Source organism: Aotus nancymaae, unplaced genomic scaffold (assembly GCF_030222135.1).
Source record: "Aotus nancymaae isolate 86718 unplaced genomic scaffold, 86718_ANA_hifiasm-v0.15.2.pri h1tg000019l, whole genome shotgun sequence".
NCBI classification, from domain to species: Eukaryota; Metazoa; Chordata; class Mammalia; order Primates; family Aotidae; genus Aotus; species Aotus nancymaae.
In genome coordinates this window covers 35,667,931-35,740,019 of record NW_026988431.1, presented here as the reverse complement: position 1 = coordinate 35,740,019, position 72,089 = coordinate 35,667,931, and the positions used below count along the sequence as shown (strand labels likewise).

The 72,089-nt window shown below is 37.3% G+C and overlaps 1 protein-coding gene and 1 pseudogene across 1 annotated transcript; both read right to left on the bottom strand.

Annotated features, from left to right (window-relative positions):
- Positions 1–14,846: 14,846 nt before the first annotated feature.
- On the bottom strand, positions 14,847–51,407 carry SLC25A36 (solute carrier family 25 member 36). The gene is made up of 7 exons (XM_012437130.3): positions 51,180–51,407; positions 39,381–39,545; positions 36,414–36,491; positions 32,759–32,859; positions 25,005–25,071; positions 21,854–22,143; positions 14,847–19,570 (listed from the first exon to the last, which is right to left on the bottom strand). The coding sequence occupies exons 1-7, from the start codon at positions 51,218–51,220 to the stop codon at positions 19,377–19,379; spliced, it is 936 nt and encodes a 311-aa protein (XP_012292553.1). The 5' UTR covers positions 51,221–51,407; the 3' UTR covers positions 14,847–19,376.
- Positions 51,408–53,898: 2,491 nt separating this feature from the next.
- Positions 53,899–54,597, bottom strand: LOC105706521 (transcription factor BTF3-like; annotated as a pseudogene).
- Between the last annotated feature and the right edge of the window lie 17,492 nt (positions 54,598–72,089).

Sequence of the window (72,089 nt, the reverse complement as noted above, 5' to 3'; positions counted from 1 at the left end):
GATAGATAAGAAGAAAAATATTTTCTTCTGACAAAGGTAACCATCATCTGGAATTTTGTGTTTATTATTCCCTTAGTTTTATCATTTTAACATGGATGTGTATTTGCCTAAACAAATTTTGTTGAGTTTTGTCAGATTTTGTACTTTACATCAACAGAATCATGCTATCAGTATGCTTCTGTGACTTGTTTTTCTTATTCAAAATTAAGTTGCTGAGATTGAGTCCCATTGATCATGTAGTTCATTTTCACTTATGTGACATATTTCCTATTCTCCTGTCCATGGACTCTCAGAATACTTTCGGTGTTTTGCTGTTGCAACCAGGGTGCTGTGCACATGCTGTGTGACTCCCAGAACACATGAGTCAGAATTTATCTGGAGAATTATAGGCCTAGGAGTGAAAGCGCTACTTTATATAAGTATTTTCAACTTTACAATACTGTGCAAATTTGTTCCCAAAATGCTGATACCACTTAACACTCACGAGAGTGCATAAACACTTCTTTGTTCCATAACGATTTGATATTGTCTGATTTATTACCTTTTGCCTTTTTAATAGTTGCAACATGACATCTCATTAGGATTTTAACTTGCAGTTTCCTACTTACCATACTATTAACACGACCATTTTTTAACACGTTTATTGCATATCGGGTTTTATTCTCCTGTGACATACTTATGACTTTTGGCCAGGTTTTTACTGGGTTGTCTTTAACTGATTGATTCATAGGTATTCTTTATATATTCTATTTCTATCCCTCGTCAGTCATCTGTGTGGAAAATATATTATTCCAGTTTTGAATTATGTTTTCATTCTTTTTGAAGTACTTTTTGAAAAAAAAGTTTTAAAGTTTAACATAGGCTAATTTATCAATCATTTCCTGCATAATGTACACTTTTAATATCTTGCTTAAGGAAACCCTTTCTCTCACTAGTTTATAGAATTCCTCCTATATTTTCTTCTCACATTTGTAAAAGTTTAGCCTCTCACATTTGAGTCTAATCCATCTGAAATGGCTTCTTTTAGTATAGTACGAGGTATCCACCAATTGGATACGAATATTTAGTTCCACGTTCTTTCATATGGATAGCTTTGAAGCAGCACCATTTCGTTGGATGCTCTACCATGGCTCACTGATTTGCAATGTCGTCTCTGACACGGTCACGTTTCTGCATAGGTGTGTGCCTGTTTCTGGGCTCTGTCTTCTGTTTCATTACTTCAGTTGTATATCCCTGTACCAAAATCATACTGTCTTAATTACTCCAACTTTATAATAATAATGTGACTGTATCCTATTCTTCTTCTTTGGAAGCATCTAGGCTATTCTGGTTCTTTGTTCTACCCTGTACATTTTGGAATTATTTTAACAAATTCTAAGAAAAAATCGATTGAGCTTAACAAATAGGCCTATTAGACACAATTGGCATTATCTAATACCAAGGTTTTCTATCCATAACAATTTCTATCCAATTATTTTGGACTTCTTCAAAAGTTTTCCAAAAGAGTTATAATTTTGTCCACATTTTCTTCATATATTTTCTGAGCTTTATGTCCAGCTATATCATTTTTCATGGTTGCTTTTATAAGAAAGGCATTATTTAAAGTTTATATTTTATTTCTTGCCTACTATAAAATACAGTGTTTTCTATATATCTAGCAACATTATTAAACATATATTAATTCTAATAATTACCTATGGATTCTTTTCTGTTTTCTATATTGACGATCATAATAGCTTCATTTCTTCCTTTTTAGTTGTTTCTGGCTAGGACCCTAATTATAATGTTGAATAAAAGTGGTAAAAGCAGGCATTCTTGATTTGGTCTTGATTTTGAGGAAACTACTATAACATGTCACTTTAAGTATGATGTTTACTGTAGGTTTATTGAAGATATTTTCTATCAGGTTAAATAATTCCCCTTCTATTTCTAGTTTGTAAAGAGTTTTAATCTTGAATCAATATAACATTTCACTAAATGCTTTTCCCACACTTGTGAGGATCATAGAGATTTTCTTCACTAATTGCTGATGTGAAACATTTACACTGATAATTTTTTAAATGTTAACTAACCTTGTATTGCTGGGATTAACCCAATTTAATTATAAATTTATTATCTTTTTAAAAATGTCACCAATAAATTCAGTTTGCTTTGAGCTTACCAAGTTCATGAGTGAGATTGGTCTGCAGTTTTTCATGCTGCCCTCTTGTTGCCTGCTTTTGGAATCAAGATATACTAATCAGGCCGGGCGCTGTGGCTCAAGCCTGTAATCCCAGCACTTTGGGAGGCCGAGGCGGGTGGATCACGAGGTCAAGAGATCGAGACCATCCTGGTCAACATGGTGAAACCCCGTCTCTACTAATACAGAAAATTAGCTGGGCATGGTGGTGCGTGCCTGTAATCCCAGCTACTCAGGAGGCTGAGGCAGGAGAATTGCCTGAACCCAGGAGGCGGAGGTTGCGGTGAGCCGAGATCGCGCCATTGCACTCCAGCCTGGGTAACAAGAGCGAAACTCCGTCTCAAAAAAAAAAAAAAAAAGATATACTAATCAAAAAAATGGGAGAGAGATCCAAGATGGCTGATGATTAGCAGCTCGGGCACGTACCTCCCAGTGAAAGCGCAAAGAACGAGAGGACGCCACACTTTCAGACAAATATTAGTTGCTCACGGACCAGGAGATTCCCAGTGGAGGAGCTCCACGGGTCGCCAGGGCGACTCTTGTGGCCGGCGTGGCGGTTTTGCTGGTGCCTTAGCACGCCAGTTCTTGGTGCAGAGTCCGGAGATTCCGGGCAGAAAAGCACCATCAATCTTAACACCGCTGTTTTGGCCGGCTCAGTGGATTGCTCAGATTTCGGCGCAGGGAATCAACAAGTTGGACATCAGAGACCCAGTTAGAAAGTCGGTAATTATAAAGACGACAGACGGACAAATATATAATGAAGGGAAGAAACCAGCGTAAAAAGGTAGAGAATACTCAAAATCAGAATGCCTCTCCCTCTACAGGGGATTGCAATTCCTCATCAGTAACGGAACAAGGCTTAATAGATTACACGTGTGTTCCAATAACTGAAGCAGGTTTCAAAACGTGGGTGATAAGAAACTTCTGTGAATTAAAAGAACTTGTTCTAACCCAATGCAAAGAAACTAAGAACCTTGAAAAAAGGTTTGACGAAATGTTAACGAGAATGGACAATTTAGAGAAGAATATAAGTGAATTGATGGAGCTGAAAAACACAACACGAGAACTTCGCGAAGCATGCACAAGTTTAAACAGTCGAATTGATCAAGCAGAAGGAAGGATATCAGAAGTCGAGGACCAGCTCAGTGAAATGAAACGAGAAGACAAGAATGCAGAAAAAAGGATGAAAAGGAATGAGCAAAGTCTCCAGGAAATATGGGACTATGTGAAAAGACCTAATTTACGTTTGATAGGTGTACCTGAATGTGATGAAGAGAATGAATCCAAGTTGGAAAATACTCTTCAGGATATCATTCAGGAAAATTTCCCCAACCTGGCAAGGCAGGGTAATATTCAACTCCAGGTAATACAGAGAACACCACAAAGATATTCTTCAAGAAGACCAACCCCAAGGCACATAATCGCCAGATTTATTAGGGTTGAAATGAAGGAGAAAATACTAAGGGCAGCCAGAGAGAAAGGTCAGGTTACCCATAAAGGGAAACCTATCAGACTTACAGCAGATCTCTCAGCAGAAACCCTACAAGCCAGAAAAGAGTGGGGACCAATATTTAACATCCTTAAAGAAAAGAACTTTCAACCCAGAATTTCCTATCCAGCCAAACTAAGCTTTATGAGCGAAGGAAAAATTAAATCTTTTGCGAACAAACAAGTACTTAGAGAGTTCACCACCACCAGGCCTGCTTTACAAGAGCTTCTGAAAGAAGCACTATACATATAAAGGAACAACCAATATTAGCCTTTCCAAAAATATATCAAAAAGCAAAGAACTTTAACACAATAAAAAATTTACATCAACTAATGGGCAAAACAGCCAGCTAGCATCAAACGCCGGTATTAAACTTACATATATTTTAATTGGATAAAAAGCCAAAACCCATCGGTATGCTGCATCCGGGCCCATCTTACATGCAACAATACACAAAGACTCAGAGAGAAGGAGGAAGATTTACCAATCAAACAGAGAGTAAAAATAAACTAATAAACAAAAAGCAGGAGATGCAATTCTCGCCTCTGATAAAGTAGACTTTAAAGCAACAAAGATCAAAAGAGGCGAGGAATGACATTACATAATGGCAAAAGGATCAATGCAACAAGAAGAGCTAACGATTCTATAGATCAACGAGATAGAAAATTAACAAGGATATTCAGAACTTGAACTCAGACCCGGAACAAGTAAACTTAATAAACATTTATAGAACTCTCCACTTCAAATACACAAAACATACATTACCACCTCACACCTATTCCAAAGGTGACTATATAATTGGAAGTAAATCACTCCTCAGTAATCGCATAGCATTTCATAGGTTTAAATTAAATATTGGTTGACTGTTTGTTATCTTCTTCCCTTATTCCTTCCTGACTACATCATTAAGTATAATTATCAGTATAAAAGAGGTTTTCAATACCCATTACTAAATTGCATTCTAGCCTGGGCAAGAAAGCAATACTCCCAATCTCTCTCCCTCTTTCTTTTCCTTCTCCCTCCTCCCCATTCTCTCTCTCTCTTTCTCTTCCTTTTTCCTCCTTCCTATTCTCTCTCTCTAAAAAAAAAAAAAAAAAAAAAATGAACTAGAGAGTGGACCCTTATTTTCTGTTTTCTACAAAAATATATGTACATTTAAAATGATCTGTTCCATAAGTGGTTGCTGAGACTTGATGGTTAACTCTAGGACTTCTGTGTGTGTTATGAGAAAACTTTAAACCACAGGTTAAATTTCTCTTCATCAGTCAGTATTACCTAATTTGGTAAGTGATTCCCAGGAACTTGTTATTTCATCTAAATGTGAAAAACGTTTAGTATAATATTTTGATAATCACACAGTTAAGATGAGGTGCATTTCTTTGAAGCAGGAATCCAGAATCTAGTGGCTTAAGCAGGTTTCGTTTCTGTTGTCTAATGGTAAGATGAAAGGTTGGTTGTCTAGAGTGGTACCGTTGCTCCACATTGGTGTCTGGGATGATTTGCTTGTCTTCTGCTTAGTCATGCCCCGTGTGCTTGTGACTACCTTGTCACAGTTGCTTGGTCTCAAGCATGATGATGAATTCCAGGCAAGAGCGGGTAAAACAGTAAAGGGAGTGCGATGTGGTCCGAGTGGAGATGGACATGTGGCGCAAGGTTTCTCTTCCATAGCTGAAACTGCAACGGCAAATGCACTAAGTGGCAGAACATAGCAAGCATTTGAAAAATCAGGGGAAACTAGTAACTAGAGGTGTTGGCATGGGGTCGCTATTGCTAAGCTCAATCACAGCTCTAGAAAAAATTATGGCTGAGAGTGATTAGAAGGTCATTGAAAGCCAAGTGTGAAAGCCGGCGGTGGGGAGGCTTCCTTAGCCTCACACAAAGAAGGGCTCACCTCTGCAGTGGGAGGGCAAGGAGACTAAGGACCAGGCCTAGGAGCTAATCATCAGAACAGTCCAGCTCCAAAGACTGAATTCCCAACCAACATAGGTCTGCTATGCCCAGGCCAGGGCTGTGACTGGGAAAGAATGAGGCACATGTGACAGGGTCATCTGGGTTGATGCTTCTGAAAATCTTAAATGCCCACTCTAGCGCTGGCGAGTGGCACAGTAACAGTCACCACAGTGGCAGAGATGAAGGCCCTGCCTGGGCCCAGCAGCATGGGCTTCCACCCGTAGAGGCTGATTGAGCTATTGCTGCCACCAAGTGGCCAGCCTTCCAGCAATAGAGACCAATGCTAAGCCCCAGACAGGACACCACTCCTGGAGAGGACCAGGCAGCCAGGAAGTGGGAGGTTGACTATATCTGGCGTTTTGAGTTAGGGAAGGGCCAGAAATTTGTTTGGACAGAATTGCACACATATTTTACATACGGTTTGCCTTTCCTGCCAGCACCTCCATCTGAGAACTTACAGAAAATATGACCCATCGGCACATCACGTCAGACCAGGGGACCCACTTTCCAGGGAAGGAGGTGGAGCAGTCCTGTGATCACAAGATCTGCTGGTTATATCACACTCACCACCCAAAAGCTTCTGACCTGATAGCCTTGCAATGGGCTGCTGAAGGCACAGCCGAAGCTCCAGTTCACAGGTGACACTTACTCAAGACGGGACGGTATCCTCCAGGATTGGATACAAACTGAAAAGTATTAGGTGGTTCTGCAACCCCAAAAGGAGAAATGCATGGGTCCAAAGGGGTGTCCCACTTATCACCTCTCGCTGGTGAGTTTCATCTTTTGGCAACTCTGGGCTCTGCAGACTTAGAGGTCTAGGTCCCCAGAGAGAGGAACGCTTGCACCAAGAGCTCACTTGAACTATAAGCTGCATCTGCCACCTAGGCATGTCAAGCTCTTCATGTCCAGCAGGCAAGAAGAGGGGTCATCATTTTATCAAGGGGAATTGACCCTCATCATTAGGAGAAACAGGGTTTTCTGCTGCACAACGAGGGCAGGGAGGAATAAAGGGGAACCAGAAGATCCACCTGGATGCCTCTTGGTATTCTTTCCCTATTTTGATGGTAGCCGAGCAAGTGCAGCAGACTCGCCCTGAGAAAGTTATGGTGACCAGACATTGAGACACGGCAGAGATGAGCGTCTGCGTCGCGTCATTAAACCACTAAGACCAGCATAAGCATGACCTGAGTGGGGGCGGGATCTAGAGTAAACAGGGAAAGAGGGAAGCAATGAGCATTACCTGCAGCTTCAAAATCAGCTACCATTTTCCTCTTAAGTTTCCCTCAGGAGGAGCATCCCACTGGAATTCCGGTTGATAGTGTTGTTCAAATCTTCTGAAATACACTGGAGAGGTGGATGGGAGGCATCGCATAGATCCCCACGTCAGGAAATCTATTCTTTTCCTTGATTTGCTGCATGTATTGGCATAAATATCTTCATGTTTGCTAGTTGTCTTATCATTTCAGTATCTGTAGTATTGTTAGAGTTTGTTTTATTTCTGATGTTGCTAACTTGTGTCTGAGTTTTTTTTTGTTTTTTTTTTTTTTTTTTTTTAGACAGGGTCTCACTTTGTCACCCAGGCTGAAGTGCAGTGGTGTAATGTCAGCTCACTGCAGCCTCAAACTTCTTGGACTCAAGTGATCCTCCCACCTCAGCTTCCCAAGTAGCTGGGACTACAGACACATGCCACTATTCCCAGCTAGTTTTTAAAAGTTTTTTGTAGAGATGAGCTCTCACTGTGTTGCCCAGGATGGTCTTGAGTTCCTGGGCTCAAGTGATTCTCCCACCTTGGCCCCCAAAGTGTTGGCATTACAGGTATGAGCCACCACGCCCAGCCTGTCTTATTCTTTTTTTTATCAGTCTAGCTAGGGTTTTATCGACTTTATTAATCTTTGAAAAAAAGTTTTTAGTGTCATGAATGTTTTACACTTTTTTTTTTATTGATTTCTTTATTATTACCTTTATTATTTCTTTTTTTGTACTTGGATAAATTAGCTCTTTTTTTTTGTTTTGTTTTTTAAGGTGGGAGCTTAGATCTTTGATTTTATACTTTTCTATTTTAACCATTAAAGCCATTTATTTCCCTTCAAAGCATATCTTTAAATGCATCCCATAAATTTTGATATGGTGTTTTCATGATCATTCAGTTCAAAATATTTTCTAAAAAACCTTGTGACTTCTTCTTTGAACCATGGATTATTTAGAAGTATGCTGTTTAACTTCTGAATATTAGGCGGGGATATTTCAGGTATTTTTCAGCTATTAATTTCTAATTTAATTTGACTTTAGATGAAAACCATACTCTGTATTATTTAAATCTTTTTTACATTTATTGAGACTTCTTTTATGACCTAGTATATAGTCTATCTTGGTAAATGTACCATATGCATTGAAAAGAAAGGGTTTTTTGCTTTATTGGATGGAGTATTCTATAAATGCCAATTAGATCAAGTTGGTTGATAGTATTGTTCAAATCTTCTATATCTTTACTGACTTTTTGTCTATTTGTTCTACCACTTAAGGCAGGAGTGTTGCTATTTCCAATAATAGTTAAGGATTTGTCTATTTTTACTTTCAGATGTAAGTTTTTGCTAGGCATATGTCTGCTTTATGTGACATTAATATAGCCACTTAGCTTCTTATGCTTAGTGTTCGCGTGGTATATCTCTTTTTATCCTTTTATTTACTTCTAATCTCTCTGTGTATCTGTATTTATAATGGTGCTTCTGTGTGTTCACTTATAACTGGGAGCTGAATGATGAGAACATACGGACACATGGTGGGGAACAACACACAATAGGGCCTGTTGATGGACAGGGAGACAGAACATCAGGAAGAATAGCTAATGGATGCTGGGCTTAATACTTAGGTGATGGGTTGACCTGTGTAGCAAACCACCATGGCACATGTTTACCAAATATGTCACAAACCTGCACACCCTGCACATGTATCCCTGACCTAAAAATAAAAGTTGAAGAAAATAAATAAATAAATAAATAAATAGATAAAATGGGTGCTTAATGTAACCAAACTGAAGAGGGCAGAGAAGAAAGGACAAACCTAAGTAACTTTGGAAAACAGTGTTTTGACTATAAAGTGTACAATGTTGTACTCCACTTTGTAAAGTTGTTTTCAGAGGAGTGAGTTTACAATTTTTAAACGGCCTTATGTATATTCTAGGACTCACCATGAACAATGAGAACCAGGTTTCTCACTGTCAGAGAAAGAACTTACAAATAAAGGAAAGGAGGAGACTGTTAGAATGAACACTGTGGTGCTGGTTTAGAATACAATGTATTAGCATGAACTCATGGTACTAGATATACAGCTATATACATGTAGATATACAGTATAGATATAGATATATACATGTATGTGTATATATTGGTTCTGTTGCTGAGAGGGACAAGAAGCCATGATGCCCCATGAACAATGAGTATCTTTGGTGTAGATATTGTTTCTAAATAGCATCCTCCAAGGAAAGCAACCAGGGATCCTTGGAGAAATGTCTGATTCCATGGCTGGAATAGAGTGAGTACAGATGAATGTGAAACATCTTGTGGTGCCAGAAAGTAAGAAAATGCACAAAAATAGTGAAGGTATGTTAAAATGAAACAGAAGAAAACTTGAAGGAGATCCCAGTGGCTAATTCTGGAACAATTTGAACAAAAAAACAAGTAATCATCAGTAGATTATTACACATAAATCGGATAGCCACGAGTCCACAGTGGTATAAATAAATAATTGGACTGGGTGTGGTGGCTCACACCTGTAATCCCAGCACTTTGGGACCGCAAGGTAGGATGATCACAGGAGAGTCACTTGAGGCCAGGAGTTCAAGACCAGTCTGGGCAATATAGTGAGAGTGTATCTCTATAAAGAAAGTAATAAATAATTGGATAAATAAATAAATTGGGTGAAGACATTATTCTTCCTTCTGGTAAAATTTCAATGAATAAATGTAGGAGGAATATGGAAATAGAAAGTCACCATTTAGAAGACACAGCAGTAATTGTTTCCTTTTCTTCATGAGCCAACAACTACTGGGTATTTGCCAGCCTCCCTTGCAGGTAGATGTGGCCATCTAACTGGCTTCTAGCCAGTAAACTGTGAGCAGAAGTTATGTACTCCCCTATGATCATTCTCTTTTCAGCTGACTTAGAGATAGATAATCTAAAGTTCAGTGTGTGGTCCTTGAACCAATAGCAGCACCCATGAACCTGTTAGAAATGCAAATTCATGGGCCGTAGCCTTGGACCTACTAAATCAAACTCTAGGGATAACACCCAGCAATCAGTGTTTAAACATCCCTCCAGGTGATTTGGATACATGCTAAAGTTTGAGAACCACAGCCCCAGTGCAACCTTGGAAGGCACATGTGGAGAATAGCAGAGCCTCAGTCAGCTGAGTCCCTGAAAGGCTGCTGGAGCAGAACACTTGTTCCTCTGTCCAAGACGACTAAATGAGGAAGAAATCAATGTCTACCAAGTTGAACCATTATGCATTTATGTCTCTGACCTACTGTGCTCTAGCTAGCCCTAATTAAATAAATACTCATCTCATTAATTTTCAGGCTTTTTTCTTTTTTAATATACAGACTTGAATTTTAAATTGTTTTTCTAAAGACTGCTTAAGCTGCCTGATGGCTAACCTTGACTGGGCCCAGGGTATGCCCAGATATTTGGCCACATATTATTCTGGGTCTGTTTGTGAGGGTGTTTTGGATGAGACTAACATTTGTTTATTTATTTATTTTTGAGATGGAGTCTCACTTTGTTACCCAGGCTGGAGTGCAGTGGCACGATCTCAGCTCACTGCAACCTCCACCTTCCAGGTTCAAGCGATTCTTCTGCCTCTGCCTCCTGAGAAGTGAGGCTACAGGTGTGCACCATCACACCCAGCTAATTTTTTTGTGTTTTTAGTAGAGATGGGGTTTCACCATGTTGACTAGGCTGATCTCAAACTCCTGATCTCAAGTGATCTGCACACCTCGGCCTCTCAAAGTGCTGGGATTACAGGCATGAGCCAGCACGCCTGGCCAAGATTAACATTTAAATCAGTAGACTGAGTAAAGCAAACTGCCTTTCCCAATGTGAGTAGGCCTCATCCAATCAGTCTAAGGCTTGAATAAAAGGCAAAGTAAGAACACTCTACCTGCCTGACTGCCATCAAGCTGGGACACTGGTTTTTCCCTCCCTTCAGACTCAGACAGAAACATGAGCTCTTGCTGGGCCTCATGCATGCTAGTCTTTGACTGGCACTCCAGCACTGGCTCTTCTGGGTCTCTGTAATCATGTGAACCAGTTTTCTAATACATATTATTGGTCCTGTTTCTCTGGAGAACCCTAATACAAGCTGCATCTCACCAGTTTTGACATTTATAATTTTCACTATCATTCAGTTCAAAATATTTGTTTCACTTGATTTATCTGACCTATGGGTTATTTAGAAGAATGTCTTAATTTCCAAACATATGTGGTTCTTCAATTATCTCTGTTGATTTCCAGCTTAGTTGTATTGTGGGCTTAGAACAACCTCTGTATGAGTGTAATTCTTTGGAATTTGTTGAGGTTCTTTCAATTCTTGTGGTTGAGGTTCTGCTTGTGGTTCTTTCAATTCTTACGGTTCTTTTCAATTTCTATTTTGACTCTATGTACTGTGGATGTTTTTTAAATATATGAAAATTTTTAATCATTATATATTTGGTGAAACAAGCGTTTTATTTATCATGAGATGACCTTGAATTTTAGAAATGCTTTCTTGCCTTAAAGTGAGTTGTATCTGAGAGTAATATAGTTATGACTGTTTCCTTTGGGTAATATCTTCATGCCTTCTCCCTTAATTCCTTTATTTTCAACTTCAACATACCTTTTGGTTTTAGCCATGTCTCTCACAAACAGTTTGTTGGTTGTCATAGTTTTAAAATCCTGTCTAATCATCTTTATATCAGAACATTTGGTCCATTCCCACTTAACGTAACTATAGTTTGGCCTTGAGTAATGTTGAGGTTAGGGGCACCAACCCCCCACACAGTTAAACAGTTACAATTTGGTCCATTCCCACTTAACGTAACTATAGTTTGGCCTTGAGTAATGTTGAGGTTAGGGGCACCAACCCCCCACACAGTTAAACAGTTACAATCTACTGCTGACTAGAAGACTTATCAGTAACATAGACAGTTAGCACACATTTCATATGTCATATGTTATATTCTGTAGTTTTACAACAAAGTAAGAGAGAGTAAAGAAAATCATAAGGAAGAGAAAATAAATTTACTATTAAGTGAAAGTGGATCAACATAAAGGTCTTTATCCTCGTCATTTTGATGCTGAGTATGAGGAGGAGGAGGAGAAAGAAGGGGGGTGGTCTTGCTGTCTCAGGTGTCAGAGGCGCAAGAGGTAGAGAGAGTGGAAGGGGAGGCAGGAGAGGCTGGTACATTCGATATAAACTCTATAGAAGTACATCATAATTTGTCTGGCATTTTTGTTTTTTCATTTCTGTAAAAATACTTTCCTGTATGACACTCAGTCCATTTTGCGTTGCTGTAAAGGAATACCTGAGCTGGGTAATTTATAAAGAAAACAAGGTTTAATGGAATTTCTATTTCTAGGTCCTTGAGGAATCGCCACACTGTTTTCCACAGTGGTTGAACTAATTTACACTCCCACCAACAGTGTAAAAGTGTTCCTATTTCTCCACATCCTCTCCAGCATCTATTTTCTCCAGATTTTTTAATGATCGCCATTCTAACTGGCGTGAGATGGTATCTCAATGTAGTTTTGATTTGCATTTCTCTAATGACCAGTGATGATGAGCATTTTTTCATATGTTTGTCGTTCTACTATAAGGACACATGCACACGAATGTTCATTGCAGCACAGTTTACAATAGCAAAGACCTGGAACCAACCCAAATGCCCATCGATGATAGACTGGACAGGAAAAATGTGGCACATATACACCATGGAATATTATGCAGCCATTAAAAATGAGGAGTTCGCGTCCTTTGTAGGGACATGGATGAACCTGGAAACCATCATTCTCAGCAAACTGACACAAGAACACAAAACCAAACACCACATGTTCTCACTCATAGGAGGGTGTTGAACAAGGAGAACACATGGACACAGGGAGGGGAGCACTGTACACGGGGGTCTGTTGCGGGGGAGTGGGGGGGACAGCGGGGGGGGAGTTGGGAAGGGATAGCATGGGGAGAAATGCCAGATATGGGTGAGGGGGAGGGAGGCAGCAAATCACACTGCCATGAATGCATCTATGCAACAACTTTGCATGTTTTTCACATGTACCCCAAAACCTAAAATGCAATTAAAAAAAAAAAAAAAGATTTATAATTCAAATTAAAGCCAGGAATAAAGTAGTATAAAGAATATAGCCTGGATTTTGTTTATTGTGTATAGGCATTATACAATAAAATGTAAACCGTATATATGAGAAAAAAAAAAAAAAAAGAAAACAAGGTTTATATGGCTCATGGTCCTGCAGACTGTACAGGAAGCATGGAATCAGCATCTGCTTCTGGTGAGGGTCTCAGGAAGCTTCCAATTGTGGTTGAAGGGGAAGGAGGGCCAGTGCGTTACATGGTGAGAGGGAGAGGAAGAGAGAGTGAGAGAGAGAGAGAGCACGCAAGAGAAAGCAAGGCGATGGGTGCCACACTCTTTTAAACCACCAGCTCTCATGATGGAATGGAATGAGAACTCACTCATTACTGCGGGGAGGGCACCAAGCCATTCATGAGGTATCGGCCCCCGTCTCCCAAACACCTCTCACTGGGCCTCACCTTCAACACCAGGGGTCAAATTTCAACATGTGATTTGGAGCACACAAATATCCTAACTATATCGGGTTCCAATTCTCATTTCACCTTTTGCTTTGGTTTCATTGCCAGTATCATAGAATGGTCCATGTTGTAAAAGAAGTCAAAAGTAGTCTTGAATAATCAGAATCCTTCTGCCAGATTGTTTAATGTCAAGTTGTTTTCTGTCACTGCTTCCTCTCCATCTTCTTATCATCTGGCACTGGTTTGGAAGCACTTATCTCTGTCGTCACCTTCTCTTAATTCCTCTGACATGGTGTCTATTCGCTCTTGAATTTCTCCAAGATCTGTATCTTAAAACTCTTCAGCCCCTATCTGTTTTGCCCATATCCACAGTCTCTCTCATGATATCTGTGATTGGTTCTGGTGGGAGATGATTAGATCATGGGGGTGAAATAATGCTTCATTTTAATTCATATTGACGTCCAGTTGCTCTAGCACAATTTTTGCAAGTTAGGAAAACAACAAAAAACACACCCTAAAAATCAGTATCTAATTTAGGAAAGCATAGATCAAATAGTCTGGGTGACTAAAGACACCTCAGTTAAGTTCGTACTAAGGAGATCGATCATATTGGAGAAACTTAAAAGCTAAGATTCACAGGTAATGGTCGAAGAATCTTAGGGCTGTTTATCCTTGACAAGGAAAAGCCTCAAGGAGGAATTCTGCAGTGCATTGGAAGAGCAGGGAGGGGACTGGGAAACAGAAAATCAGGGGTCTAGTACTAAATTGCTTGGCTGGATTTGATAAGCTCCTGAGTTAGACTGGGTTTGGAATCCTGGTCTATCCCTGGTTTTAAAATCTCAATAAAGTTACACCTTTTGAGTCAATTCCCAGGAGAGAAGAAAAGAAAATGGGTTATTTTTCCTTACTCGGGCTAAAACACTAATCTTTAAGAAAGAATGCCCTTCCCCATATCAGTCTGTAAATTTTTATGTTTCAACATCTAGTTAAAATGCCACTTTCTCCCTGCTACCAGATTTTGCTAAAATAATTGACACAACACTTTCAGAGATTACATATCATCTTCTGATACTCCCGAGGCTCACAGACAGTATAATTAAGAGCAACTTACATAAGACAAACTAGTATTTGTTAAGTCTGACTTTGTAAGATATTCTTTGGGAGAAAAAAAAAATGAGAGGTTCCCGACTGGTCTCAGGATGTAATCTAAGGTCTATAGACGTTAGCTTCAAAACAGTTCATATACTGTTCTCACTTATGTATTCAACTCTATTGCTTATTATTCCTAATGTTTCATTCAGAGCCAACTTCTATACAGCTTTCCTTTAAAATAAAGTTTCTAAAACATCATCCTAGTGTGAAGTGCTGGTGAATTTTTATGTAGTAAATAAAAAACACAGGACTAAGATTGAGAGCACCCAAGTCACAAAGTCCAGTTGTGATTAATATTCCTCTGTATGTCATTTATTTATTGGATCTATAGGCTATTGAGAAATCACATGAAATCATTGTATAAACACAGCACTCTATGAACATAAATCTTGAATTGATTCAATACATATTAAGGCAGTCAGCTGATCTTATACAGTGCAAACAGAAAGAAAACAAAAGGGAAATCAGGCTGAGGCAGAAGAATCGCTTGAATCCGGGAAGCAGAGGTTGCAGTGACCTGAGATCATGCCATTGCACTCCGGCCTGGGCAACAAGTCACTCCGTCTCAAAAAAAAAAAAAGGCGGTGGGGAGGAATCATTTAATTACACTTTGCTTGCCTGAGTTTTATCAGTTGTATAGATGTCACACTAGAAGCTCATAAATCATGAACTCACGAATTACCTCTATCACGGCTCCCAATGTTCAGTAATAAACACACACACATACACACAACTTGGAACACTTGTGCTCAATCACATCAATCTTAACCATTATTTTGCCAGTGCCTTCAGTGCAGAGTACTATTAGTAGAGCCAACAATTTCAGCTTTATGTTAATGTTGAGATACAATACACATTTTGTCCTGGTTTCCTCACCTACAAAACTGGGCAATGTTTGATGCTAACTACAGTTTAGGAAAACTTTAAGTAAAATAGACAAAATGGAAAGAGGGTAGGCACTACACAGCATTTTATCTGTGTCAATTGTAATTCCACCTAACATATGTGGATTCATTTGGTTATTCTAACAAGTTCTTCCCTCTGTATTTTTAATATCAACTTTCACAAAGGCTGAAATTAAAACACGAAAAGCGCTGGATAAAGGTCAATAAACCTGCGGAAGGTATGCAAGACTTCTTACCACACCATGAGGGAGTTAGATTATTTGACCTTTTGGGTCCTATAGACATCACCAAGTCTAATAGATACAAAGTGCTCAAGATAAGGTTTGCTGACTGAATCAAACAAGCTTAATAAAAATGGCAATGCATTTTTGTTCGACACATAGGATAATCCTAAGTGTGATTACATTCTCAATAAAATGTTGACATATTATAGAAAAAACCACTATATTTTCATAAGCATATTTTAATTTTTAAAATGTGAACAATTCAAGTAGAAGTCAGCTAGATAACATAAATACAGAGTAAATGCACATAATTTACAGCCATGTACATAAATGCAAGATAGCAAACCTCACATGAATGGTCAAAAGTTAAACACTTTTGAAGTTCATTATTTAGCTATGACTGATGGGTCATCATTGTTCACATACACAGGGGGTAGACATTCCAAAAAGTTTATGAACACAAAAGCTGAGTCAAACTAGAATTTGGTTTCTACAAGGAGTAGCATGAAAATCAGTGTGTAGGTTACTGGGAAATATAAGCACATGATGGGGAAGAGATCTGAGCGGGCAGAAAGTTTGTACGTTGTATTTTATATATTAAAGTTCATCCAATTTAAATTGAGAAATACCTATATTCTTAGGAATGTTAAAGTCATTAAATATTTGAGGAAAAAAGGCTGAACTTTATTTATCAGCTGCAAAGGGGGTCCCTAGAGTACTAACGGTGTGGGTAGAAGAGCATGTAAACAACAGAAGGCAGACATGGACCATTGTTGAAGGGTAAGAAATGGACTGATTTCTAGCACTTAAATCCTTCAGATCTGAATAAATATTTTTAGTGATTTAAAATCAATCTAAAAATGCTGAAGTGTCTGTAATCTAGTAATAAACATTATTTTTACCAACCCAAACTCTGCTGGTCATAGCATAATAATGCTACTGCACAGATAATCTAATTCTATCCTGACTTCAAAGTTACAAATCCGTTGTGGGGGGGCCCATCTAGAAAGAATGGTTCTGGAAAGTCCCATATTGAGAATCAAGCCAGCTTTCGGTGATCGTTTTCTTCCTAGGATTAAAAGCACTGCATGGTACCCCAAAATCACAGGGTTGGTAATCCTTCAGATTTGAACTCTGAAATTTAAAAGTACATACGACCTAAATAATGTAGACTACCTCTACAACAGAAATAAAAGTTATGATAAACAGATGAAAACAAGTTAAAAAGTCCAATGCTTTGAATATGTTTTTGTTTTTAAACGAGCCAATTTTTTAAAAACTTCAAAGAAATATTTCAGAGACAAACTTTATATACAACTTTTATATACAATTTTCCTTTTTGAATTCTTTGTCACACATAAAGTAAACTATGGCATACTGTACTTAGGGAAAACTACAACTGAAATAAAATTCATTGCTCCTTTCCAGTTGTTGCACAAATAAACAATGTCTAAGACTCTAAGATTTCTTTTCTTTCCAGTACATACGTAATACTTTTAAAAGCTGAATATAATGCACTAAAGGTCAACATAAGTTTTATTTGCTAAATACAAATAGAAATAGAATATATGTTCATCCTTGAAGGACACTTGACTTGTTATAAATTTGCTACAACTAAATAATAAGATGTTCCTTAGCTGCTGGTTTTCATATCATTAATCATTTGTGGGGTACTGAGATCAGTAAGACTAGGGAGAGTCTATCTTACATTCAACACAACGAATGTTTATGAGTCTTCACAAGGCAAATGGCACTGTATTAGGCAGTAGAAATGGCACCTGAAAAGGCGAACATGATAGATTCAGACCTTCTCTACAGATTTGTTACAAACCCATTTTTGGGTGTTTTTAGTATGTTCCTCATAATACATGTCAAGCTGAAATTTACCATAAAAGGTACTAATAATTCCAAAGGTCAGAAAACTGATTTTGCCTTTGGTCTCCAAATAGATTGGAATATTTTTATTCCAACTGAGCACCTCAAAAACATCCAGTTACTGTTGACCACAAGGAAGTTAAGGTGGGGGAATTTAAGAGGGCACTGTTTCATTGGTGACAGCAGAGAAAGCTTGCAATAACATGCTGCAATATTCTATAATGTTGGGGGCACTACAGGGTACAGGATACCTAAAACATTTATATTAAAGATCTCCAAAACAACGTACTTAAAACCCAGAAAAATGTTATGAACACTGTTCCTGCCTAATACACACCAATGTTTTTCTAAAAAGAAATATTAACATGGAATTCTCTCCTACTCTCTCACCCCGCAAAAAGGCCACAAAGTGCTTTCACAAAGAGTCCTTCTTTAAGGTAAAGCCATTGCACAAAATGTACAGTTCAGGTATACTGAAATGAGTACCACACTGGCGTTTAATCGTAGCAGTTCTTATACACCAGTATAGCATAGGCGAAGTCTTTTAACAGAATTATAGCAAACATCTTTATAAGGGCCATACTTGTAACACATTTAAAGTATTAAAAAGGTACAGCTGACTCAATAGCAAAATTTTAAAGCTACATCCTTTTAGCCCATTTATCCCAAATGAACTTGAATCTTTCTATGCTTTACCACTCAGGAAACTAGGACAGAATAAATTTCTTGTCAAAAGCAGTTTGTTCATTTACACAAAACTAGAAGTCAATTAATGTCACTATCTGCTGAAGCAAATAGCAGGGGGGCCCTTGTCTATAATATTTATACTGTCCCAAATATTAATGTCACCTTAAAAGGGCAAAACTTTAAATTACCATTTTCTCTACAAAATAAATGTAATCTATTATATATAGACTGGGAAAAAATCCAAAAGTTCAAACTCTTAATGTGAAAGCAAGTAGAGAAAAGTTCAAAAGTGAAAAATCTTACACTTTATGTAAACAATTCTTAAGTATGACAAACAGGTGATAATTCAAGTTCATTAACTAGTAAGTCACTGAAAAGATAACTGCATTCATTCACGTACCATAAAATCAGAGAAGATATGAGGACATGCTGCAGTCAGTGAAATAGCCGAGAATCAACATTTTACTCTTTTGTCCCAAACTATGACCATGTGTGTTTGGTATGTTAACAATTTAAATATCCACATTAAGCTAAACAACAAGCACCTGTTAGCAGTGGCAACCGAAACATTTTAATGCTGAACATGTTCACTGGCTGTCAAAAACAGTGACTACTGCCAAATAATTAAATTAAAAATATTGTGCCAGGTCCTCTAAGGGAAATGTGAAAATACTACTGATGATCTCACTGTGATTGTTATTTTAATGGGATTAAAGAAAATCCGGAAGTTACAAATTTATGACTGCCAATACTATCTTTGGAGAGTTACAGTACAGTATATAATTAAAGATGGCTTTGTTTAGAAGACTGCCATAAATCAACAAAACACAACTGTGTCCAGTGGACATGGTAGAGAAAATGGCAATTTTGAGGAGTCCTTCTAAAGGCATTTCCTTGGAGGCTCTGAGGTTTTTTTTTTTTTTTTTTTTTCTCTTCACATTACTGAAAGGCCAAGTAATATGGTGTGATTACTATAATTCCTACAACACAACTTCCACTTAGAATAGTTACATGTTCCCAAACTATTTTTCTTCTGTCCACCATGCTGGCTTCCATATTCCATGGTCCACTGTCATCTTTTGGTCTTCCTTCATTGTAGTACAGCATCTCTCATGCTGCTATCCATTGAGTAGGTAAACCACCAATTCATAGGTGGCCATCATAATGGCTGTGTTTGGAATCTGTCTCACTAGATGAGTTGTCAGACCACGGTAAAGAGACCCATAACCTTCTTCTTGAACAACCAAAGATAGTGTCTGAAAAAAAGATCTGTATTTTGTTCCCTCTTCACGTAGTCTTGTTCTTACAACTTCTGTTTAGGAAAGAAATAAAATCATTTTACTTAAACATTATTAACATCTTTATACTCTTCTTATAACTGAGCGCATCCCATTTATCAGTCTAAATGTAAGCTCAGGATAAAAAAGGAGTGGCTTCCAATGTGTAGCTTATTGCAACCAGACACATTATAGTAACACCAAACTTCTAATATGGCCAAAATCATGTACATTAATGATAAGACTTTACAGTCTTTGAATGTAAAAAGGCACAATAAAACAAAAGTATTAGTTATATGCTAGATAAACAGATAAAAGGAAGGACAGATATGAGAAGGAGAAAAAGGTGAAGAAGCAGGAAAGAGCAGAGGTAGCATCCAGGATTAATATGAAAAGAATATAGTAGAAACAAGTAGAAAAGATTTTCTAAAAAGTAAAAGTCCAAAGAAACAATAGCATTAATAATCTATTCAAAACCGTCCACATACATGAATGTGAAACATCATGTGGACAAAGAAGCTGGAAATGTTCAAAACACTAGCTGCCAGCTATAAAACCAGCCTGGGAATCAAATAAGCAAAAATCATGAATTTTTACAAGCTGAATGAACCTTAAAGATTAGTCAGTACAATTTTTCCTCATTTTAAAAGGTGAGATACTGAGAGATTTTGGCCAGTTGAGGGTAGAGAATGGGACAAGAATTCAGAGCTTCCTATGTAACTAACTACTATTTTTACATCCACGATTTCTCAAATTTTTTCAGCAAAATATTCCTGATGGGCTTGGGGAAATAGTCTAAAACAAGCCACAGCAATTGTAACTATCTACTTGAAATCTGTTCTGTCTTAAAGATTCATGCCATTTATGTATTTAACTCCAAAATGTCCTGTTTGGTTCATGCCTGTAATCCTAGCATTCTGGGAGACCGAGGTGGGAGAATCACTTGAGCCCAGGAGTTTGAAACCAGCCTGGGCAACCCAGCAAGACTATGTCTCTACTAAAAATAAAAAAAATTAGCTGCGCATGCTGGCCTGAGCCCATAGTTCCAGCTACTTGGGAGGCTGGGGCAGGAGGATTACTTGAGCCTTGGAGTTCAAGGATGCAGTGAGCTGTGATCATGTCACTGCACTCAAGCTGGATGACAGAGTGAGATCCTGTTTATTAAAAAAAAAGAACAAAGTATCTTATCAACTGTACCTCTTCTCGTAATGACATCCTCTCACTTCAAGGGAAAAGACTGCTTAAACTCCAAAACTCTATCCCTTACACCTTAGCGGCCACCATCCTAACTCACCCACAGGAGGTCAGTACCTAAACGATATTGCTGATACTGTCCTATTTTGACTTCTTTTAGAAAAGTCAGGAACTTCCTACAGGAAATTGAGATACGTTCATAGTCCAACCTAGTCAGAGTTTGTTTCATAAATTATTATTAGAGCAAATACTCATTTTCTAGGCCTGTCTCATTTTTCCTGATATGATATACAATGGATAAGAAAACTGTTAATCAGGTAAGCGAACAAAAATGAAGCTCTTACATTAAAAAACAAATCTTAAATACGCAAAAATCAAAAGCTACACTTAAATAAAACAAAATAATAAAAATAGCTACCAAAAAACCTCAGCATGTAGCAGATAAATTCTTAAGTGATTTATCTAGCTGTTAATGAAATAGGCTATTATAAAAACTTAAATACAGAAATAAAAAAAGAAATCATTAACATATACTTATCTGTCAACATGAAACAATGTAAAATATAGGTTGGTCTTCGGGATTACAGACTTTAATTCAAATTTGAGTTTCACCATTAAGTAGGTACGTGACCTACTTATTTAATGTTTACAAATTAAATACAAGTTATTTAATGTTTACATTTCTTTTCAGTACTCCATTTGAAAAGGAGAACAATTCTGGTTATGTTCTAGTATAACAGGAAAAATAAATAGATAATTTTTATGTAGATTAGTAGTAATGTATGTAAACTATCTACCATAGCACGTACATATAGGCTTTTTTCAAAAATTAGAAACTTGCCCCAAAGTCACCAAGCTGAAGTGAGTAAGGGTGGAATCTGACTGACTTCAGAGCTCATGCTCAATCACCACCATGCTATTTGATAGCAAGCATAATACTGACCTATTAATACAGCCTACATTACTTAACCAGATTTAATTTCATTATGAATTCCCAAGAATTGTATTTTGTTATGCCAGAATGCAGTAAAATTATAAATCTTTAATAAGTGAGCTGTTGGCTGGGGTGGGAAAATATTTCTGATTTAATAGAATATTACTCATATAAACTCAACTGTTCTTACCATGTGGATATGCTATAGTTGTGGCACAAGTTTTTGAGGTGGCAGCAGCTAGCATCATTCCCACAAAATCTGATGCTTCTTTCACAGACTCTTCATCATTTTCCATTGTAGAAGCAGTCTTATATTCCAGTAGTTTTTGTTTTATACTTTCATAAATAACAAAATGAATAACAGTCTCTGATATACCAGCATATGAAGCAGACATGCCCCTATAAAATCCTTTTAGTCCATCTGTCTGATACACTTTACGAACACATTCAAAAGCACCCATTCGCCTTTCCCCACGGTTCCTAAAAAGCAAAAAGAAACAACTCACTGATAAATCAAATAGCACAGGTTTTTAAATAAAGTAAGTAAAGTATGGTAAAATATGTCACTCTAATAATAAAGAATGGCCTTCTTTAATTCATAAAGAATTAAATTAGAATTTTAAAACAATATTCATATTTTAGATTTTCTATTCATTTGTCCCAAATTTGTCATATTAAATGGGTGATATAAATTCTAGTTCTAAGTAAGTTGAATTTCCTTTGCATTTAGTAATACAAATAGAATGACTGAGACACTAATGATGATAGCCTATCATAAAGCAAGCAGTATGATTAATTAAAATTCTCTGCACATGAGGGATTCTCTTCCAACCCCATTCATATTCTCCCCAAGAAGTGATAGGGTGAATATAAGTCAAACTCCCTGTGATCATTTAAAGGCAATGGCCATGTCAGTCTCCCTGGTGAATATGAATGAGAACCTGTAATATCAAAGTATTTATTCAGTAATCTGCCTAAGGCAATTTTTTTTTAGTTCTACTTAAGGGGGCAGTACTTACTCTTATAGAATACAAAATCTCCTCCTACACATGCATATAATTTTGAGTTTTAACAATATTTGTTACCTTACACTGGTTCCACCAAAAGGACTTTATCTATAAGAGATAGGTTTAAATGCTACCTACAAAAGAAATATAAAATTTACCTATTTGTAAATTATTTCTAACTTGTTTCTGACATAAAACCACAACTACGACACCCACCTAATCAGCTACAGATTCCACCAGTTTTATGAACTGATTGTCTTTAGATATTGAACACCTATTAGATAAATGATAAACATAACCAACTGTAACTAGTTTCCGCCATTAGAGATCCTTATTAGAAATCCTAAAAGGTGACATACGAGCCCTATTTTTGTTTTTCTGATTTTTTTTTTTCTTCTTCTTTTTTTTTTTTAACAGATGGAGTCTCAGTAATGCAGTCATGGCTCACTACAGCCTCAAACTCTTGGGCTCAAGCAATCCTCCTTCCTCAGCCTCTCAGGTAGCTAGGACTACAGACATGCATTTTTTGTAGAGATGAAGTCTTGCAATGTTGCCCAGGCTGATCTCAAAACTCCTGGCCTCAAGCAATCCTCCTGTCTTGGCCTCCCAAAGTGCTGGGATTACAGGCATGAGCCACTGCACCCAGTCCTTAGCCCTATAAACTGGAATCTTCAAGTCAACCTTTCATTATTACCCCATTCCTAACCAATTCCCCACCCTCACAAGCATAAGAATTGTGCTAGCTTGTGCTACAATTATAAGTGGGTAAAAAAACAATATTAAAGAATTTTAAGTCAAGCCTGTAATCCCAGCACTTTGGGAGGCCAAGGTGGGCGGATCACTTCAGGTTGGGAGTTTGAGACCAGCCTGACGAACATGGAGAAACCCCATCTCTACTAAAAAAAAATACAAAATTAGCTGGGTGTGGTAGCACATGCCTGTAATCCCAGCTACTCAGGAGGCTGAGGCAGAAGAATTGCTTGAACCCAGATGGCAGAGGTTGCGGTGAGCCAAGATCCTGCCATTATACTCCAGCGTGGGCAACAAGAGCGAAACTCCATCTCAGAAAAAAAAGAAAAAGAGTTTTAAGTCATGCTTTTCCTAGATTCCTTACAGAGCAACCCTAAACATAGTGAAACCTAACTCTGGTAGTTTACAATAGTAAACTAGCATCTTGTACTTTCTAAACTTTGGAATAAGTCTTCGTTACCATTACTTTTCAGATATTTGGCTTTAAGAAATAAACTTGGAGTTTTGCTACAACCCTTAAGATTTCATTAAAAGATCTATTTTAGATGAAACAATCAGATATTTCTTTTCAAGTTTCCAAACAGTATATAGTTCAACATGACAGAAGATGGAAAACAGGTATCTTAGCAGGCATAATTGTTAATGATTTGTTAGATCAGTTTTACTTAAACCTATTGGATGTAACACTATTTCCCAAACACCAAAATATAAAAACAGTAGAAACATGTTATACACAGAACCTACTCCAGACTAAAAGTCTAAAATAGTTCAAAACCATTATTATTGTAACATATAATATAGGACCATCTCTCTACTTAAAAGTATTATCTTTCCCCAGTCTCTACTGTAAAGTCAATAGGAGAGTTAAGATGGCAAGACTCTACACAACACTGCTTTGGCCTACTCTCAGTTCCCAGAACACCAAAGGCCCTACACTTTAGAACCTCTGAAGTTTGCATCAATTGGTTCCTCTGCTTAAAACAGGTTCAAAAAACCATCCCTTGATTATTCTATTTAAAATTAGTTCCCACTGTTTCCAAGTGCATCTCTAAAACACAACAGTATCTGCTAATACAGATTTGTTGAACGAATGAATCTTGATATTGTAAAGTGGTCTGTGGTAACAGATGATACACGCAAACTATTTCTCAGCCTAGAGTTCTCTATACATAAGGTCACTAAATTTAAGCAACGATCCTCAAACATTCAGTCTAGACTAGCTGACCTTGTGGCTTATTTAGCTTCTGCGAGGCCAAGTATAAATATCCATGTAGGGGAAGTATTACCTTTTGGGCTGGGTTTATTTATCTCTTTCTTTTCTTGTTTTTTCTCTATGGAATCTTTCTAGCCACTCTTTTTAAAACAAAACAAAAAAACACCACCGCATATTAATAATACGCTTTTCTCACCTGGAAAAGCTCATATTGTCAACTATTACATTATCTTTTTTCTGATGGCAGACCCAAGTTTCAAAACTAAACTACGACAACAAAAAACAAATTCAGCAGCAAAAGGTAAGAAAAAAAAAATCTGTAGAAAAAAATTAGTTAAATCCACTTTAACCATTTTAAGGAATTAACATACCTTGCATCAAGCTGTAACCGAGTCTTTATAAGCCAAATGGGGTTGGTTGCTGTGATTGCAGTAAAACCTAAACAAACATGTTTAAAATGAACTCTGGTAAAAATGAAGAATACACTATTAACTTTAAGGTTTTAAAAATTATATCAATCTACATTAAAGAAAATGTATATAAATATTTAAACTATTAATTTGTGTGTATGTTACACTTTCATTTTACAAATCCATACAATGACAAACATTAGTCTTCATTTCCAATCTGTATGAATTCTCAAATTCTGTCCTTAACTAACAGATTCTTTTAAGAGCAAAATGAATATAAATTGCTTTTAAAATTTAGAATATCCTTTAGGGTACTCTCTACTGTCTAAGCTGAATTCAGAAATCCATCTCTACAAACACATAGACATTTTGTGTATTCTACGACTAAAAAGCATGCACTTGGGATCCTAAAAACCAGCTAGAAAAACAGCTACCTGTGATTCAATTAGCATCCCAAATCACCACATTCAAAATGAATTCTCCATAAATGTCAAATTTTACCAATATTTTGATCTTTAGTTGATTATATAGTAGAAAAGACTGTTGTTTGGTCCATGAATACTTTCTACATATATACTTACTAATACTGTTAAAAATGGTATCACAGAAGTAAGATTTTTGTTAGGGTTAATAGGACAGACCTATTTTTATCTACTTAAACACATAAAAAAACTCAAAAGTTCAAAAAATTACAAATTGGAAGCTCCCTCTTACTTTTATAGACATGGAAGAAAGAAACTCAGGGTAGAAGACAGCTCTAGTTTACTTTAAAAGTAAAGTACTATGTATTAAGTATTGGTGCAAAATGGTGGTCACCTAAGATGGCTCATTCCAGGTAGTAAATTAAGATCTACCTGGAACAGTCTGTTTCTAGGCTAGTGTGTATGTTTTACTTGCCACCTTCCTAGCTATGGAAAAATAGCACACTAAATACAGAGACTTACAAAGATTGCTGTATCTACACAAAACAGGGTTTTAATTTACACAGACTTCATATAACTACTCACGTTAAGCTACATTTATTCAACTGGCCTTTAAATTCAATAAAAACTTATATGTAGAAATGTTTAAGGATCTTAACTGTTTTAATATTCCTATCAAATACTAGCAGGTCAAGCACATTATTTTTATAAAGGTAGCTTATGATCAGTATATTTAAGATGAAGTACTTACAGGAACAGAAGTGCTATAATGTACTTAAGAATAATTTGTTTTTAATTAATATTAATATACAGATCCAATCATAAACCTTTCTTGGCTTTCAAAGGTATTATCTACATATGCAAAATAATTAGACTAAATTGTTTACAAAGCTGAATTTGGTCTCACAAGGTTCTTTTCTATGTCAGTAACTGGTTAACTCAAATTTTACTTCCTTAACCCACTGTTTTAACACTGTAGAAATAGCCAGATGTTACACAGATGGATGCTCCAATTAAATCTATTTAGTAAGCAAGATAGAGTAAAAATTCCGTTGAAATAACTCCTTTAATACTTTTGTAAAGATTACATAGTCTACATTTCTCTTAAGTGCTTTTAATACTACATACATAAGTATAAAACTAGAATGGGACCAACAATTTTAGACGCATCAGCAGGTACTAAATTGATAAAATTTAAAGTGTTGAGCAGATTGCCAGGAACATCTTTTTAAATAAAAGGTTCTTTTCATGCATCTATTCTTGGTAAAAGAAATGAAAAGAAAAACATGAAACTATCAGACCAGTTTAAATATTTTTCTTGCATGGTTCTAGCTTAACTGAGAACAAAGTTATAGAGTATTATTTTTTTCTTCTTTTGAACCTCATTTTTCTAAGTGAAAAGGCTAGGATATTCAAATTATATTTTAAAGCAATCAGACATCAATATTCTGGTCAAACTCCAATTTAATGATTCTTGTTTTATAAACTTAAATATTTGTATTAGCTGAATGTCTGTACAGCAAAATTAAGGGTTTATTAGTAAAAAGCTGCTAAGCAGCATAAACCAACAAAATATTCTGCATTACTCACAATAATTTTTATTAATCATTTTGTAGAAATCTTAAGAAAAACAATTTGCTTTTTATTGAATTTTAAAAGCTTAAAAATGGGAATCATTACATCAAACTTTTTAAAAAAAACAGCCAATCTAGTTAAAAGTTCTCATTCATCTTATTATACTTATTTGAAAAGATGAGCACCTAAGTTTTTTTTTTTTTAAATAAAAGTTCTATTTCTAAAAACATAAAGTTAATACCCAAGCTTCTGTCCATAATACTCTTCCAAGTCACAAAAGATTTTGAGGCTGGAAAAAAACCCATACATAAAAAACTTTACAACAATACAATAAATTTTTGTAAATGTTAGGAATAAAACTTTTTAAAGATCCCAAAATTATAAATTATTCTCTGTACATATTAGTATAATGTCAGAAAGCAAACAACAGGTATTTCTCACTTAACTAAAATTCATTTCCAAGCACAAATTAACCTATGTAACAGGACACATTAAAATTTAGGTAAGTGAGAGAATGTCATCTTATCCCTATGTAATTTCTATTATCAGCAAGCTATGTTTACTATGGTTGCTCAACTCTCCTAATGAGAGCTAGCTCTTAATAAAGACACTAGCCTAACTGCTAGCAAACCATAGGTTAGATAAATAATCTAGGCACAATCCCTATTAGCCTTTTACCACTTAAAACTCAGGTCCTTGAGTTTTATGCTATTACTTTCTCCTAACCAAAGACACTTTAACAAACTAAATAGACATTACTAGGCTAATTACATCTAACAAATATAATCTAGTAATCTAATAAATAAAGCCAATGGAATAAAACAAAAATTTATCATAACTTAGCATTATATATGGTAAGGCAATTTGAGGTTAGCCAAAGCTAAACATTCTTCCTACTACTTATAAGACGAACACACACAAAGATACTGGGAATGGTGCCCCTGAAACTTAGAAATTGCCTATTACTTTTTATTTTGCATTTTAATTTTGTGACATTTTGATAACATGCTAATTTATATTAAGATTCTGAGCACCCAGTGAAACATTAAAATGAACTTAAGATGACATGAGGGATCCATTTGTAAGTTAAGAAGAACTAATATTGTTCCACAGTCAGTTAAAGCAAAGTGCCAGTATATTGGCCATATTGTTAGTAGGGTGGTTAGCATATTAGAAAGCTTAAAAAACATTAAAAAAAAACTATTTTAAAAGTTTTGCTTTATTGAAGTAAGACTCCATTTGATAGTTGTCAACCAATTAAAAACCAGATTAACAGAAAAACTCTGCTTAAACTTGCTGAAAATGGTTTCATTAAGTGAGTGATACCTGTAGTGTTGCATTTTCAGTACTTTTTATTTCAACTAACTTCTGTAAGAACAAAGCCCACCTAACCTCCTAAGAGAAATGTATTAACACTACTTTTTAAAGTAATTAAAACTAAAACAGCTAAGATCCCATATATTCTTATCCTGCATTTATTTGCAAAGTAATGATATTAAAATCTATTTATTTATTTATTTATTTATTTTTGCAAAAAAGCTCTAAGAAAGCCAAGTATCAACAGACAAAAGAATGGAAAGCATTGTATTAGGTTTTTAAATATGTTATGCTAAGCAAAGAGAAATATGATTTTGTCTAAAACTTTTAAGATAGTATAATACCATTTACAGCAATACATATATATATAGTTATCAAATTCTTTGGGGGTCAAGGCTGTTATGGCCAAGCTGAAGACCCCAGGCTTTTATTACATGATGACTGAAAAATATCTTTCTTCCTTCTAGAAGGAATATTATAATGGGATCAGACTTAGCCTTTATAAAATATGCAATGCACACACAAATTCAGGAAATAAAAGTTAATTTCCCGCCTTCTAATTCCACAGCTATTATAAAATCCCAGGGTGTGTTTCTTATACTACAGGCTGCAAGAGATGCTCAGATCAGTACTCACGAGGTTTAAGTTAGTCCATATTTCTACAGGAAGTGACCTGCGGATGGGGAGCATGAGATGACACGATCTCACTCTTTTCTCGGGAGAAATGTACAGTAAATGCCTAAAATAGACACAGGCTTTTCTGTATCATAACAACAAGCAGTGACCTCATCAGAAACATGTGTACAAACTGAATCCCATTGGAAGGATTTGAGAAATATTTACTGTGAGATCTAACTTTTTTGAAAATGTTAAGTTAAAAAAAAAGAAATATCAAAATGGGCCATTTAAAAAAATGTACCGAGTACTGAAAATCCTGCCATCTGCAGCAGTTTCAGAATCTAAATACTTACCTAAAAGAAGATCAATTCTGCCTTAAAGAAAAAATGCTAACCTTGTCAAAAGGGAATATTTAGAGGGGATCATCATGTCCCATTTTCCTACCACTATTATCTACTATGATTAAGGAGCTGAAAACACAATTTCTATTCTTTAACAATCAGTCTACTTAGTAAATCTTAAAAAAAAAAAAAAAACCCAACAGAATATTCAAGTAACCTCATTTTGGAGCTATTTATATGAATTTTTAATAAAATAAAGTATATATTGCTACGATAGTACCTTTCACCTTTTGCACTATGGCCAGTAATATTGCACATCCATACTTATGAAATATTTTGCATTATTTTGTATTTAATTTCTTGTGTTCTACAAAACAAAAAACAGGAAGAATGTTTACACACAAACACACAAAACATCTGTCCAACCATCCATCTGGCTGAATTAACTGCCATGGACAAATAAAATATTGTTTAAAAATATTTCATAAATGCAAGACAATACCTGTATTTAATGAGTAAAAGCCTTTATTATAATGAAGTTTAAGTCTAATAGAAAAACATAAATTAAAAAATAACAGTGTATACTGTAAGCAAATCAAACCCACTAGGTATGTAGGAAACATTCAATAAATGCAAGTATTTTAAAAACTGAGAAGTAACTGTATGAATATATAATCCAATTAAAATCAGAATTCATTTCCTGTACATTTATAATGTTGTATATAAAAGTATATACATGCCAGATAAAATCTTTTAAAAATTGAGAATTACTATAAAGAAAGAAGTAATAAATTTTTTTTGCATACATCTGTGTCTAGGTGTGTATACAGAGGAATATACAAGTTAGTTTAAACAAAATATACAGGCAAGAAAACAGATACCCTCAATAGCTAAGATTTACTTAGTCTGTCAAAAGTCATGTGTAGGAGGAAAAACAGGCAGGCAAAACATTAAGAGTCAACATTATTTAATTTGATTATCCTCACAATTGAAAAAACTTTAATGCATGAAAATTTATAACTCAATTTTAAAGGCTTACAAATTCTATAGTGTGCAGTACAACAAATAAAAAGACCCACTTCAAATAAACTCTTCTTTTAATAAGTAAATTTTTAGTATCTAACTTAAACATGAGTTCATACAGATAAAATGCAAAACGAACTGAAAGGTCACTTGGAATAAAAATTACGTATACACTGCCTTATAAATCCTTAATGTGAGTGCTATTTGGTGTGCTAAAATCTTGCAGGCAGTATCATTAACAGTCTATTTTAGTGTGTTTTTGTGTACTAAAGTGACAAGGTTAGCATTTTTTTCCCTTTAAAATAGACAGTTAAAAATGATTTTTCACAGAACTATCTTTAAGTACTTCATACTCCCAAATCATTCATATTTAGACCTACAAAAATAATCCTAAAAAACCCCCAAGTAATCTGGTCTAGATTATTTCAAGAACAAAGGGGGCAAAAGGCTACCTTAGTAAGTCTGCATTGGACCATTCAGTTTTACCAACCATATAGTTATGTATAAAACTGCAAAGCTAAATGTTAATGCTCATGAATAGTGCACAGAAGCTCTGAAAGCACAATTCTTGGAACAATGTAACTGCAAACAAATTCAAGCAGTATAATCTCTGAACAAGTTTGAGACTATCAGTTTACCAAAACTCAAGGAATTCAAGTTGGTAAATGGTATTAATGTATAGATAAAAACAAACTATGTATCAACATTTGTACACATTTGAGAAAAAAGTGCAAACTGACAATTCTGAAATTCTTTGCAATGCGATACAAATACAGTAATAAATTCTGATGAGCTACGCTAATGAAATAAGGTGTTCCAGTGGAAATAAAGATATTCTGAACCTCTACATTTGCAATACTGATATAACAAATACCAATTTAAAATGGCTGCTCACCTACTTTCTAGATTTCAGTTCTTTCAAATAAGATTAACATTTCTTTATAATTATCTGAGGTTAAAAGCCAAAAACATAATCACTGATAATTCAGAAATATATTTTTAAAGAACCTGATAGAGTGGTTATAAGGTTAGCCACTGGCCACCAACCTTTACCTTATATCCAATCAAATTCGTAGGGGACAAATCTTATCTATTAATATTCAACATCTGTAAAAATTACATTAAAAATAATTCTAGTTGTAAGAAGATAATATCTATGACACTAAATCAAAGAACTAATTTTCAAAATCCAGATCTATGTAGACCACCTGACTCATTCCATGGGTAAGCTAACAGAGGTGTGCGTAAATTACATAAATTGTCCAAGGTCTCCTTACTGGTAAATGAGAGTATTTCATCATTTTGACCTTTAGATTGTCTCTTCCAGTTTTAAAGCTTCAGTGAGTCAATCGACAATCATTAAATATAAAAAGCCTTAAAACCAATTTGTAATATAAGGGCTATCGATCTTTCAGAAATTTGTATTTCAAATTTACTTCATGAAGTATATAGGTCAAATGGATTCAATTTATTTCTAAACCGAAGTGTTTAACAGTTTAAGGCACTCATTATTAAGTACATAATTGACACTCAATTTATTGATCAATAGCTGATGAAAGCAGCTGCAGTTTATAAAGTCAAAGCATAATTTGAAAATGTGAGATACAGGTAAATATGCAATAAATCTTAGATATTGGAGAGAATTTTCTATTGGAAACCAAAGTTCATGGATGGCTCTGTCTAACATGCATAATAGCAAATGATTCCAGAATGAGACTGGTCAAACCAACCTCCAACTGCTTATCTTTACGGCAGTGCAAAGACCTAAAACTAGTTATTTTAATTCAGAATCATATATACTTATCAATGATGACAGAAACAGAGAGTTCCTGGAAACATTTCTATAGTAAGCATGTACACATAGCCAGTGTCTAAATTTCAGGTACTATCTAGTGTAATTTACGTGGAATAATAAACAATTTAAAAATATACACATAGTAAGTGAAATATCAATAATGTATCACTCACAAAAATTTCAGCATTTGAGCACAGGACAAAATGAATACTTTACCAAGAATTGCCGACACATTTCAGACAGAAGCCAAAACATGCAGCAAAAAGGGAAAAGGCACTAACAGAAATTGAGGAGAGAAGCATAAATTATAGCTCCATAATTTATTTATAGTGTAATTATGGTTCCATTCTTAAAACTATTAACAATGATCACTAAACATTAAGTGGACTATACAAGGCAATATAAATATATTTACCTGTACCCTAGCATGTAAACTCCTAACTACAAAACTGTCACCTGATAAAGACTTTACATATACCTAATTTGTTTTATATTGATAAATGTAAAAACCATCTAATAATGAAAAGCACATTAATCATAAATTTTTCAATACAAACTTATAATTCAATATTAAGCCTCTAGTTTTCAGAAAGTTTTTTGTTTTTTAATATCATACATTCATACCTGCCATTGCAGCTGAAATCATGTGTACTTGGGTAGAATCAGGATCAAATACATCATTCAACTTTTCCTTGCAGTTTGAATAAGCAGCAAAGTATATTGCTCTAAAATAGAGATTTTAGATTTATCAATAAGCATGTTCTTCATGCATAAGATTTAAATATAAATTGAACTTCATAAATTTAGAATGGAGAAATTTAAAAACCATAAACAAAGTCTTAGCTATATTCTCATGTAACATAAGATTCTCATAAATCTTAGCTATATTCTCATGTAACATTAGATTTACACTTTTCATAAATACCCTGAAGTACTGTTTGTATTGACTCATTAAAATAAGACAGTATCAAATGTAGAGTTCCTCCCATTCATCCACAAACAAAGACTCCTGTCCAATACTCTGATAGCCACTTAACTCACTGAAACTTGGTATCCAAGAAGATAAAACAAAAAAAGGAAAATTAAAAAAAAAAAAAAAGAAAATAAAAATAACTAATTTAAACAAAAAGTATTTAAGATTATGATGTTTAGAAATTAAATGAATGAATAAGGCTGTACGGCTGGTGCAATGCTAAGGCTAAATACAGTTACTGGAGATAAGTAGATATGGTATGAGCATTTAACATATGATTTTTTGATGGGGAGAAGAAGGTAAAGCAGATCTAACTGATTAAAGTATATGCTCAACAACTTTAAGATACTGTGGTATATTCTAATTCATTCTACACATGCAGTAATTCACATTATCTTTAAAGAGACAAAACAATTCCAACAAAAGAAATCAGACCCATCAGGTGTCAGCCTATGTTTTCCAATGTCTGTAAACACTAAATGAAATTTAATTATTTCCCTCATTGTTAACTTATTGACTACAATTTTATGCATCCCCGCCACCTCCACCTCCTCCATGTTAACTTCCCATGCTTTGAATTATTTGCTTGCTATATAAAATATCATGTTATTTCCCCAACAATCCTGATTACTCATCCAATAAGAAACAGAGTGGACAAGTACAAATGAGGAGAATTTCACTGTTGTACCTTTTTTACTGCGCTTAAGAAAAAAAGGAAATTGATATAACTTAAATGAAACATTCTACTTTATGAGAAAGAAAAACATAAATTACACTTGGTACCAAACTGGGAAGAGGAATAAACAATGAATGCATTTCTAGAAATCAGTAAGAAAAAAAGAAATCCTAATGAGAAAGTGGCCATGAAATATATATAGGCAATTCACAGGAGATTTACACAAATGACAAATTGTAAGAAACAAACTATGACTCTACCAAAATTAAATAAATAAATATTAAAACAGTGAAAAAAATCCCTTTCAGTCCATTTGGTAAGTATTAAAAAAAGATGGACAGTAGCCAGCATTGGTAAGGATGTGGATAAAGAATAAAAATCTAGTATGCCTTTTTATAGTAAGGTAATTTAGTAATTTTCACTAGTCTTAAATATGCATATGCCTTTTTATCCAGAAATCCTAATTTTAGGTCATGATCCTAAGAAAATATATTTCCTAAAGTGTTTAAAGGTTGAGGTATGTTTACTGAACCATTGTTTATACAGTGAAAATCTAAAAAATCTAAATGTATGTTGATAAGGAAATGTTTATTAATGATGGAATACTATACAATTAAAAAACACATATTATCATGGAAAAACCTCCAGTTAAATTAGGTTAAATATTTAGTATGACTGAGTTTATGTAAGGTATAATAAATATCAAGTATACACATTTTTATGTATATGATAACCCAGAAAAATTACTGGAAGAATATACATGAACTGTCTTTTAATGGTGGTTATCTATGAGAAGTGTGAGTGTCTGGGAAGGTACACAGGGTGAGAGGTGATGTGTTTAGGGTAGAAACTTTATGCTATACATTTTTTTTTTTTTAACGAGACACAGTCTTCCTATGTTCCTCAGGCTGGTTTTGAATTCCTGGTCTCACATGATCCTCCCAACTCAGCCTCCCAAGAAGATGGGATTACATGCATGAGCCACTGCATTTGGTATTTTTTTCTTTTCTTTAAAGTTTTTTTTTTTTATAATTAGGATGCAATTTTGGATATTTTCTTAGAGAAAAGAACCCATAAAAAGTTGAAACCTAATAAATACCAAGACATGGATCTGGTACAAGGTTTGGATATAGAAAGCATTTTCACTCTAAATGTGAATTTTGCAGTGTTCTATCATGGAAGAGGTTAACAATCTAAGATACAACAGTGTCAGAGAAAAATGACAGTGATGTTTTCATGTCCTTTTGGCTTCCTTCATAGGGAATGGAACCATTCTATCTGTTTGGTTTGTCCATAAGCCAAAAAATGACTTAGTTTTAAGAGTTCCAGATCTTCCCCTTTCTTACTGCTAGTTCCTTTGGTTGTTCCTTTCAGTTATTAGTTCCTTTGCTTGCTCTCTGTCTTTTGACTTTGTATAAAAGCTGCTTCACAATGATCTTACTGTGAGGTCCTTTGCGCCTACACATGGTGCCGTGCCCATCCTTTTAGATGGTTACTGATACCTGTTTGTTACATCATACGTCTTTATCCTTATCACCTTGACATCTCTTCAGCATCTTCCTTGATTAGCTACCTTTTTATTATGGTAAAGGCCATGTGCATCACATACTGCCCTTCAATGATACACAAATTCTCATGTTTTTAGACCTTTTGTTCCTTTCTTCAACCCTGTTCTAAGCCCTGACATCTTTCCTAGTCCTTTAGTTCTACTTTTCTATTTTGTTTCTTTGAAGTTTAATTTCTATATGGAAAGTGAGAAAGGAGCACTAAATTCAGCAGAGCGCAGAGCAGGATAGCTATGAAAAGTAGAAAAATTTGAGATACCCTAAATGCCTTTTGGCCCAAGGAAAATACTTATTTAAAAGAATGCTTATTTTTCTTAGAGACAACATTTTTCAAGATGCAAAAGCTGGTTTAGTTAAATGCACAAATCTACCAAACACTTATCTCAAAATAAGGCTTAGCCCTGTGTAGATTTCCAATTCTGCACCCTCAAATTCGTCTAACTCCTATGGTCAGATGAGAGTATTGCTTATACTGTCATTTCCCCAGAAGACTCAATACAGTGCCACCAGCTACAAGGGTGGTTCCAGATTTATCTTACAAATATTACTAATTTTGTATCTATGCAATATAAAGATATATAATGTCTTCATTATTGTGATTACAACATCTCCCCCAAAAATCTCAGGTCCACCTACAGAATTTTAACATTTAAAATGCTTATCTATAAATACTTTTCCTTAAACTTCTAGCTATAATATGCCATACTTCTTTAATTTCACCCAGTTATAAGATTATCAATAATTTAATGCAAATACTATATCTTCTCCCATACATTATGAAACATAGCCTTTGTATTCCTATTAATACTGTTAGTTTCTAACAGTATTGAAATATTGTTATCTTCAAAATATCCAGTACCATTTCCTATCACTAAACATTACTTTATTATATAAATTTGTTCTGGCTAGCATCTGAAATTCTTAAAAAGAAAATTAAGTATTTTAACATCCCATAAACACTGAAAACCATATTTATAAATTTAACTGTATATGATTAAATCCAGGTATGTTGAAACAAAAGAGACTGCTATAATCTGCTTAACTTTAAACATTTTTTTTTTTTACCTGGAAGGGGCTACCCCCACTAAATTGGGGCCTAATCCTCTAAACAAGGAACGAGGCCCTTCTTTTTCCAAGATCACCCTGAAAGAGAAAAAAATTATATTAGAAATACCCTTCAAAGTTTGCTAATTTATTTACTTTGTATGAATAAAGTTAGAGTCTAAATCTGGTATTTTGTATTATAATGTTATGCTTCTCTGGTGAGTTTTCCTTATTTATTAAAAATTTGTGGCCAGGTACAGTGTCTCATGCCAGTAATTCCAGCACTTTGGGAGGCTGAGGCAGGCAGATTCCTTGGGGTCAGGAGTTCAAGACCAGCCTGGCCAACATGGTGAAACCTCGTTATTAATAAAAATACAGAAATTAGCTGGGCATTGTGGCGCATGCCTGTAATCCCTATTCGGGAGGCTGAGGTAGAAGAATCGTTTGAACTCAGAAGGCAGAGGTTGTAGTGAGCTGAGATCACAGCACTGCACTCCAGCCTGGGTGACAAAGGGAAACTCTGTCTCAAAAGAAAAAAAAAAAAAACCACATTTTTTTTTTACGACAACATAAACTGTTTAATACTGAATAGATTTACTAGTAATGATTTTTTTTAAAAGTCTGTTTGGATTCTTTCCTGAAAGATTAAGACACAATAATAAAGACCTCTACATTATTTTCATATGATCATGCTACTCTTATCTTTGATTTCCTTAATTTTACTATCTTTACCAGCAAGTTGAAAGCTTAATAACTACACATCAGTTAGAAATGTAGTTCCTTCCTGGTTTTGAGGTCTTTTACTCAATATTGGACAATACTCCTTAGTACTGCAGTATTACCTCATCCCCATTCCACTGAAATGCTGTAGCACAATCTATCACCCTAATGTCCCTTAGGGTACTAGAATGGTTGGCCTGTTATTTCTCCTGCCACTCAGTTAACACCTGCTATACTAAGTACTTAACTGTATATATAATTAGCTGTTTATAACTAGAAAAAGTAAGTAGATAAAAAAAAGAAGGTGAGTCCCCTGACATTGAGAAATTTGCTGTTCGGTTTTGGTAATAAGAATTATAACAAAACAACTAAATTAACAGACCATATTAACAAGCAAATACTATACAACCTAGATACAAATATGCCCAGCAGAGAGAGGAATAGAGAGTCATGTCTAAGTCACAGAAGGCTTTCCTGGAGTAAGTTACGAAACGAAGTTTTGGCAGTGAGAAGGAACAGAAAGTGAAGAGTAGGTATTTTAATTCAGAATTAACAGACTAGGCCAGGTAGTTCTCAAACATCTCTCTGCTTAAGAGTGATCTATTGAAGGGCAGTTGGGCCTAATGGTTAATTTAAGGCCTGAACTGAGTGGCCAGACTTCTCAGGTATGAAGCCCTATGTTGGTAACTGATAACTCTAAGACAATGAAATAACTTTTCTCTCATAGTTTTATCAGCAGTAAATAAAGAAGAACAGTACCCCCTTACTGGTTACCATGAGGATTAAGTAAATTAATATATAAAGAGCTTAAAAGAGGGCCTGAAAAACAGGAATTAAAACACAGCCCAAAAGGATTACTAAAGTTCCTGTGAAGAGAAGGCAAAACCACTGAAAAAGAGAATTTATAAGTATATTACAGAGGTCAAAAGAAGAATTTTAAGGAGAGGCAATCAGTGGTAGTAAATATCAAAATCATGATATTAAAATCCTTTTATTATAATTTAGATAGAAGTATTTATCTATAACTATGGCTTTTTTTTTTTTGAAGTGGAGTCTCATCGTATCGCAAAGGCTGGAGTGCCGTGGTGCGAACTTGGCTCACTGCAACCTCTGCTCCTAGGTTTAAGCGATTCTCCTGCCTCAGCCTCCTGAGTAGCTGGGATTACAGGTGTGTACCACCATGCCTGGCTAATTTTGTATTTTTAGTAGAGACAGGGTTTCACCACGTTGGCCAGGTTGGTCTCAAGGTGATCCACCTGCTTCAGCCTCCCAAAGGGCTGGGATTACCACCCAGCATAAGCCACTGCATCCGGCCTAACTATGGCATTTCAATCCAAAACTGTTATCAATTTTATTCTACCTATTCATACCTATTCATGTGCTTATGTAAGCAAGTTTTAAAAAAGAAAAGGCTGATGAAATCTTTTAGTAACAAAGGTAAATACACAGAATGAGTTTATTTGTCACTACAAAATAAACACTACTGAACTAAGTTCAAACAGTGAGCTGATAAGGCAGACACACAGGCATTCAGTTATTTACAAGTATAAACATGCAAAACCTGATTTTAATAGTTTTCAAATTTCAAATCCAATTGCAACATAACGAAGTATGGGAAAATGTAAAAACAAATCTTTTTCAAACCATCAGGAAATGTTAAATAAATCCTGAATAGCATTAGAACTCTGCTGTAAGTCTCAGTTGTATTTAGGTTACACAAAAATCACAGATTATCATTAATTGGATATACTTACTTGTGAGAGTACTTGGAACATTAAAAACATACACAAAAGGAGTTAGCATTAAACATTATCACATTTCCAAAGTAAATGAATAATCCAAAATAAAATACTTCTAATAGCCTTAGAAAAAAATTCACTGGATAAATGTAGAAATACTCTAAAACAGGCTGGGCGAGGTGGCTTACACCTGTAATCCTAGCATTTTGGGAGGCCAAGGCAGGCCTGAGGATCACCTGAGGTTGGGAGTTCAAAACCAGCCTGACCAATATGGGTGAAACTCTGTCTCTATTAAAAATACAAAAAAGAAATATTCTAAATACAAATGACTTGGAAATAAAATTACATTTTATATTATCTAACTGTACTCCATTAGGTATTATCATTCCTTATGAGTATAATTCAGAGTAACTTCTGTAATTAGGTTTATAAAGAACCTTTTTAAATGTGGCAGAATATAAGTAAACAAACATCTAGAAATCACTTAGGCAAACAAACGAAAAAAGATTCATGAGTACTGTGCTCTCACTTTAGGCAATGAAGAGGTCCAGGAGACACTACTCGGTTGACACTGGCTCCAGCCATGGTGCTCAGCTGAACTTCAGAAATATAAAGTGTCACAGAAGATGACTGTAGTCGTGTTTTTACAACTTCCAGCGGACATGTCAGAATAGCCCCCACTGTACCACCACATCTAAAAATAAAAAAAAAGAACAAAGCTTATCTACTTAATTCTTAAGTGAGTACATATATGCCTAGAACTATAATTCACATGGATATCTGGAGCTTTGCCAACATACTAAAATTTGTAATTTTTAATGTTAGATGACTAAACAAATTTTTAAGAGTTTTCACTATTTGATTACATACAACACCTTCAGTAGCTAAAATGAACACAGCTTAGTAACTATCTGGCAAGAATAACTGCTGAAGTCTTCAATTGATAGGTGCTGTTACTAGGTACAAAAGGCTTTTTTGACATTAAAAAAATTATCCCCTTCATGAAGCAGACATTTTTATGATATTCTAGAAAAGGCAAAATGAGAGGAAAAGAAATGAGATCAGTGGTTTCCAAGGGGTAGGGGAGAGGGAAGAAAGTGACTGCAAGGGGCATGGGGGAATTCTTTGAATAATGAAAAATGTTCAATATCTTTTTTTTTTTTTGAGATAGAGTCTTGCTCTGTCATCAAGGCTGTAGTGCAGTAGCATGAGCATAGCTCCCTGTAGCTTTGAACTCCTGGGTTCAAGCAGTCCTCTTGCTTCAGCCTCCCTAGTAGCTGGAGTTATGGGCACACGCCACCATGCCCTGCTAATTTTTAAATTTTTTTGTTGAGACAGGGTCTTGTGATGTTGCACAAGCTGGTCTTGAACGCCTAGCCTCAAGCAATTCTCCCACTTCAGACTACCAAAGTGTTGGGATTATAGGCATGAACCATTGGGCCCAGTCAATATCCTGACTATAGTAGTGCTTAAAGGACTTTATGAATCTGCCAAAAGTCAATAAACTCTATACATTTAATAAAGCGTATATTTTACTGTTTATAAATGATACCTTGACAAATCTGACTTGAAAAACATGTGAAAACTAGTAGGAATTCTTAATATACTGGGGCTGAATATATTTATGTGAAACATTCAGTCATAAACAAGCTTACTATTTCAAAAAATTCCACTCATAGCTCTAAATAGGCAGTTAAAAAAATTTAACCCCCAAAATGAAAATGTCAAAACCACAATTAGATGGTCAGATTTCAGCAAAATTGGACAAAAAGTAGTAGGATTATAGGAAATCTGAAACAAAATTAAGTACAACTTAAAGAGACCTCAATACTTAAGGAAAAGTTATTTTTGAACAGCCATAAAATAGACTTAAAACCTAATTATATGTAAGATCACAAGGAGAATCTTAAATAGAAGCCATAAATTTACTTATGATAAGAGTTGAGGGCTAAGTGGTCAAACACATGAGTCATCATCACACAGTATATGTGGAGTATACGCAATGCAGAACTCAGAAGAACCTGTGGGTTGGTTCATACAATATTCACATTACAACAGTGATTTATTTATGGCAAACCATAATAATTTCAATTTGGCTTTGCCTGATTTCTTTTTAACTGTTTAGTGTATTTACTTTGTAAATTTATTGAACATAAAACCCAACAGGCCCAAAATCTATAATAAACATGTACACGTTTTGATTTTATATTCTGTAAAACCTAAGAAAGAGTATTCTTAAATATGAATTACTTCTAAAAATGTATTCAATGAACATGAATTACTTCTATAATTAAAACAAAAACAAAAAGCAATGTGAGCACATAAAACCATGATTCCTACTCAGTGATTCCTGGTTCCAAGAAAATAAATACTATACAACGAAAACAAAAGAAGAACACGTAAAAACAATACTTACGCCTTGCATGCTTGTTGTAAAGATGATATAACCCACATTAAGTATTTTGTAAAGTGGCACATAAAAAGTGCTCAATAAATATTAGCTTTTTAATTATGTGTCTCTATTACTGATAATAGTAACTATGAAATTTTGTAATAGAAGTATTATAAATATTTTGTGGACAGACCAACAGACAAGGTAAATACTATGATAATTTAAAAACCACTTCAGCAAGAAAAATACATGAGAATCTAAACTGGCCAGGCATGACGGCACATGCCTGTAATCCCAGCCTTTCAGAGGCTGAGGTGGTAGGATCACTTGAGTCCAGGAGTTTGAGAGTAGCCTAGGCAACACAGTGAAACCCCATCAAAGAAAGGAAAGGAAAAAGGAAAGGAAAGAAAAGAAGAGGGAGAGGGGAGGAGAGGAGAAAGAAGACAGCCAGGTACAGTGGCACACACCTGTAATCCCAGCTACTTGGGAGGCCAAGGTAAGAGGATCGCTTAAACCTGGGAAGTCAAGGCTTTAGTGACCCATGATTGCATTACTGCACTCCCACATAGGCAACAGAGTGAGACCCTGTCTCAAAAAAAAAAAAATTTTTAAATAAAAAAACAAAACAAAAGTCCAGGCACAGTGGCTCACACCTGTAATCCTAGCACTTTGGGAGGTCAAGGAAGGTGGATCACTTGAGGTTAGGAGTTAGAGACCAGCCTGGCCAACATGGTAAAACCCTGTCTCTACTGCAAAAATATATATATAAAAAAATTAGCTGGGCACAGTGGTGCATGCCTGTAATCATAGCTATTTGGGAGGGTGAGGTGGGGGGAGTCAAAATTGTAGCACTGCACACTCCAGCCTGGGCAACAGAGCAAGACTCTGACTCAATAAATGAATAGATAGACAGACAGACAGCCAGTACAGAGGTGGGGGTGGCATAAGTGGGTATATGCACAAGCACTTAAGTTGTCCTGAAGTAGTTTTACATTATAGAATGCAACAGATGTGTAGTATAGGGGTGACTCTGGCATTTCTCTTGCTGCAATTTAAAAATAATTACTACATACACTGTAAACCAGAATTGACGTAGAGAACAAAACTACTGCTTCAATAAAGATGGGATGAACTACATTAGATTTATCTTCTCTCTATGTAAAAAACCTCACTGTCTAAAGGAATATGCCAGAAGAACAGAGAGCCCCAGAGAAATTGGCAGCTGCAAGTTTTCAACCAATGAGGCCAACAGGAAAGACAACTTAATAAAGAGGAAGAAAGGCATGCAGAGGGAAATACCAAAAAGCAGCAGAGTTTTGCCCTGCAGAATTGCTATGAGGCCTAATGACTACAGGCAAAGAACTGAAAACAGTAGGACTGGCTGCTGTCACAGGCTGTATGGCAAAGGTAGGATGCCCAGTGTCTATGCCTTTTACACACTTAGACACACACACACACACACACACACACACAGATACATGCTGGATAAAACTATATTCCTGGGCAGAAAGCTAATTCTCTGAAGTACACAAACTCAACATTTCTGAGCTCAGGTTTAGCAGGGACAAAGGATGCAAAAACAACCCACACCAAAATGCACTACTGCAATCTTTCAAGGACTTCAGCAACTTCCAGAACGAAAAAAGGTCACATAACAGGAAAAGTGACCAGATTAGCATCAGACTTCTTGACAACTACAGATTACTTACCCTAAAATTCCACACCAAACCGAACTATACATCTGGGAAAAAGCAGTATTCAAGAAATTGCCTACTGTATACCCTTTTCTTATATAGCTAACTAAAAGATGTATTCCATGAATTAAGAGAGTAAACTAAAAGAAGATGGTGGGAAAGTGGGGGAGGGAATCAAATGTAGGAACAAACTAACCCAAGAAAGAGAAAGAAGCCCTGAGATGATAGCCAAATGTCAGACCTGGAAAAAAACAATCAAGATAGGATTGGGATGACAGAATTCAGTGTGACAAAAATCTCCAGGAAAAACGAAAACAAATGTTCGAGTACTCACATAACTAAGCAAAAGTTTTTTAATGGAGGCAATTACTAACTTCAGGGGCAGCGTAGGGTGGGGAGGAATGAAGTTATTCAAGAAAGAAAAGGTCAACATAATTGACAATTTAGCTCTGCAGTGAACAGTATTTGTATCGTCACAATAAGGTAAGCACCAACTATTGATTTAACAAAAACTGCATCAAATTATATATTGACAGGATGTAAAGAAAGGGGAAACAGAGAGTGGTACAATAACTAAATCCTCATCTACCAGAACGGAAAGATGATGTACAATACATTAATTTGAAAACCAAGAAAAAGCAATAGAGAAAAAAAATGGTGGAGTGGAAGCAGGCACTCATTACTGGTCTTACCTCCCTCTGATCAGTGATGTGGATGACATCAGTTGCAAGGTGTGGCCAATGTAATTTGCTATTAATAACACAGTTCAAGGATGGCTGCTTTACTAGGTTTAAAAAGTTACAAATCAAAGTTGTTTCTATAAAACAGTCACTCATTTGTTCTATATGCTTTCTTGATTAGCAAAGAATTCAAAAGAGAGAATAGCCACTGTAGCAGAAGGGCGTTAAGTTTAATGTCACTATACTCCTGGTATATCCAGATTAGAAATAACTACGTGTTCTTTATGTTCGTAGTGAAACTACCTGGATTAATGCTCATTTAAAGTTTTATAGGTAAACATCTTATATCTTAAAGATAGGAGAAGGCCAAGACGGCTTGGTGAGTCAAATAATCATATAGCTATGTATTGATTTTATAAAATACTTAAAATTGTTTAATATGGTTAACACTAAAGAATTTTCACTAAGTGAATATGAATAGCAAGCATATGAATTTCAGCCTTCATATCCAGTCATCAATCCCTAAAACAGGTACATAGACATAAAACTCCATCAACGGGATAGTCCTAAGCTGCTGAGCCACTAGATCTGGCTCCCCTGGCTTTAAAAGGACTTTTACTAGCCATAGTTGGAAAAAATCCAAGGCACTTCTGGATACTGCTCAGGAAAAGGTGTGTCATGGAAAAGAACTAGGATACCAAGACGTGACTTTTATATATGTCCTCAATATTAACCTCTTGAGCATGCATGGATCATAGACAGACAAACAAAATATTTTCAGATAAGGTCCACAATGCTTGTATGTGCATCTTATTTAAAAAGGTACTTTAGAACTCATTTTGTTAACTTTAAGCAGTGTTTTATAAAGCAAGATGACTAGGTTAAAATATTTTATTTTTCTGCCTGCCGTGATCCACTTAAGGTATTAGTCAAATTAAGAAATATCAATCACTAAAGATGAGGTTTCTTTAAAATGTCAGCCAAACATAAGGAGTTCTTCAATCTTAAAACTTGTAGATTGGGCCAGGCGCACTGGCTTATACCTGTAATCCCAGCACTTTGGGAGGCCGAGGTGGGTGGATCACCTGTGGTCAGGAGGTCTGGCCAACACGGTGAAACTCCATCTCTACTAAAAATACAAAAAATTAGGTGGGCATAGTGGTGGCCGCCTGTAATCCCAGCTACTCAGGAGGCTGAGGCAGGAGAATTGCTTGAACCTGGGAGGCAGAGGTTGCAGTGAGCCAAGATAATACCCAGCCTGGGTAACAAGAGCAAAACTCCGTCTCAAAACAAAACAAAAAATACCATGTAGACTGTCCCTGAAAATCTATGCAAATCATTAAGGAAGTCTTACCAAAAATTGTTTCTCTGATAGTACATTTGTGTAAGTATTTTCTCTGAAGCTTTAGTGTTTAGACAAGAAACAATATAAGAAACAATACAAGTTTTTGAAATGATGATGGACATCTATATACCTGAAAGACTAACTTATGAAAAGTCAGCTATACATGGTTGAGAATAAAACAGCTTTTTGAAAGTACAGGAAGTGTTTCTGATGCAGGAAAAAATTAACAGGTTATTCTTATTTTGAATGATAAGGCAAAATCAAGACTATTAATTCTGAAAATTTTAGCCAACTTACATAAACATGGAAGCATGGAAACAAGCTGCTCAAGATGCAGTTGTATATGCTTTGCTATTAAGAGTCTTTTTTGGTTTTTGTAAAGCTATGTACAGTGTAACTCAAGACTGGTTTAAAAAAAAAACAGAAACAAAACTCTCTGTACAAACAGGTCTTGAAAGAAAGACCAAGGCCTTTGTTGGGGGCCCCAAAGTGCTTACTATTTTAAGGAAAAATAGTAAGACAGCAGACTGAGGAATAAAAAAAAAAAAAGATCCACTATAGGAACGAAATAGGCTCAGGGAATGTGGTAGATTTACTACAAAAGTAAATTTCCCCTATCAAATTTCCCCCTTTCTTTGCTACCCTTTATAGCAAACTTTAAAACTGTCTATTTGTTGTCTTTAATTTCTCTCCTACTCCAATCAGACTTTTACTCCCCGACTCTGGAAATTACTAATCAAAGTCACCAAAGGTCCTCAATTAAATTCAGTGGTTAATAGCTTTCAGACATCTTAAATGACAGTAACATTTGATAGTTGATCACTTACTCCTTTCTAGATATTGTATATTTGCTTCATTTGGATTTCAGGATACCATGTATTTTCTTGGTCACTATGAAGTCTACCTGGCTGGTTCTTCCTCTTCTCCTTCCTCCTCTTCTCCTGATCTCTTTTATTGAAGTCCCAGATGGTAGTTCGCGGTCCTTTCTTCTTCTCTATATTCACTCCCTTAGTGATCTCAACTAGGCTCATGGCACCACATATGTTCCAATGACTACTAAATGTATATTTCTAGTCCAATCCTCTTTCCTGTACTCTAGAGTAGTATATCCAATCACTTAAACTATCAGTTTCTTGACCTCTCTACTTCTCAAACTTACCATGTCTAAAAGGGAACTTCTGATCTCCCCTTGCGCCAACTCTGTTCCATCTGCAACCTTGCCTATCTCAGTTAACAGCAATTTCACCCTTCTAGGTGCCCAAACTAAAAACCCTGGAGTTTTTCTTGACTCTTCTTTTTCTCACACTCTGCAACCAGTATGTTAAAAATCGTATTATCTTCATATTCAAAGTCTAACCAGGATTCAACCACTTCTCACAATGTCTATTGCTTCCAACCTAGTCTGAATCACCATTATCACTCAAGTGGATTATGGAGACAGCCAAATCAACTCCCCACTTCTGCCCCTGCCCCATGCATAGTCTAACAGAGACCAATTAGCCTTTAAAAATTCTATGATTACTCCTCCCATTTCAACAGAAAAGGTCAAAGTCAATTAAAGGCCTAAAAAGGCTCTATCATTCTGGTCATACCTGCCTCATTATCTCACTCTTACTGGGGCTAGTTCCTTCTGTATAGCTAATTCCCTCCTTTCCAAGTCGTTGCTCAAATGTCATCTTCCCAGTAAGATTCATCATCATTCTATTTAGCACTAGAGTGCCCTCTCACCATAGCCCTTTAAGGTGCATCACTTTTTTTCCCCCATAGCACTTAACATTCACTAGTGAATGTACTAGTAAAGAGTACTTCACTAGAAAGTGCAAAGTAATGATAACATTTACTAGACAAGTCAGTCCCTTTTTAGATAATTGTCGATATTCTTCAATACTATATTAAAACTGGACAAGTGGTAGGTTCTTAAAGGTTAGTTGCAATGTAGAATCTGAAGTATACCAGTAAACTTTCTGTACTGTTATATTAAAATCCACTGGTCTATTTAAAAATCTGAATGACTCTTTTACCCATGCCTGACTCTATGACATCATATATATATATATATGTCATTTGAAAAATACTGGTTCATTGGGTTTGCAGGTCTTCCAATACATTTTATTACACAGTATTAAAAAACTTACATTTACTTACTATCATCATCTCATTAGAAACATCCTTAGTTACTGGAAGGCTGTCATCCTGGAGGAGAGGGGTCAATTCAAAAATTATAATTTCGGTTTGAAAACTAGAATTTTATCATCAGTAACAAATGCTATGAGTGGTTTTCCTTAAAAAGGCTTACTTCCTTCAGTTTTTGAGAAAATGTCTGCTAAATACAGAAGTCTGAGTAGTCAGTCTATTAATTGTTCTTTTAAGTAAGAATGGGTCTCCATGAAAAAGAGAAGCTAGTGCAGCCTGCAACTGAAACAATGCAGAGCCACACTTCAGCATGCAAAATTACTTTATGCCTATTTCCCATTTTGTCACACAGAATATTAAACAGCGTATTCAAAGGTTGCAATTTAATTAAATTAGCAATTTTTACTCCTTTAAGAGCATTCTTTAAGTTAAACTGGCCTTTTTTGATTTTTTAATTGCAAGTACCTGAAGGTGAAATGACTACAGTCTGGTGCCATTGCCTTGATGCATGCTAAGGCATCAGCAGTTTTACCCATCATTGCTTATGCACCATCAGGACAAATGTCAACATATTTGTGCAAATAATATCTTAGTATTTTTATGAAAACAGTTTTAAACTCTCAGACCACAAGAAGAGTCTCAAGAACTCCCAAGAGTCCCTGACCCCAAATGCTGTGCTACACTAATCCATTTACAGAAAAATGGTGGCTGTGCGACACTTATCTATTTACAGAAAAAAGGTTTCTTTGAGAATATTCTCCAACAAGATAAGAAACTTCCCTTAGTTTTGCAATCTTTTAGTAAGAGTGACAGAATGCATTTTTAGAAGGAAAAAAAGGGGAGGATGATGTCTGAATGTTTGTCTCCTCCAAAATTCGTAAGATGAAATCCTACACACATCCCAAGGTGAGCAGACACTTTGGAGGTGACTGGGTCATTAGATTACAGTCCTGACATCTGGAATTAGTACCCTTGTAAGATACCAGAGATCTTGGCTAGCCTCTCCTATTACATGAAGACACAGCAATAGAGTGTCTTCTATGAGGAAGTAGACCATCATCAGACAAAGAACCTGTTAGTATCTTAATTTTGAACTTTGCAGCCTTCAGGACTGTTAGAAATGTTTGCTATCATAAGCCACCAGTTTTTGGTATTTTGTAATAGCAGCTTAAACAGAGCAAGACAGAGGAAAAAGAGAGGTAGTAAAAATTAACGAAATGGGACTAATAAAAATATGGACAGAGTGAAATGGAAATAAACCACGAATTATACTTTTAAGTATTTTACTTCTGTCCTGATCTTCAATAAAACAGGTGAAATAATTTAACAACAAATATCATTCACTATACCAAAATGAGCATTTCTTACTGAATAAATAATAAATGAGTGAGCAAATGAATGAGCTCTAGGATATAAAAATAGACAGTTCTTAATCTTTGATTTTACTTAGTACATATATTATCTCACTGTAATAGAAGCTACAAAGAAAAACTTCATCCACTTAAAGTCTGAAGGCATATAGCTCCTATTTGAGACACTCTCTCCCTCAAACAGAAAAAAAAAGAGCTGCCTCTGTAGATATATGCAGCTGATACAACTAGACAATGTATAATTCTATCAAAGTATTTATTTAAAATACATTTCATATTGCTTTCATCTCTATATACAGACATACAGTATTAGAGGTACAGCTAAAATTAAATCATATTTACATCTTTTTTTTTTTTTTTTTTTTTTTACAGGCTGCTGTGATATGCTTCCGTAACTCAATTAACCTAACCCTTGACCTTACAAACTCTGAATATCAACTCTGGCAAAAGCATAATGGGATCAAAGGGTGTCTTAAAGAAAGCACGAGATATGCATGTGAGTATTTAACCTAGAACCAAGGTCCAGTGCTGGTATTTCAAATGTTGCAGCTTTAACAATACAGCTAATAGGCCATAAGAAATCTGGGATTCTGATAAACATATTTGAATATTACAATTTTATTTATTAGAAAAACAAGTCAAAGTTTCCATATTCTGAAAACCCTTGCCTAAGATTAAATACCATTGTGAAATGCTACTCTTGGTTCTTTTAAAATATAATGGACTTTCTTTATAAAGGTGTGTTTTAGCAAACTCACTTATGTAACCACATATAAAAATAAAATCGAGATGCAAAGCAAGAGAAATTACATGGCTGAGCACCTCTCTTGTATCAGATCCTACATACCAATCTCATTTAATATCCTAATAAACTATATGCTAGACTGGAGAGGGGGAGGGGGATGCAGCACCTAATCTGTGTGTTTAGATGCTACAAAAACCTCCCATTCCTGTTCTTAAAGAAAAAGCTAACCAGAAAACCTATATTTACATGTTTTTATAGCAAAATGATGATCCTAATCCAAAGTGGGAAATTCGTGCAATCAAGCTAACATTTATTTCAAATATAAGTGTGCCCCATTTTTAACAAAACCTGATATAGGAATCCTGAAAGCAGAGTAATAGAAATGTTAGGAGCTAGAGACGGGCTTTGGAGATCCTATAATACAACCTCCTAATTTTATAGATGAAGCAATCAAAATAAAAGTGTCCATTTTTCATCCAAATTACAATAGTGCTAGACAACATCTGTGGTCTCCTCGCTTCAGGTGATACAGATCTAATTACAATTATTTGCATGGCATCTTCACTTTTCAAGAGCATCCACACAACTATGAACTTTTTTAAAAAAAGATTTAACTTGCCTGATTATTGGCAGAAATATGGAAAGCAAACTGCCTAAACTGGGTCTCACAGATTAACAGAAAGATATTGCTTTTATACCAGAACAGTGGCTGGTCCATAACTGGTGTGCAATAATGTTTGGTGAATGACAGTGTGCCAACCTAAAAAAAGTATTGCCATCATTGGCTCAATAGAGTTCATATGTGCAACTCAAAGCAAGACATCGTGAATAGAACTGCATATATATTTCATATTCTTAAAAGTGATCAATCTAAAAGCTGTAGGATTTAAGAAGATGCTGGGAAGAGTCTCAGTATAATTCACCGAAGCCATTTTTGATAAGAAAACTCTTTATAATCTTCCAAATAAGTAATTCTTAAAATTGCTATGATTCTCCAAATAATTTAGAAGGAACAAATCTAAACACGAGGCTAAATTGGCAGCTCCAGCACTCATGCTGGCAATCAGGGAACTAAGACTTTAGGCTTAGTCCTAATCTTGCACACACATAGTAACTATTAACACTATCGTCAAAAAATGTGACCTCTCCACTCCTACTTTCTCCCAAGCAGCAGAAAAGCAAGAGTATACAAGAGGGGTGGTTTTCTCGAAAGGAATCTGACCCCAAAGTCACTGCAAAGCTTTGCACCCCATTCACCACCTGGAAAAGCTCGGGCAAGAAATTTTTCAAAGGCTAGAAACATCCTACAGCAATCACCGGGCAATACCAAGCCTTCCCTGCTAGAGCCCGTAGCCCGGTTACCATCCACCCTGCAGAGCCGAGCCCGGAAATGAGCGGTCCGCGGTCCGAGGTGGGGCGTGAGTGACGTGCGGAGGCCCCTGCGCGCGCGGCACGGAGCGAAGGCTGAAGAGGCCCCGGCGCCCATTTTGTCCTCGGCCTCCGCACTTTCCGCCCCGTTCCCTTTGGGCCATGCAACCTACACAAATTCGGAGCCAGGCTCCTCAAAGCGATCCTGCATCCCCGACATCGGCTACACTGCGGCATGCGGCCGGGTCCAGCGGCGGCCCGGAGATCAAGCATCGACCCCAACCCTGCCCGCGTCTACAGCCCCATGGATTCCGCCTCCGCCACACCCTGCCCGGCGGGCCCAAAGCCTCACTCCTGGCCGGGGTTTCATGCCTCAACCCACCTCGCCCAGGCCTCACTCTCTCGCCCTCGAGCCCGGGCCTCACCCACTCGCTTCCCAGAATCGGAGCGCCCCCTCGCTACCCACGGGCTGGGCTGCTCCCCGCCCAGGCCGCACCCCGCCCGCCCCCCATCCCCAGCATGGAGCCCCCTCCTCCCTCTCGCCCGCGTCTCAGGTCCCAGCACCTTCAGCCCCAGTGCGCAAGCCCCGCCTGGACCGTACCCTCCGGCAAACAGATGCACCAGCGTGTCCCTCTGGCTCATTCTCTCTCCCGCATGTCCTCCGGGCGCTGAGGTGGTACTACGATCTTGCCGTCCTCTGCGGCCGGCGGCTTCGGTACTGGACTGGAGACGCACAGCGCCCCCGGGACTGCGAGGAGAGCTGGCCGAGACACGGCTGCCGAGAGCAACCGGGGCAGCTCTCCCCGCGGCGCTCCAGCCACGCCGCCGCTTCAGCTCCGTGCCCTAGAGCTGCGCGACGCAACGCGGCGTAGGGTGGGCGGGGTTGGGGGGGGACTGGAATAACTATTTGATGGCTCCCGACATAAACAGAGGTTACCATTGGTCTGAGCGTCGTGACGTCACGCACTCCGCAGGGCTCTTTCACGTGATCCCTTTGGGGTTTTTCAATGAAAGGGGCCGCGAGGCGTGGCCAGAGCGCGTGCCGGGAGAGTGGTAGGTCACCCCGCCCTGGCACCTGAGACCAGGGCGACCCCCTGGCCCTAGCGAACAAGCCAATTACGACTGCGCGCTCCTGAACAGGGGACGGGGAAAAACCTCCTTGGTTCCGGGTTTACAAGCGGGTTTACTTTGAAAAAATTGGATTTATGACCCAGCAATTCCCCTGGTGTCTATCTCAGAGTAACACTCCCACAATGCATAAAAAGGCTTGTGCTTGGATACTCCTGTACAGGCTCACAAACAGTACAGAATTATGAACAATGCTTGTAGTTGAAGAAAATTGAACAGTGAGGGAATGAAGAAATAAAACCTGGAACATTCCAACTACGGAAGATTATGCAATCGTGACAAGGAATGAGGTGAATCCATATGGCAAAAAATCTCCTGAAGTGTAATACGTAAAAAAGGCAAGTAGAATTAAAACACTTCGATTTATTTTTTAAAGAATAAGGTAAAAAGTTCATGGAAAATGGAATTAAAAGATAAAATTTAAATATGTAAACTTTGTTGTGCAACATTAACTCCATCAAGTTAAAGACACTTTAAGCGATGATACCAGCTATTTAGTCAATCTGTAAAGAATTGAGGGTTCTGGGACTTTAACCATAAAAATACAGGCTTTTTAACATTATTAACTGAAGAAAAGTGGGTGCCATTTACAGATTTTTCAAGTTTAGGGAACAAAAATATGTCAGAAGGAGCCAGGTCAGGAATGTAGGATGGATACCTAATAATTTCCCATCGAAACTTCTGGAAAATTGCCCTTATTTACAGAGAGGAATGAGCAGGAACATTGTCCTGGTGGAGAAGGACTCTGCAGTGAAGATTTCCTGGGTGTTTTTCTGCTATAGCTTTGGTTAACTTTCTCCTATAATAAATAGAGGCTATTGTTCTTCTGCCCTCCAGAAAGTCAACAGACGAAATACCTTGAGCATTCCAAAAAGCTGCTGCTATGACTTCGGCTCTTGACCAGTCCACTTTTGATTTGACTGGACCACTTGCACCTCTTGGTAGCTACTGCTTTGATTGTGCTTTGTCTTCAGGATCATACTGAGAAAGCTATGTTTGATCTCATATTAAAATTCTTCAAAGAAATGCTTCAACATCTTGATCCACTTGTTTACAATTTCCATTGAAAACTCTGCTCTTATCTTCAGCTGAGCTAGGTGCAACAATTTTACACCCATCACATGGAAAGTTTGCTTAACTTCAGTTTTTCAGTGAGAACTGTATAAGCAGAACCAGTTGAGATGTCTATGGTATTGCCTGGTTGTTTGTGCTGTCAACTGTGAGTCCTCTTCAATTAAGGCACACACAAGATTAATCTTTTCCTCAAAAATCGATGTGGATGGTCTACCACTGCAGGCTTCTTCTTCAACATTATCTCATTCCTTCTGCAAAGAAGTTATTCATTTGTAAACTTCAGATTTCTTTGGGGGAATTTTCCCCATCAAAACTGTAAAGCATCCTTGATTTCACCATTCTTCCACCCAACCTTGACCATAAATTTGATGTTTGTTCTTGCTTCAGTTCATGCTGCTCTGATAGGGGCTATTTTCAAGCTGATGTCTATCCTTTTTTGTGTCTCAAACTAGATCTTGTTCAGATATGTTACAAGTGAATATGAATTTTTGGTGCAAAAAAGTTTGAAATTCATGCATAGTTTTTTTTTTTAGTTAGGGGAAATGTTTATATAAATTTAAATTTACATATGTTCCATGTCTTCTCTTGTTAACTGAAAAGAGTAAAAAATGTTCTGAGATTTTCTTTGTTACTTACCAATTCCTTTTATTATTATTATTATTATACTTTAAGTTCTGGGATACATGTGCAGAACGTGCAGGTTTGTTACATAGGTGTACATGTCTCATGGTGGTTTGCTGAATCAATCAACCTGTCATCTACATTAGGTATTTCTCCTATTGCTATCCCTCCCCTTGCTCCACACCCCCTGACAGCTCCTGTGTGTGTGATGTTCCCCTGCCTGTGTCCATGTGTTCTTATTGTTCAACTCCCACTTATGAGTGAGAACATGCAGTGTTCGGTCTTCTGTTCTTGTGTTAGTTTGCTGAGAATGATGGTTTCCAGCTTCATCCATGTGCCTTCCTTTGTCCTGTATTGTATTGCCTAGGTTTTCTTCTAGGGTTTTTATGATTTTAGGTCTTGTATTTAAATCTTTACCCCATCTTGAGTTAATTTTCTTTTTTTTTTTTACTAGTCAAAAGAACTTTATTACCCTTGGTTTCAAACTTGATTCCCAGGCTTCTTCGGCTTAATTAGCTGCAAAGAATGAATTGTGTATAAGCAAAAAACTGAAAAGAGCTGCAGTGTCCAAGGGGCTTGGGCTTAAAAATATTAGAGATCTAGATTTTATCAGATCCATAAACAAAAATTTCTTAAAAAGCAGTCATAATCTAAAATAGCAGCTCCTAGTAACTTCTTTAAGTTTTATCTTCAGAAGTTGACTCAATTCAGTTTGCCTCATTCTTGGAAGCCTCATCAAAATTCTCCACAAGATCTGGAACTTCATCATCATCCTCCTCTCCAGTAGCAAGTGGTGCTTTTCCATCCACAGATTGTTTGGGCAGAGCTTCAGCCAGTCTCCTTAAACTAGTCAGACTGTCTGCACCAAGCTGGTTTAAGATGCTAGGTAGCATTTCTGTCAGCTGCTTTGTCTCAGCATGGCCTGTAATGGTGAAAGTGTTCACTGCCAGAGATGCCTGAACTTTACGGTTGTTAAAGTGGATCACTGTTCCTTAGTTTGTAAACATATTCACCTCTTCAATACCAGAGATATTGTTTACCCCTAACTTCTTTAAGGAGAACTGAAGTTTTTTATCATCTGCTGCGGCTGTTCTATGAACCACCTTCTTCTTTCTGCGAGCAGTTCCTTTCCCACCAATGCGCACTTGTGCCTGCACTTTGGCGAGTTTTTCCTGGTTCATGATTGTTTCTTTCATCTTGTCGGAGCTTATAAGGGGTCGCGCGGGGGACTAGGGTTGGTGCTCAGGGGGTCTTGGGTGGACCAGCTCTTAATTTTTGTATAAGGTGTAAGGAGGGGGTCCAGTTTCAGTTTTCTGCATGTGGCTAGCCAGTTTCCACAACACCATTTATTAAATAAGAAATTCTTTCCCCATTTCTTGTTTTTGTCAGATTTCTCAAAGATTAGATGGTTGTAGATGTGTAGTGTTATTTCTGAGGCCTCTGTTCTGTTCCATTGGTCTATATTTCTGTTTTGGTACCAGTACCATGCTATTTTGGTTATTGTAGCCTTGTACTATAGTTTGAAATCAGGTAGCGTGATGCCTCCAGCTTTACTCTTTTTGCTTGGGATTGTCTTAGCTATACAAGCTCTTTTTTTGGTTCCATGTGAAATTTAAAGTAGTTATTTCTAATTATTTGAAGAAAGTCAATGGTAACTTGATGGGAGTAGCATTGAATCTATCAATTACTTTGGGCAGGTGGCCATTTTCATGATATTGATTATTCCTCTCCATGAGCATGGAATGTTTTTCCATTTGTTTGTGTTCTCTCTTATTTCCTTGAGCAGTGGTTTGTAGTTCTCTTTGAAGAGGTCCTTCACATCCCTTGTGAGTTGTATTCCTAGGTATTTTATTCTCTTTGTATTAATTTTGAATAGGAGTTCACTTATGATATGGCTCTCTGTTTGTCTATTATTGATGTATAGGAATGCTTGTGATTTTTGCACATTGATTTTGTATCCTGAGATTTTGTCAAAGTTGCTTATCAGCTTAAAGAGATTTTTGGGCTGGGTGTGGTGGCTCACGCCTGTAATCCCAGCACTTTGGGAGGCCGAGGCGGGTGGATCACGAGGTCAAGAGATTGAGACCATCCTGATCAACATGGTGAAACCCCGTCTCTACTAAAAATACAAAAAGTTAGCTGGGCATGGTGGTGCATGCCTGTAATCCCAGCTACTCAGGAGGCTGAGGCAGGAGAATTGCCTGAACCCAGGAGGCGGAGGTTGCGGTGAGCCAAGATCACAGCATTGCACTCCAGCCTGGGTAACTAGAGCGAAGCTCTGTCTCAAAAAATAAAAAAGAGAGATTTTTGGACTGAGATGATAGGGTTTTCTAAATATACAATCATGTCATCTGCAAACAGAGACAATTTGACTTCTTATTTGAATACCTTTTATTTCTTTTTTTTCCCTGATTGCCCTGGCCAGAACTTCCAATACTATGTTGAATAGGAGTGGTGAGAGGGCATCCTTGTCTTGTGCCAGTTTTCAAAGGGAATGCTTCCAGCTTTTGCCCATTCAGTATGATATTGTCTTGAGTTTGTCATAAATAGCTCTTATTATTTTGAGATACATTCAATCATTACCTAGTTTCTTGAGAGTTTTTAGCATGAAGGGATATTGAATTTTACCAAAGGCCTTTTCTGTACCTATTGAGATAATCATGTGGTTTTTGTTATTGGCTCTGTTTATATGATGGATTATGTTTATTGATGTGCAGATGTTGAACCAGCCTTGCATTTCAGGGATGAAGCCGACTTGATCATGGTGGATAAGCTTTTTGCTGTGCTGCTGGATTCAGTTTGCCAGTATTTTGTGGAGGATATTTGCATTGATGTTCATCAGGAATACTGGCCTAAAATTTTCTTTCTTCATTGTGTCTCTGCCAGGTTTTTTTATCAGGATGATCCTGGCCTCATAAAATGAGTTAGGGGGAGTCCTTCTTTTTCTATTGTTTGCAATAGTTTCAGAAGGAATGGTACCAGCTCCTCTTTGTACCTCTGACAGAATGTGGCTGTGAATCCATCTAGTTCAGGGCTTTTTGTGTTGGTAGAGTGTTAATTACTGCCTCAATATCAGGCCTTGTTATTGATCTATGCAGAAATTTGACTTCTTCCTGGTTGAGTCTTGGGAGGCTGTATGTGTCCAGGAATTTATTCATTTCTTCTAGATTTTCTAGTTTATTTACATAGAAATGTTTATAGTATTCTCTGATGGTAGTTTGTATTTCTGTGGGATCAGTGGTAATATCCCCTTTATCATGTTTTATTGTGTCTATTTGATTCTTTTCTCTTTTCTTTGTTGTTAGTCTGGCTAGCAGTCTAGCTATTTTGTTAATCTTTTCAAAAAACCAGCTCTTAGATTCATTGATTTTTCGAATTGTTTTTCATGTCTCTATCTCCTTCACTTCTGCTCTGCTCCTAGTTATTTCTTGTTTTCTGCTAGCTTTTGAATTTGTTTGCTCTTGCTTCTCTAGTTCTTTTAATTGTGATGTTAGGATCAGTTTTAAATCTTTCCCACTTTATCCTGTGGGCATTTAGTGCTATAAATTTCCCTCTAAACACTGCTTTACTGTGTCCCAGAGATTCTGGTATGTTGTGTCATTGTTCTCATTGGTTTCAAGGAACTACTTTATTTCTGCCTTAATTTTCTTATTTACCCAGTAGTCATTCAGAAGCAGGTTTTTCAGGTTCTATGTTGTTGTGTGATTTTGAGTGAGTTTCTTAATCCTGAGTTCTAATTTGATTGCACTGTGGTCTGAGAGACTGGTTGTTATGATTTCCATTCTTTTGCATTTGCTGAGGAGTGTATTACTCCCAATTCTGATTTTTGGAATTTTTAGCCTTTTTGCACTGGTTTTTCCTTATCTTCATGGATTTACCTATCTTTGGTCTTTGATGTTGCTGACCTTAGAATTGAGTTTTTGTGTGGATATCCTTTTTGTTGATGTTGATGCTATTCCTTTCTGTTTGTTAATTTTCCTTCTAACAGGCCCTTCAGCTGCAGGTCTGCTGGAGTTTGCTGTAGGTCCACTCCAGACCTTGTTTACCTGGGTATCACCAGTGGAGCCTGCAGAACAGCAAAGATTGCTGCCTGTTCCTTCCTCTGGAAGCTTCATCCCAGAGGGGCACCAACCAGATGCCAGCTGGAGCTTTCCTGTATGAGGTATCTGTCGACCCCTGCTGGGAGGGTCTCCCAGTCAGGAGGCACCGGGGTCAGGGACCCACTTGAGGAGGCAGTCTGTCCCTTAGCAGAGCTTGAGCACTGTGCTGGGAGATCTGCTGCTCTCTTCAGAGCTGCCAGGCAGTAACATTTAAGTCTGCTGAAGCTGTGCCCACAGTTGCCTCTTCCCCTAGGTGCTCTGTCCTAGGAAGATGGGAGTTTTATCTATAAGCCCCTGACTGGGGCTGCTGCCTTTCTTTTGAGATGCTCTGCCCAGAGAGGAGGACTCTAGAGAGGCAATCTGGCTAAGCAGCTTTGGCAAGCTGCAGTGGGCTCTGCCCAGTTTGAACTTCCTGGCGGCTTTGTTTTCACTGTGAGGGGAATACTGCCTACTCAAGCCTTAGTAATAGCAGATGCCCCTCCCCCCACCAAGCTCAAGCATCCCAAGTCCATTTCATACTGCTGTGTTGGCAGCGAGAATTTCAAGCCAGTTGATCTTAGCTTGCTGGGCTCCATGGGAGTGGGATCCACTGAGCTAGACCACTTGGCTCCCTGGCTTCAGCGTTTTTCTAGGCAAGTGAATGGTTCTGTCTCACTGGTGTTCCAGGCACCACTAGGATATGAGAAAAACTCCTGCAGCTGTCTTGGTGTCTGCCCAAATGACTGCCCAGTTTTGTGCTTGAAACCCAGGGCCCTGGTGGTATAGCCACCAATCTTCTGGTCTGCAGGTTGCAAAGACTGTGGGAAAAAGCATAGTATCTGGGCAAGAATGCACCATTCCTCACAGTGTAGTCCCTCACGGCTTCCCTTGGCTATGGAAGGGATTTCCCTGACCCCTTGCACTTCCTGGGTGAGGCAACCCCCACCCTACTTTGGATCATAAGTGTTTTATTTTATTTTTTACAGATGTTCTTGATTTGATTCTCAGCTTGGTCCTTGTTTGTGTATAGCAGAGCTACTGATTTGTGTACATTAATTTTGTATTCTGAATCTTTGCTGAATTCATTTATTTATAGGAGCTTTATGGAGAAGGTTTTAGGGTTTTCTAGGTATACATTTATACAATCAGCAAACAGTGACAGTTTGACTTCCTCTGTACCAATTTATATGCCCTTTATTTCTTTCTTTTGTCTGATGGCTCTGTCTAGGACTTCCAGTACTAGTAGTACTGTCCCAACAGGCACACAAGTCCATGCAAAGCTATAAGATTTTCTCATTAAACTCTCACAACTACCCTATGAGATAAGCAATATAATCCCCTTAATTTCACATGAGTAAACTGAGTTTAGAATAAGTAAATGACTTGCTCATGATTACTCAATTCATTCATGAAGAGCTTGGATTTGAATCCACCAGTCAGTCTGACTCCCTAGCTTCAGCTGGTAAACTAGCTGCTATTAGAAGGGAAAAACTTGACAAAATTTCTCAAAAACAGAAAAGTAGAAATAAAAATTGGGGCACTCCTGGCCATACTTTCCAAAAAATATTGCATTAACATTTGAGGAGTATTTCTCTCTTATACCAACTTTATTGAGATACAATTCACATACCATAAAATTCACCAATTTAAAGTGTATGATTTAGTGGAGTTTATATATTTCAAGGTTATGCAACCATCACCACTATCTAATTCCAGAATATTTTTCTCACCCAAACACCAACCCTGTACCTTGAAGCAGTCACTTCCTTTCCCTCTTTTATCTCCTGGCAACCACTCATCTACTTTCTAACTCTCTGGTTTTGCCTATTCTGGACATTTCATACAAATGAGTCATACAATATGAGGCATTTTTGTGTCTGGTTTCTTTCACTAAACATAGTGTTTTCAAGGTTCATTCATGTTGTAGTGTTTTTCAGTACTTCAGTCCCTTTTATAACTGAATAACATTCCTTTATATGTGTATATCACATTTTGTTTATCCATTCTCAGTTGATGGCCATTTGTTATCTGCTTTTTTTTTTGGAGACGGAGTTTTGCTCTTGTTACCCAGGCTGGAGTGCAATGGCACGATCTCGGCTCACCACAACCTCTGCCTCCTGGGTTCAGGCAATTCTCCTGCCTCAGCCTCCTGAATAGCTGGGATTACAGGCACGCGCCACCATGCCCAGCTAATTTTTTGTATTTTTAGTAGAGACGGGGTTTCACCATGTTGACCAGGATGGTCTCGATCTCTTGACCTCATGATCCACCTGCCTCGGCCTCCCAAAGTGCTGGGATTACAGGCGTGAGTCACCGCGCCCGGCCCCGTTATCTGCTTTTATGAATAATGCTGCTGTGAATGTTCTTGTACAAGCTTTATCATGGGCATATGTTTTCAATTCTCATGGGCATATATCTAGGGGTAGAATTGCTGGGTCACATAACCCTATGTTTAACCTTTTGAGGTGCTGTCAATCTTTTCCAAAGTCGCTGCACTATTTTAGGTGTATTTCATTTAAGACAATAGCTGTCATTCATATTTTTGACATAGTGCATGCCATAGTAATTACACTTAATGAAGTTTCTGAAGCTGGTAAGAAAGGAGCCAGAGTTCTTATGTGTAATAACGGTTATTCCCATGGGCAATACAATTCCTAATGTGACAGGTTCCTTTTGAACCTCATTCAGATGCCACAGTGGAAGTTGACTCTGCCCTCTGTACATTCTGGCTGGTATCCCTGGGGACTGCCCACTCGGGTGTGGTTGCCTTAGTCCCCATTCTTGCTGGGATTCCAGGGTTGAGTTGGCTGTCACATTTGCTGAGGTGCAAGTGTTATCTGCCCGCTCTTTTATAACCTTCCTTCCTCATTGCTGTTGCTTAGAGTGCCTCTTCAAGTGATTCCTTCAAGATCAGTGCAAACACGAGGTTTCTGGAACCCTTGTCGTTCCACAAACAAGCTTCAAGGAGAAAGTCCTTAGGGAGGGTGGGTGGGATTAAGACCACACTTTGGTATTAGAAGCATCTTCTCCTCCTCCTGCCCCCTATTCCTGCCGAGTGGGCAGGAGTTCTAGTTCTTTACTGAATAAAGAAAGAGAAATGGATATTCACCATCAGGGTGTTCTCAACCCCTTGCCATCCTCAAAACAAACAAGCAAACTCGTTGAAGTAAAGGGGACTAGATTTCCAGATTAGTACTGGTCTCAACTTTTAATTGCTAGTAAGCTGAAAAAAAGTTCTGAATACCTATGGTGGAGTAGAGCTTAGATGGACCATTGATGTCATCCACCCCAACCCCTGCCCCTTGGCCCCTATTGGTCTTCTGGGTTCAGAAAATTCCTGTGGCTTTTCAGAAAACTCAAAAAGTGTGCTTGAGATATATATATTTCCTGTGGTACCTGGCACAATGTTAGCACTGGTCAGCCTCTAGGGTCAAAAAAATTTCTTCTTATGATTTTTTAATTTCTATGGTTTTCTTAGCTATTTTAGTGGAAGATTGGAAGAGATTTGTTCTCTTAGCCATATGCTATTTTATTTAATTTTTTTCTTCATTTTACTATTAGTAAAAACTAACAAATTCAGACAGTACAAAGGTGCATGAGATAGAAATTAATATCCTCCCATCAACCTCTCTTTTTAAATCCCACTCCTCAGGGGAATCCCAACAGTTGGGTGAATGCTCTTCTGGGTACTCTCTGTGCCAAGCTGGTGATTATCTCAAAGAGCTTCAGATTTATACAGCATTTAGAAGCATTGTTGCAAGCCCTTTGCCAGTATTTAAATTAATAGCTCTTGGCCAGTATTTAAATTAATAGCCCTTTGCCAGTATTTAAATTAATCTTCTCTACAATCTAATGAGGTACCATTTTACAGATGAAACTGAAAGGTCAGGGGATTTGATAAAGCGACTTAGCTAGAAAGTCACTGAGCTGGGATGGAAACATGGTCAGTTTGGCTCCAGAGTCTGCACTCTTACCTTCTCTTCTACACCATCTCAATCATTTTCTTGGTTGTTTGTTTGAAAACATAAGCTGTAGTTCCCACAACCACCACCAACAGCAATGAGAAACTGGTGCCCAAGAAGATAAAATGTGCACTTACATCTGAGCTCCAGGTGAAAAATCATGAGGACAGTTGCTCCCTAATGTAGACTTAATCTCCTTTTTGAGCTGCCACTCCCATCAGCCACCCTCTGTATTCAAAAATTTTTCTTTTTCTTTTTTAAACCAGTAGGAATGAGATTGAATCAATAATGTTTAATGTTTCTTTGATACAATGGTGGCAAGCATACAGACGTAGTAGTGGAGCTAGATGAGAAGCTTTACTTGTAAAAATGAATTTTCCCCATAATGAATCAACATTTTCCTTGTATTTCTCAGGGCCCAATTTAAGACAGTGTCCCAGGAGCCATGAAAACAAACAAATAAACAAAAATGATTTTTCTTGTCTTTCTGGAGAAAGGTATTAGAAGAGAGGGAATGCCTTGCAAAGAAATGCATAGATTTCATTGAGAAGAGGGTGTAACACACTTTTATTTTGCGTGGACGTGCCTAGGCCTTCAACACTGTGATAATACAGAATAGTACCCTGCTTCCCATTTAGGAACCCATCTAAGGGCCTCATCAAGGACCGTTGCTTTAAAACTTAGCTTCCCTGTTGGCATTTAGATCTTGCTTTTAGCATTAATTCTTTGTTTTTATTGAAAAAATAATACAAATAAACAACCAGTCCAAAAATGGCAAAGGACTTGAATTTGCATTTATCCAAAGAAGAGATACAAATGGCAATAAGCCCATAAAAAGATGCTTAACATTACTAATCATTAGGGAAACGTAAATCAAAACCACAATGAGATGCTACTTCACACCCATTAGGATGACTATAAGCAAATGTGCATATTTAAAAAAACCCAGAAGATATAAGAGCATTGGCCAGGATGTGGAGAAATTGGAAACTCATGTACATTGCTGGTGGGAATGTAAAATGGTGCAGCTGTTGTGAAAAACTGTATGTCAGTTCCTCAAAAAGTTAAACATAGAATTACTGTATGACCCAGCAATTCCACTTCTTTGTCTACACCCAAAAGAATTGAAAGCAGAGACTCCAACAGACAATTACACATCGATGTTCATAGCAACATTATTCACAATAGCCCAAAGAGGGAAACAACTTGTCAACATGTCCATCAGCAGGTAAATGGATAAACAATATGTTGTACAAACCTACAATGGAATGTTATTCAACCTTAAAAAAAAAAAGGAAATTCTGACACAGGCTACAATGGATGAAACTAAAACATTATGCCAAGTGAAATAAGTCAGACACAAAAGGATAAATATTGTAGTGATTCCACTTATATGAGGTACCTACAATAGTGAAATTCATAGAGAAAGAAATAATGGCTTCTAGGGGTTAGGAGGAGGAGAAAGTGGAGAGCTATTGTTTAATGGGTATAGCGTTTCCATTTGGAATGATTAAAAAGTTCCAGAAATGGATAGTGATAATGGCTGCACAACAATGTGAATGTACTTAATGCCACTGAATTATATACTCAAAAATGATGAAAATAATAAAGTTTATGTTACATATATATTTTATCCCAATTAAAAAATTACAAGTGATGCACATGGTTGTAAAAAAGTAAATGTATAGTACTAGAGAAGTTATAAGGAAAGACATCAGACCCCATAGCCCAGTTTTTTCTGTCTCCACATTTTTGTACCTAGAAGTAACCACATTCAACTTTTTCCTTTGTCTTTAGTTCTATAATTCTCAATAATAGTAGTGTATGATGTTTTTCTTGATTTTTAAATTCAGACATTATTATACTTCTGGTTATAATAAATGCAGATTTGGCTTTCTTACTCTATTTTCTTATTCCCCATTTTTCCTGTTCCATCTTCCCCAAAACCTTTAGGATATTTTCTTTATCTCTGGCTTTAGGAAATTTTTTTGACACAAAGTATCATAATGTTGGTGAGGTCTCTACATTTACTGTGTTGGATACCCAGTGGGCCTTTGCAGTCTGAAAAGGAAAATCTGGAATTTGTGCTTGGACTGCCTTTAATCTTTTCATGGGTGCTACCTTGGGTCTCTAAGCCCTCCCCAAAGTCAAAAAGTGTGCTTGATATTTTTTCTCCCCTACAGTAACTGGCACAATGTTAGCACTGGGTCAGCAGCCAGGGCGAACAGCCATTGGTTGAAAGGATAGACTTGTAGTTTGGCAGCACTGCTGTTAGAAGCAGCATCTGACAAAAATTTGGTAAGGAAATGGGTGATAACAGCTTCATTTTACAGCCTGGGGTTAAGAGAACCAGTTCAGCTACTTTTTGACTTCTCCAGCCTCTACTCTTACAAGCCATCCCCTCTTATTATGCTTAATAGTTGGGTGAACAGGTGGGAAATGGAGAACAGTAAGGGAGAATTTCATTGTGCTTGGGTTAGGGTCAAAGATAAGTGATGGAACATATGGTCAGAATTACCTCTGAAAAGCCTTTATATCTCAGAAGTAGGAAATACTGTGTTATGTGTACTAATATTTATTTATGCTCTTCAGTAAATCCTTTTGTGTCTTCTTCTAAGATGTCGGTGAAACCATTACCACTCAACTTCTTGGCCACAGCTAAGTAGTTTGTCTTTCATTCTGTCATTGATTGGGAAATACTTAAAATTGTTTTCACGTTTTTTTTTTTTTTTTTTTTTCCCACAATTGTGGCTGAGTAAGGCTTTTACTTCCAAACAAGATGGAATGATAGGAATCAGAAGTAACATTAAAAACCAGTCCCAGTACTTTGGAAGACCAAGATGGGAGGATCACTTGAGCCTAGCAGTTTGAGGCCAGCCTAGGCAACATAGTAAGCCTCCATCTCCACAAAAAATAAAAAATTAGCCAGGTATGGTGGTATACACCTGTACTCCCAGTTACTTGGGAGGCTGAGGTGGGAGGATTGCTTGAGCCCAGGTGTTTGAGGATGCATGAGCCATGATCATGCCACTGCAGTCCAGCCTGGGCAACGGCAAGACCCTGTCTCAAACAAACAAACAAAACAACACAACAACAGAAACACCCAGAAGCTACATATATACACATATAGTTTTTAAGACACTGGACGCTTGGTAATGAAAGACAATTATTCATGAGAGATGGAAACAAAGCAAGTCAAGTAATTGCCACAGCTTATTACCTAGAGGGAGTTTCTAAGTTACAGTACAAGAAGATGGGAACCAGGAAGAAGCTGGCAGGAACACACATTTTGGACGGAGGGCATGCAGTTGAGAGTCTAGAAAGACCAAGGCTGTTAGGATTTGTTTGTCAGAGTACCTAGAACCCTGGATATTGACAGTTTTATTTGACATTTTTGGCTGGGTACTGATGAGTGCATGAATGTGAGGAAACTACCTGAAGGAGGAAAAGATGCTCTTGAAAGAATTGGAAGAATAGTTTGTAGCATTCACACAGGGTCAGAAATAGTGCCTATTCCTATCAGCTAGAATGAAAAATCTCAGAAATCATGGGGCATTAAGTAGAGTACTGAGAAGGGTCTTGCCCCACTAGTAGGTAAGAATTAGACCTAGATTGAACACTGCTCCAATTCTGCCTAATAAATCTTTAAAGTGAAATGTGAAAGAATTAAACTGTGTGCAATTTAATGCATCCCAGACCAAAGGGATGTATTTTGTATTTTACTGAATACAGAAATATCCCAGTACTCCACAAAATAAAATTTATAATGTCTGGCATCTGTTCAAAGAAGCAGGAAAATATGACCCCAAAATACTATTGTATGTTTCTTTGCTATGTGTGAAGTGTAGTATCAATTGAAGATAAACTGTGATAAGTTAAAGATGTATACTATAAACCCTAAAGTACCCACTAACATAATAAAGTTATAGCCAACAGCCAACAAAGAAGCTAAGAGTAAATCATAAAAAAATATGCCATCAAATAAAAGAAAAGAGGAAAGGTCACAAAGAACAAATGGGACAAATAGAAAACAAATATCAAGATGATAGAATTCAACCTAACTATATAGATAATTATATTAAAAGTAAATGACCTAAACCTCCCAATCAAAAAGAGGAGATATTCAAATAGGACCAAAGAAGCAAGATCCAATTGTATGCTGAGTATAAGAAACCAAATTGAAACATAAAGACAAAATCATGTCAGAAGTAAAAAGATGGAAAAAAAAATATGCCACGCTAACACCAGTCCAAAGAGAGCAGGAGTAGCTGTATAAATGTCAGAAAAAATACATTGCAGAGCAAAGAATATTACCAGCGGTGGAGAATGTAATTTCATAATGATAAAGAATTAGTTCATCAAGAAGATAGAATAACTCTAAATGTTTATTTATACAATAACAGAGCTACAAAATACACATAGTGAAAAACTGATGGAACTGTAAATTCTATCTGCAACTATAGTCAGAGATTTTAATACCCTTCTCTCATAGAACAAGTAGACAGACTATATCAACAAGGATATACTAGCTTTGAACAATACTATTCACCAATGCGTCCTAATTGACATTTATAGAATACCTCTCTTAGCGACAGCAGAATACGCATTCTTTTCTGGTACGCATGGAACATTTACCAGATAGACCATATTCTCAGACACAGAACACATCTCAAAAAATTTAAAAGGGCCCAAGTCATACAGATGATGTTCTCTGCACAATGGAATTAAATCAGAAATGCCAATTTTAGCTGAACTGTAGCATCATTTCAGGTTTGAGTGTATCTATTGCTCATGTAATTTGATTCCTATAAATTAAGTGTGTGTACAATTCCATTCTTATAAGGGCAAAGAGAGGATGTGTAAATGGAATGAAGTAATTGCTAAACGTGTGTTTGTAATAGTAGACAACTGAAGAAGTGATAAGTTGGTATAATTGTAACTTTGGGTGAGAAATTGTGCACCATCCATTTGGGTCTAAGAAACAAAATGTCCATTGACAGTTATGCAACTAAGTTATATTCAACTGATTTTTTATCAACTAGGGATCTGACATATTTTTGGATTTTTTTTTTTTTTTTTTTTTAGATGGAGTCTCACTCTGTTTCCAGGCTGGAGTGCAGTGGCATGACCTTGGCTCACTGCAACTCCCACCACCCGGGTTCAAGGGTTCAAGCAATTCTCCCACCTCAGCCTCCTGAGTAGTTGGGACTATAGGTACATGCCACTACACTCATCTAATTTTTGTATTTTTAGTAGCAACGGGGTTTCACCATCTTGGCCAGGATGGTCTCGATCTCTTGACCTCGTGGTCTACCCAACTTGGCCTCCCAAAGTACTGGGATTACAGGTGGGAGCCATTGTTCTCGGCTGGTGGATGATTTTACATATTATCTCACTTATAAGTATATGAGATAAACATTGTAGGTTGAATTTATTCGCTTTTCTACTTATAAGGGAGAGGAAGGGTGGGAATAGATAAAAGAAGGTTCAAATCCCTTAGCTTGGCACTCAAGCCTTTCACTGGGAAGTCCCTGTCTATCTCTCCCTCCCACCCTCCTGCCTTGAACAAGCACGGGTTACTCTAGGCCTGCTGAGCTGCTGGTGTTTTGCATACTCACACAGTTGTTTCATTTTTCTGGGCTTTCAGATGTGCCTCCCTCTGGAAAATCTCCCTCCCTCACTTTAGGCTTCCGCAGTTCTGTGCTGACCTCCCCAGACCACGCTGTGTCCACACCTCTGGCTCGTGTACTTCCTGAGTGCCAAGATTCCTGGCATACAACAGGCACTGTGCCGTCCCAGGCTGGGAGCCATCTCATATTTGTCTCTGTAACCTCATTTGCACTTGGCAACATGGACATCCAAGAAATATTTTCCACATGCCCACTCTGTGCCAGGTGCTGTCCTAGCAGAGCAGTAAGACAGACAAGGTGACAGCTGTCACTGAAGTTATGTTCTATTGTAAAACAGACAATACACCAGTCAGCAAGTAAAATAATTTTACAATGTAAACAATTTTACGGAAAAAAAAATAAGAGGAGGGTATTGTTTAGGCTGAGTGGTTAGGGATGGACTCTGAGGATATGACATTCGTGTTGAGAACAGAGAATGATGAGAAGGAACCAGCCATGTGAAGAGGCGGGTGGTATGAGTTTGCTGTACCACATATCAGGTGGCTTCAACAACAGAAATTTGCTTACAGTTTTGGAGGCTAGAAGCCCAAGATGAATATTCTGGGAGGTTTGGTTTCTTCTAAGTCCTTGCTCCTTAGCTTGCAGATGGCTGCCTTCTCATTGGGCCCCCACCAGATGGTTGTCTTTCAGTGTGTCTGTGTTCCAATCTCCTCTTCTTATAAGGACATCAGTCATATTGGATTAGGGGCCACCCTAATAAGCTCATTTTACTTAACTACCTCTTTAAAGGCCCTATCTTCAAATACAGTCACATCCTGGAGTACGGGGATTAGAACATATGAGTTTGGAGAGGATGTCATTTAGTCCGTAACAGGGATGAGGGGCATTCCTAGGAATAGCAAATGCAAAGGCCCTGAGGGAGTTCAGGACGAAAGGCAGGCAGAGTGAGAAGGAAAAGGCAGGCTGGAGATGGTGTTGGAAAGGCAGCCAGGGCTGGCTTATGTAGGCACCTGTGGGTCATGATCACTTTATTTTAAGTGAGGTAGAAACTCACTGGAAGGTTTTAAGCAGTGTAGTATGAGCACCCAGTTTTCAGATTCAGAAGATCATTCTGGTACCGTATGGAAACTAACTAAGAGGCAGACAAGAGAGGAAACAGAAAACCTGTTAGGGGTGATTGCAGGTGGTGGCTTAGACAGAGTACTTATAGAGGAATACAGATTTTCTGCTAGATGATAGGAGGGCCAACCATGACGGGGAGAGTAAGTGGGTGGGGATGAGGAAGAAAGTACACGGCACCTTCTGCTGTTTTAGCCAATCAAAAACAAACCAAAAGAGAAAATACATGGCATCTTTTATAAAAATATAATTATCATCCCAAATACATCATTGCAGTATGAGGTGCTAATCTATGAACACTTGCCACGACTACAAGAAGGCTACTCTAATGAGTCTTGGATGGCTTGATTGAAACAGTAAGTGCCATTCAAGTCCCTATGTGCCAGATACTTAATTTATATGCAGCTTCATTTCATCCTCGTGACAATCGTGTGAAAGGGAATTGCCACCATCATCTTAGAGATGAAGAAACAGAGGCTCTAGTGAAAGCAGTGATGAGTATCAGAGCTGGAAATGCACCCTCCAACCTCCCAACCCCTCCCTGACATCCCTCAGTGCCCTTCTGTCCTCTGCCCTGGTCCCTCCCTCCAGTGGCTTACTGTGGGGCTCAGTGCGGGGCTGCTGGCTGCTCCATCTCACCTGAGCAGCTGAGCCTCTGTCTCAGATCTGCCTGCAGAGCAAGCTCAGCAGTGGAGACCCAAACCTGCAGGCTTTAATAAGAGAGAGTTGCTAAAAGGGAAAATTTAGTTGCAGATTTTATTAATTTATTCCTTATGAAATAGTAATCATGAATTTTTGCTAACACAGTCTGGACAGCAGTCAGTAACTTTGACATATGGATTTCTTGAAAACACTGAAACTTCCCCAATTCAGGTTCCTGAGTAGTTATCTATAGTGAGACAAAGAAGGGGATATGAGGGTTTCATCAATATCCCCTTCTTTGTCTCTCCATAGGTAACTACTCCACCTAGAGGACTCTCTACTCAACTCCATCCTTCTGATCTCTTAAGGAAAGCTGCAAACTTATTTTCTATGAAAAGGAAAATAAAACATTCAAAAGGAAAGAGAAACCGAGGGCAGGGAGGGAAGCAGCTGGCAATGCAGGGAAAAGCAAAGCAGCTCTGGAGGAGGTGAGGAATGGGACATGCAGAGGTCACAAAGCTGAAGACCTTTTCTTCCTGCCTAGACCACTGAGCTGGCCAAGAGGTAAGTGAACCTGAGATGCCTGGCTTTGCAGGGAAGGCCACCCTATCTCCCCAAGTGGTTTTCTGCTGGCCAGGAGGAATGTCAGCTCTGGACACCAAACAGAGGTGGTCATTACTTTTACTTGGTCCACAGCACACATTGCCACTTTCTCTTCAGAAGGCCCCAGGGCCACGAACACAGTTTTAAGAGATGGAGAGACAATCAATAAAGAGGAGAGAATGACCAGAATTCCAGGCGGGTATCCAGTGGTTTGTGGAGATGGTACAAAGGCCACATCCTCTGCCTTTGGCATTCTCATCTTCATAGAAACAAAAGGGCCCTTTCATCTAATCGGGGAAGGAACATCTTTTTGTGAGAAGGCCTTTTTATAGGTGCAGTTGGATTCCTGCCCTTGGGGAGTGGTCAGTTTAAGAGAGAAAACAAGTTAAAGGAGCTCCCAGGCTAATGGTCTCTGTTCTCATGGAGTCCCCAGTAAGTCCTTGGGGAAATTCCAGCCCAATGCAGTAACACAACAATGGTTTATAATAAACTCCAGGATATGGTGAACACATGCATGAAAATGACTCATGTACCTTGTCAGATTTGAAGAAATGTTAGGTATATATAGATGCCCTTTATTTTAAGTAATCACAAAATATAGACTTTAAAAAGCATTCTGTTTTTTAGATCTAAGTACATATGAGAATTTAGCTTAAAGTGGCGTTTTAAATCACTGGGGGAAAAATAAATTATTCAGTAAGTCCTGTTGAGATAACTGGATTAGCACACCTATAAAAACCAAACAATACCTGGACTCATTCTTTAGATCAAAATAATTTCCAGGTGGGTTAAAGATTTTAAGAAAAGTGAAGTCAAGTCATGAGAATAAGAAGACAAGTTAGGCTGGGTGCGGTGGCTCACGCCTATAATCCCAGAACTTTGAGAGGCCAAGGCAGGTGGATCACAAAGTCAGAAGTTCAAGACCAGCCTGGCCAAGATGGTGAAACCTCATCTCTACTAAAAATACAACAATTAGGCGGGCATGGTGGCAGGCACCTGTAATCTCAGCTACTTGGGAGGCTGATGCAGAGAATTGTTTGAACCCAGGGGGTGGAGGTTGCAGTGAGCTGAGATCAAGACACTACACTCCAGCCTGGACCACAGAGCAAGACTTCATCTCAGAAAACAAACAAACAAAAAACCCAGTCAGAGCCTAGGACAAAATATTCGTAAAACATTGTTTACAAAATATCTGATAAAAGACTGTTATCTAAAATATTCAAAGAACTCTTAAAACTCAACAATAAGAAAACAAACAACCTGATTTTAAAAATGGGCAAAAACCTGGTCATCTCATTAAAGAAGATACACAGATGTCAAATAAGCATATGAAAAGATGTTCAACATCGCATGTCATTAGGGAATTGCAAACTAAATCAGCAATGATTACTACACTACACACCTATTAGGATGACCAAAATCGAAAACACTGACAACACCAAACGCTGGTGACGATGTGGAGCAACAGGAACTCTTGTTCACTGCTAGTGGGAATGCAAAATTGCACAGCCACTTGGAAAGATAGTTTGGCAGTTTCCTACAAACAAAACTTACTTCTACTATGTCATGTTTATCCAAATGAACTACGAAATTATGTCCACACAAAACCTGTGCATGGATGTTTATAATAGCTTTATTTATAATTGTCCAAACTTGGAAGACCAAGATGCCCTTCAGTAGGTGAATGGATAAATAAACTATGGAGGTACTTTCAGACAGTGGAATATTATTCAGCAGCAAAATATATCCACTATCAAGTCATGAAGAAACAAGGAAAGAAGCCAATCTGAAAAGACTACATACTAGGTAATTCCAACTATATGACATTCTTGGAAAGGCAAAACTATGAAGACAGTAAAAAGATCAGCAGTTGCTAGGAGTTTGGGAGAACAAAGGGTGAGGGCAGAGAACAGAGGATTTCTTTTATGGATGAGATATGTTGTTTCTTAGATACTTAATTTCTTTCTTTTCTTCTCCTTCTCCTTTTTTTTTTTTTTTGAGATGGAGTTTTGTTCTTGTTCCCCAGCCTGGAACGCAGTGGTGCTATCTTGGCTCACTGTACCTCTGCCTCCCAGGTTCTAGCAATTCTCCTTCTTCAGCCTCCCTAGTAGCTGGGATTACAAGTGCCCACCATCACAGCCAGCTTATTTTATGTATTTTTGGTAGAGACAAGGTTTCACTATGTTGGCCAGGCTGGTTTTGAATTTCCTGACCTCAGGTGATCCACCTGCCTCAGCCTCCCAAAGTTCTGGGATTATAGGCGTGAGCCACTGTGTCCTGCTAGATACTTAATTTTGTTTGAATTTTAGATTCAGGGGGTACACATATACATTTTTTACATGAATATATTGCATGATACTGAGGCTTGGGCTTCTGTTAATCCTGTCATCCTCATGGTGAACATAGGTAGTTTTCCACACTTGCTCTTCTCCCTCGCTTTCCCCTTTGGGAGTCCCCAGTGCCGATTGTTCTATCTTTGTGTCAGTGTGTCCCCAATGTTTACCTACCATTTATAAGTGAGAATATGTGTTTTTTTATTTTGTTTATGTATGAATTTATTTAGAATAGTAGCTTCCAGCTGCATCCATGTTGCTGCAAAAGACATGATTTTGTTCTTTTTTGTGGGTGCATACTATGCCATAATGTATATGTA

Coding starts and splice junctions, on each gene's coding strand:
- SLC25A36 (XM_012437130.3), bottom strand. CDS start 51,220: ATGAGCCAGAGGGACACGCTGGTGCATCTGTTTGCCGGAGG. Junction 32,860..36,413: donor GTGGGGGTAGCCCCTTCCAG/GTAAAAAAAAAA, acceptor TCTCTATTTTAG/AGCAATATACTTTGCTGCTT. Junction 25,072..32,758: donor GATTTCAGCTGCAATGGCAG/GTATGAATGTAT, acceptor ATGTTTGTTTAG/GTTTTACTGCAATCACAGCA.